This window comes from Enoplosus armatus, chromosome 19, assembly GCF_043641665.1.
Source record: "Enoplosus armatus isolate fEnoArm2 chromosome 19, fEnoArm2.hap1, whole genome shotgun sequence".
In the NCBI taxonomy this organism is placed as follows: Eukaryota; Metazoa; Chordata; class Actinopteri; order Centrarchiformes; family Enoplosidae; genus Enoplosus; species Enoplosus armatus.
The window spans coordinates 11020804-11081751 of NC_092198.1; the positions used below are offsets into that span (position 1 = coordinate 11020804).

Genomic DNA, 60948 nt, shown 5'->3' on the forward strand with positions numbered 1-60948 from the left:
TGTGCATTTCCATGTGTGAGTGTGTGTGTGTGTGTGTGAGTGAGTGAGTGTGTGTGTGTGTGTGTGTGTGTGTTTGGCACCTCACGCGTGCCCTACACCTAGTCAGTGTGTTGACACAGTGATTATAGGGCAGCTGGTACACATTGGCCCTCGCTCCGCCCTGCATTTACTGTTCTAATTAGTTCCTGTTCCAAATAAGAGAGAGGAATTTTAATAGAGAACCGCTGGTCTGCCGTCTAGCTCCGCATACCCTCACATACACATGAAACCAGCCTGTGTGTGCGAGTGTACGCCGCGGTGGAAAGGTGCTGAGGCTGAAGTGTGTTTTTTTAATTCTCTTTTTCTTTTTTTTCTCTCTTCAATGATGAAGGAAAAGTTCCAGCACGCAGTGATTGACGCAACCAAATGTCTCAGATGCCCCCCAAAGTCAGGGCTCGATTTAGTGTCCGCGGTGACCCATTTAAGGGTGAAGAGTGAGCCCTGTGACCTAACATGACCCCGCTGTCACCTTTCAACTCTTTAAGGGTTGAGGAAGGGGCCTGAGCTCCAGGATGGAGCAGGGTCATGGGTGAACAAGGGAAAGCTAATATCTGTCACTTAGACGCCAGTTAGCACTTCTGTCACGGTGGTGGCTACAACTACGGACACCGGCTCTTGGTTTGTTATGATTTCTGCATTTTAGTAACACTTAAGGAATCAGAAAATGATGAGTCAAATGCATTTTGTTGCAATTGACTGTTTACTTTGAGGTAATTTAACATCAGATTTGAGTTTTATCCCTTGGCAGAATTTTCACTTCCTTTCTTGGAAGGACAGGATTTTATTTTGTTGTTATTCACAACAGTTCATGATACTAATATAATTTGTCTGATTCATAAACACTGGTTAATGAGGCTGGTTTATGGCACACTAAACACTGGTTCTTATGAACTGTATGTGTGTAATATAATGTGTGTGTTTAGTTAACACTTCCTCTGCTCTGGTTTCTCTGCAGGTGAAGAAATCACACAGTGAATCTCATGTTCCAGACCCTTCGGACGCCAGGTACGTGTCTGTTTGTATGATATGACAAACAACATTAGCTTTTTCAGTTGGTGTACAGTTATCCCCTATAAATGTGTGTGTGTCCTAGTTCTCTGGTCATGGTGCAGAGAGGTGAGGTTTCACTGCAGTTGCGAGTTGTGATGAGGTCATCAACACTTTCCCAAGACCTCAGTGTCACACACACGCACACAAACACATATACTGATCCGAATGGAGGAATAAGCAAAGTCAGCATTCTGTGCACACAATTCATTTAGAGCTGAAACTGGTTGTCAGTTAGTCGATTGAAAATAATCTGCAGCTATTTTGACCATCGATAAATTGTTTCAGTCATTTTACTAGCAAAGAAAGTCTAAAAATGCCAAAATATTCTCTGGTTCCATCTTCTCAAATGAGAGGATTTGTTGCTTTTCTTTGTCATAGACCATTGTGAAGTGAATATCTTTGGGTTTTGGACTTTTGGTCGGAGAAAACAAGACTTAAGAGACGTCACCTTGGGCACTGGGAAGTTGTGATGGGTGTTTTTTTTTTGACATTTCATACACTAAAAGGTTCATCAATTACTTGAAAAAATAAAGCAGATAAATCAATAATGAAAATAATCGTTACTTGCTGGCCTTAAAGCTATTTATTTTACACAATACACCGTACACTTTACATCGCACTGAGATGCAGCGTATTGTTTTAATGACCAGACATAATGTGAAAACCAGAAAAGAGTTTATGAAACACCAACTCCTGCCATCGCCTCCCGAGAGGAGCGAAACAGAGAGGAAAGAAGAAGAAAAAAAACAGGACAAGGAGGGGAGACAGAATCATTTCCTGCTGTTGAGAGACAAAAGAAAAAGGATGGATGAAGAGTGTCGAAGCACACATAAGAGGGAGAGAAAAAGAGAGTGAAAAGTGATATAGCACTCGTGACCTGTGAGAGTTGTTAGCTGTTGTTGCCATGTATAGATATTTTAGGGTTTTGTTTGAAGTTAGGGGCTTGGCTCAATATCTCGTCCACCATTATGTGTTGTTGATGTTAAAACAGTGATCAGTGTTTTCAGTTCAAAGTGTACAGAAGAGCAGAATGAATGTTTAGCTGTAAATAGAGAAAAGGAGTTGACGGAGAGAGTTGATTTGGAGTGTCTATCCGTCATACGTTCTCTCTTTGCGCCCTTAAGCTGCGCCTTTCTCGTCTGCTAAAAGCTATGTGTTTATACCTGTCACTCTGCCTGTGGGTTGCAGTCATGTGTGGCGATGCTATCTGCCCATAGCATTGACATGGCCCGCTTCCAGACCGCGCACGCAGATCTATCGTACACACTCCACTTTTAGTGCACATGCACGCACGGCGTGGTAGAACGGCAGCCCGCATTTGTTTAACTCTCCCTCCATCTCCTGTCATTTCTCGCTTTGATGTCTTATACAAAAGCACAAGTGTGACCAACCTGCGGGCAGCGTGAGTCAGGGCACACACACGTTCATATGAGGTACTGTCCACACACACACACACACACTGACTCAACATTAAACTATGTCTTCCACCAAAGGACATGTCATAATGTGGGCTTGTGGTAACAGTGATGAAGAGTCATAAGCGAGTGTTTTATGTTGCTTTTCTTACAGTGTGCATGCATGAAAATATATGAAAAACACTTACACCTCTCACTGGGGGTTGGGGACCCCAGGCGGAGTAGTCGTTGCCACCGTAACAACTAACAGGGATCCATCTAGATAATAAACACTGATACTGTATGTGAAAGGCAGATATCTGCTCCACCATAAATGTGCATATTCATTCTGTTCATGTTTCTATTTACTTCCACTTCCAGCCCTCTACACACACACACACACACACACATACTCTCACTTTACCATTACCACCTTGTGTGCTGGTTCGTCCCAGTCATGCATGTGGAACACATTGTAAAACTAAAGCATGCTGGCAGGCTGTGGGTTTGTATTGGAGCCCAGAAGTGCACACACACACACACACACACACACACACACACTCTATAAAAGAGCCAGCAGGCCCGCAGACAATGTCTAACGCCTCTGAACACATGCTCATGTAAGCTAACTGGTACGAAGAAGCATGAAGTTTATGACTGTGTGTGTGTGTGTGTGGATATGCAGTATGTCATTGAATGTGTTCAGTGGGATCTTAATGTAATATATAGAGGCGGGAGATTCCCAGCTGTGAGAGCATATTGCTGTTGATCTGTTATTCATTCAAAAATCGCAGTTCATCTCATGTTCTCCCTCCTCCTCCTCCCTCCTCCCTCCTCCCTCCTGTAGGTCTATGGAAATGCAGGACCTAGCCAGTCCTCATAACCGTGTGGGAGGTGGAGATTCGACGGGCTCCAAGCTGGACAAGAACAACCTTGGCAGCCCCTCCATCACCACCAATGGAACAGGAGGTGAGAAGGCAGAGCGTGTTTGGTGCTGCAGTAATGAATGGGCAGTTGTGTCTAAGTTAGTTTTAGTGTACAAAATATAGCTTTTACCTTCATTTTTTTTAGCATTGTCTCTTAGCTTTCTTTTTTAAAGTTGTATTCAGTCATCAATGAGAATCCTAAACAATAGGAAGACAAAAATGTGCTGTTCAACTACTTGATACAACATTTTGGGAAATACACTTGCCAAGAGTTAGATGAGAAGATCGATACCATTTTTATGTCTGTATGATAAATATGAAGCTCTGGTCAGTAGCCGATTAGGTTAGCTTAGCACAAAGATGGGAAACAGCTAGCTTGGCTCTGCCCAAAGGTACACTTTGTTTTTTGTATGGATTAAAGAAACTCATCATGTTAATTAGTGAGCTTTAAAAGGTGCTGGTAGGTGGACTTTGTTACCTATGGAAAGACCCAGGCTTGCTGATTCTCCCTGTTTCCAGTCTTTATGCTAAGCTAAGCTAACTTGCTGCTGGCTGTAGCTTCATATTTACCCTACACACATGAGAGTGGTATCAATCTTCTCATCTAACCCTCAGCAAGAAAGCAAATAAGTGTATTTCCTAAAATGCTGAATCAGACCTTTAAGTGGTACTTAGATCAATCTGAGATGAAGACCAGTAAAAGAGTGAACGATCTCTTTGAAGTCGGGACGTCAGGGTCACTGTGAAAACCCACTGCCTCCGTGCGTATTGTAAATCGCTTTGTGCGGAAACAGCTGATGAGTGTAATGTAATGTAATGAAATGAAATCTGTTGCAAAGCCATCAGTCAGAAAGACTTTCAACATGCAGAGATAAGTACTTTTTGAGGAATTTATACGGAAGGAGACGCACACATGCAAACGCACAAATACACACACACCTCACGCTGGCATGAGGACTTGAGTAAACCACTGGAGAATGTGTGTAAACACACGGTGAAGCACTTCTGCTCTCCTCCGCTAACCGCTTGGCAAAGTATGTGTGTGTGTGTTTGAGTGTGTATATGTGATTGCAAGACCAAAATCCCACTGGAAACTATTTCCTCTACAAGAGCATTAAAGCATCACCACTCTCTTAGATGTCAACACCAGTGAGTCCTCTCCTCTCTTTCTTTTTCTTTTCCTCTGTCCGTCTGTGTTTCTCTTTCCTTCTTCTCATCCTTTTCTTCTTTCACCCTTGATCTCCCCCTCTCTCGTCGTCTGTCCTCCGCAATAATTTTTGACAGAGCGGTTTGATGTAATGGCACTGGATGTAAGTGCTTTTGTTGAGGGTGATCCTTTGATCTGTTGCTGATTTAACAGGCAATGGAAACCACTTTTAATAGTAATGCAATGGAAAAAGTGAGATACTGCATTTTAGTCAACTTGATGTGTCAACACACACACACAGTCACAGAAATAGCCACGCTCAGAGTGGACTTAACGGCAAATTCAGACCATATTAGAGCACATTAAATCATTTTTGATGAGCTCACAGTTAATGGTTTAAGCAGACAGAGCCGGGACTACACGCTCACAGCCAAAACAAACTACATACCCAACATTCCCCTCACCTGACATCAGCCAGAGCTCGGGCCCGCGGGCCATCTCCATAGCAACTCATTTGTCTTCATCAGGGCTTGTCCGATGGGTTGTATTGCTCCCCGAGGGGATTAATGAAGTTGTCCTGAATTAAATGGAGTTCTCAGATGGTCACTGATGATGAGTTTTAATCATGTTCAGAGAGAAACAAGAGTAGTAACTGAAAAGCATCATGTAGGATGTTAAGGTGGTTAACAGGCGTGCTTCTCTTTTAAAAAGTGTTTGGGAAATAAGCTTTTTTGCTGTGTTGAGAGTTAGATGAGAGGATTGGTACCACGCTCATGTCTCTGTTAAAGCACAACAAGTACTTGTCGATGTGAAAGGTGTCGCTCGTAGTGACTAACCCACAGATATTGTGGAGATATTGGAGCATTTGAGCGTTTTTCTGTTCATAGTTTTGCTTCACTCTCATCAGCATAGTTTCCAGCAGTAGCAGGCAGCTGTTTTTCAGTGAAAAAGCTCCAAATTTCCCACTGTAAGCTACCTGCCCAGCACCAAGAGCATTTAACAGCAAAAGAGACAGATATTTCCCTCAGGAGTCGGTGGAGAGCAAAACAGAGGTAAAAGGAGAGTGAATGTTGGACGAACATTCATCAGTTGGCCAGAAATATGACATCAAATGAATGCTAATGTTGCTCGTATATGTTGGATGTGTAATTAGGAATCTGTTTGCTAACAAAACCATTTCAGCGTCATAAGGTAACAATATTTTGTGTTTACAGCTTTTTTCTGCTGCCCCCAATTGGCCAAAAACTAATTCATTGCTTAAAGTTAGAGCCAAGAGACGATTTGCTTTAGCTTAGCATAAAGACTGGAAACAGAGGGAACAGCTAGCCTGAATCCGCCAACCAGCACACTAATTAACACGCTTTATCCCGTTGGGTTAATCTGAACAAAAACCAAAGTGAAAAAACAACAGACCGACCTTCTCATATAACTCTTGGCAAGAAAGTGAATAAGTGCATTTCCCAAAATGTTGAACTATTTCTTTAAGAATACCTTTTTAAAATACAAATGGCGTCTGGTTCTCAGTGCGTCGTATCCTCACCACCTTCCCACCTTGCACCCCTTTAGGTGAAAACATGACAGTTCTAAACACGGCTGATTGGCTGTTGGGCTGCAGCAGCCCGCCCCCTGCCCCGGGCTCCAAGGACTATGGTACAGAGGTGCATGTGTGTGAATCCAAGGCCAGAAGTCATACAGTATTACCTTAAATGCAAAAGGAATGGGTTTCTATAGTTTAGGCTGGTCCTAGATCTGATGTTTTTGTTTTTTTTGAGCCAGAATTGCAATGATTTTCATTTGCTGTGCAGTGTTCCCTGCTCTTTGGATCCTATTATGAATTTATCACAGCGTGTGTGGATATATATGCAGGGTTCCCACCACTCAACAAATTCATGAAAAACTGATTTGATTTGATCGGGAAGTAAGAAAATATCTGGATTTTGTCAAAGGGCCACTTTATATTTTCAAAACTTAATCATTACCAAAAAAACAACAACGAGACATTAAAAAACCAATGAGGAATGAAACCTTTTGGTCATGGTGGTGTTTTGACTTGGTTATAGAAAGTCATATAAAAGCTGTCGAATTGTATATATCGATTATAGTGGGAACCCTGCACACAGCATTCGCTCCCATACTGGAAATGCATGGTAGTTTCCTGCTCTTTACTCAGTAAGGTTTTCTTTGTGTGTGTGTGTGTGTGTGTGTATGTGTCAGAGAGAGATAGTACTTCCTTACTGGCCTCCCCTAACACCGATCTTTTCCGTCTTCCTTAAGTGAAAACAGAGCCTATGAACAACAGCGATACAGTCACTACGACAGGCGACACAGTATTGGACACATACGCAGGCTCAGGTAACACACACACATCTGCCCACAGAAATGCACTCATGTATAATGCCCTCTGTACTAGTCAGTCAGCATTGTGTCACTCTGTTTTCTCAGACGCACACAAACACCTTCATCCATTTCAGCTCAGTTGTAGGCCCGCTGAAAGCTTTAATCCCATGAAGTATTGCCTGTCCTTGGATTGCGTCATCAAAGGCTGGCAGGGGGATGAGAGAGAGGGAGAGACATTTTTACACTTGGCTTTTTTTTTTTTTTGACTCGCACACGACCCCGTGCTCCTTCACGCTGCAAAACACACACACACACACTGAGGCACAAAACCATTAAGCAACACACACAGTGAGGGTTTAGAAGCAGCGGGGTGTTTGTCAGTATTTGAGCTCTGACATCTCAATGACCACAAACAGACATTGTGTTTTACTATGAGGCCCGCTGTAAGGGTTTCATGCACTACGGTGCTCTCTGAAGGGGGAGACTTTGGCTTCTCTCCATTCAAAATGCTTCAAATTATGTTTACTGGAACAGCGTTTCTACTCAAACAAGCCAGAGGCCTTGAATTGTGCTGTTTGCGAGTGGTTTTGTTAAAAGATTTGAGTCGACACCAATTCATAACCCACTGTTGCCTTGTTGTTTTGGATTATTGTGCTGTTTTTAGTAATCACCAGCAGTGGGTACAGCCCTCGTTCAGCCCACCAGTACTCCCCTCCCCTCTACCCATCGAAGTAAGTCTGACTTTCACCTTCTCCTATACTTCTACAACACTAATTGTACAAAATATTATCAATCTACCTGCCACAATTCAGTCTGTCAGTCATTATAATCCTTATTGTCGTTCCTGTCCTATCCCAGGCCCTACCCTCACATCCTCTCCACGCCGGCAGCCCCTCCCATGCCGACGTACGCCGGTCAACCCCAGTTCAGCAGCATGCAGCAGTCGACCGTCTACACTGCTTACTCCCAGACGGGACAGGCATACGGACTGTCCACCTATGGTATCAATAAACACACACTTACAAAGACAGTCTAACTGTCACGTTTAAGTAGGGGCTTATTTTGTAGTCAACACTGAAAAAAGGTCTCCAACTGAAGAAGAAGAACTGTTACTTTACAAAGATTTACTGAAGTGGGTCTTGTGTCAAATGTACTCAGAGTGAACCTTGGTGGGATAGTTTTAGAGAAGAGGGCATTGTTGGATGTTTTCTGTGTGATTATAAATCGAAAAAAACACAGAATTCAAACTAAGTTATTATAGGAATATAGAATTGCACAAACAAATTAAGATTAGATTACTTTTCTCTTGTTTATTTTGATTGGCTATAAAATTAGCAAGCAAACAAAACTTAAAGGCCTAAAAGATGTCATTTATGATCAGGGTTAGAGTAAAACCTAAGTACTAAGAATTAAGAAATATTTCCGCCCTTTCAATTATGACTTTTGAAGCCAAGAGTGACATAAATGGAGCTCAATGCAAGTAAAGCCAGAACGACAGCACTATTTAAGGATTGATGAGGGCCTAAAATATGTCGTTTCAACAAAACTGATGCTGTAAAATACGCAAACATTGTATAATATTCTGTGTGTGTGTGTGTGTTTTTTTCCTTGTTAAAGACCTCGGTGTGATGCTGCCGGGCATTAAGACAGAGAGCGGTCTGACTCAGAGTCAGTCTCCTCTGCAGACCGGCCTCAGCTACAGCCCCGGCTTCACCACACCTCAGCCCGGACAGACTGCATACTCACCCTATCAGATGCCAGGTCAGTTTTGAAACATATACTTTCACCTAACACCTCAATATAAAAACATAATCATACTTTCAATCATTCTTTTCTTGTTAAAAAAATTAGGGGAAATATCCTCAGTATTTTAAATTGTTGCTGAAAATGGCGACAGAAAAATGATCTTTTGTAAAATGTTTGTGTCTCCATTTTTCTTCTCTGCTGTCTAATTCCTTTTATTTATTTTTTGTCCCAAGGTTCCAGTTTCACTCCTTCCTCAGGCCTCTACGCCACCAACAACTCAGTGTCCAACCCCGCCAACTACACTGCCACACAGCAGGTCCCTCATTGTCTATATACTGTGTGTGTGTGTGTGTGTGTGTGTGTGTGTGTGTGTGTGTGTGTGTGTGTGTGTGTGTGTGTGTATGTGTGTGTGTGCAGGCTTTGTGCTTTAGTTTAAACCTGGACCGCTGCTACAGTCCAGCTGAAAGTTAGCTTAAGTAACATTTTCCCAGGCCAATAACAAAGCCCATTTCCCAAGGGAGTTCTTGCCGGAGCAGATCAACCATGCTCCGTGTTTGCTCTGAGTGCTCAAGCTAATGTCATTTCCCTCATTATGCCGGCTCAAACTAAAGATGAGGATTTTGGATGGCACGGGCTGCGATAGTATTTGAGACCAGAAGTGGTTTTACAGTCACGCTCCCACACAACTTTCGTCATTCAGAGCCGCTTAAAGAAATAAAAATCTAATTTACACTGTGACCTTGCAACAGGGACAAACTTAGGAGAGACACAGACAATTCTTTGTGAAAGAGTGTTTTGGTCTGAATATTTCTCTATGTCCATATGATGAATTGTACTGTGGCAGTAAAATGCTTAAAGGGGGATTTTAATGTCCCACTATGATAGATGTGGCTGTTTACAGGAAGAAAGTCAAGGTTTGGCTTGTGTGGGTGGATTAAGGGGAATAATGTGTGTGTGTGTGTGTGTGTGTGTGTGTGTGTGTGTATGAGTTTAACAGAAAAAGAGAAAGCAAGCAAGAGCCTGAAAGCGAGAGAGAGACTAATAGAAAGCAAGTCCGTGTATGCATGCTTGCACACACCAACAGTGCATGTGTGCGTGTGTCATGTGGTGTGCTCCGGTTTATAAGGACTTGTAGAGATGGACGTAGTGACAGGTTTAGAGAGCTGACTCATAAAAGCGCCCATCTCCTCTGGGTCAGTAAAAAGCAGCAACACAAGGTTTTAATTGTTTTGGAGATATAAAACACAGAATCAAGGGAATAAAAGGTTAGAGAAATAAGAGGGGACACAAAGTCAGTCTGAACCTTTCCAGAGAGACGTCTCAATTTTCCTGTTTTTTTCTCCGTTCTTTGTCTTTGTGTGCTCATACTTCATGTTATTCTCTGCAGGATTATCCCTCATATACGACGTTTGGCCAAAACCAGTATGCCCAGTATTATTCCGCCTCCAATTACGGGACTTATATGACCTCCAACAGCGTGGATGGCACAGGCTCCACGGCAGCCTATCAGCTGCAAGATCCCGCCCCTGCCATGACCGGACAGGCTGCTGAACTTCACCCTGGTTTGTATTTAAAAAAGAAACACAACCCATCAAATCACCAACACTTCTAACTTCATAAATATGCAAACAAATGTCAGATTTCTTTTTTTTCACCGTTCCTTGATGCTGGCTCCATGATCTTGTTTCCAGTAGAAAAATACCACAGTTTTTAGTAACTGAGTTCAAAACTCCCTTTCAGCCAAGATGAAGCACAGGAAGTAACTTCGAACTGTAGCCATAGCTACCTGGCGTCGCACTCACTAATTGGAGAATCTGCATATGTTTACATTAGCCTCAGAGGCTTTGATGAGAGTGAAGTTATGCTGAATATGAATGAAGAGAAGGCACAATAAGAAAGAGCAGAAATACGGCTTGGTATTCAGTTTTCGGTTTCTTTTTTTTCACGTTTTTCTTTGGTTTATCTTGGCGGTAGTTCAGGAAGCCTGATTAAAGGAGCTTATCATTCTTCCTGTCACTGGCACTTTCCCTCTCACTGCTTTTCTCACTATTTCTCTTTTTTCTCTTCTCTGGGAGTTGCACTTGGTATCTGTTTTACTTTGTTTTGTGTTTTTTTGTCGCACACATGCTCTTTGTGTCTTTTTGTGTCTTTACCCCCCCCCCTCTCAGGCTCTCCCTGATTGAGACATAACAATATGAGAGCCGAAGCTTAGAGTCTGGTTCTAGTTACCACACAGCAGTGGGAGCATATGGCATTAGGAGGGTGTGTGTGCGCACAAGAATGTGTGTCTCCTGCCGAATTTTGTATGTACAGTATCTTTGCAAGAAGCATCAGATTACCTAACTTTTCTAATTTATTGCACAGTTCCATCCTTCCCCTCCTCTGTTAAATCTTTACATTGCATGTTATCATGAATCAGTCAGAAAACCAATGGTACTTTTGTTTAGGTTTCTTGGTAGTCGATCTGTTGTGCCAATTACCTTGAATTATTAAACTTGACAAGATGGCTTATTACTGCACATAGTCTGAGTTATTGCTTTTCCTGAAGTGGTTACAACTCCAGAACACCTGTGGGATCAGCTCAAACCACGTCATTACTGTTGCTTTAATGCAGCGAAATATATGTTTGTGATCGCTCGTGCAGTTTGAGACAGACATTTGATCATTTGTAAATTTTAAATGTTTAAAATGTCTGTGTTTGCACACACGCTCAGGGGACTTTGATACAGTGCAGAGCCCCTCCACGCCCATCAAAGAGCTGGATGACCGAGCCTGCCGGAGTGGGGGGTCCAAGTCCCGGGGCAGGGGCCGCAAGAACAACCCCTCCCCTCCCCCTGATAGTGACCTGGAGGTAAGGGACCAAAAAACACCCACTGACGGAGCACTAACAGTACTGACTGAATATTCCATTCAAATCTCAACGGATATGTGGTATTCCCTTTGAAGTCCAACAGAGGAAACGCTGATAGAGAGCCGGACCACCCGTGTAACTGTCCAGTACAGCATGAGTAGGATAAAAAGACGTTCCATTTCTAAAAGAAACTTTCTCACTTTTGTTGTTCTCCAGAGGGTGTTTGTGTGGGATCTGGACGAGACAATCATTGTCTTCCACTCTTTGCTCACGGGCTCCTATGCACAGAAATATGGCAAGGTAAGATCGTCACCATCCATCCATTTTTTGTTCTGTCTGCCAACGTGGAATCCCAGGTTACAGCTGGGACCACACAGGCCAAAGTTAACAAGATTAAATCACACTGCTTTTCAAAACTCACCACAATTTGCCAAATGGTGGATTTATAACTGAAGCATCAACCTCTCAATAAGCCTTACAAGTCCTCAGCAGCGAGTGCTCCGAGGACTTTTGTTTGCCCCATTCTTCGCCTCACAGGCTACACACAGAGCTGCAGGCACTATTCAGGACGGAAAAAAGTGTTTCCATCTCTTCTTTATGTTTTTTGGGGTAGAAAAAAATTCTTTCATTTATATTGATTAATTATTATATTTCGTAAAAGTTAATAATTTCCTGAAAAGATGCTATAATTGAACACCGGTCAAAGATAAAGCATTAAAGGAAAAAGTTATATTTAGTAAAGATGCAAATACAAGATTATCTACCAATGAAACTAAATGTGATTTTAACCCTAGGGATAGTTGTTTTTTTTCGCCACCATTATTATGAAAGCACAATAATCCACCACATCACCTCCCCCCTCTGAAACCAAAGGTGTAAACCAAGTCTTCTCAAAGTAGTTGAGAGGACTTTATCTCTTTCATCCAGTCGTTTATAAAATGCAACTCACACTGAGTACACCATTTTGAATAAGCTTCATTTCCCCCAGTATATTCCTAACATTGCATCAACTACTTCAGGAATGTTCTGGTCAATTTATGATGATGACCACATACAGTCTTTAAATGTACTACATATTAAGAATACATTTAAAAGCCATTAATAATTGCTCATGCTTAAATTAGTTTAATCATAATTCAACATGCTTATTTCTTACTTGGACTGATGTTTATTCCAACCTTCATTGTGAACTTATTTGGTGGTCTCGCCTTCTCACATAACAGCTACACTGTTTATAGTTCCCTTTATTTTTAATAGTGCTTGGCTCTGATCTGGGATCATCCTATGTGGCCAAGGTTACAGATTTTTATTGGGTGATGTCGTTTCCTGTGGGCACCGGAGTAGCCACCAGCCTGCCTGTACGGGCTTCGCATCCCACTCTGCAGCCTGCAGAGTCCGTTCTGATATTCTTATTTGGCAGTCGAACAAAAGCTGGCACAGCACTCACACACACACGCACACACACACACACACACACACACATCATTTGGAGCCAGCCATAGAAGCCCATGCGTTTTACAGATAGGGTTTATGGGCACTGATGTACTTCCTAGTTGCTCTGTAGTTGTGGAATTTAATGTTTGGCAATTGGGATTTAATGGGTATAAGAAAGGCCCTGGTGAGTTGTAAATTGCTGTGTGTGTGTGTGTGTGTGTGTGTGTGTGTGTGTGTATGAGTAAGCGGGAGAGAACACATGTGGCCTTGTGGTTAATTCAGCTTGGTTTGCATTGTTTTTATAGTAGAGAAATACTGAATACCAAAGGATAATATAACAATTTAAGTTTTGCCTTATGTAGAGAAAGTTCTGCATTTCTCCTGACTTGAAAATTAGGTGTCATGTAGCCTCTGATAATTTGTCATGTTTTGTGATAAAGCACAAACCAAGTTGTCGTCTTCACTCGCATAGGCCCATGTAAACTGACGTAGCATTCGCATGAAAAAAAGATACCCGTCAGAATATTTTCCTTAAAGTAATTGTTAGAACATTTTTTTCACTTCATTTGCTGCTGCTGCCCTCGAGAAATATAGTGGCAGCTGTGTCTGTTCACACCTCGCCCAAAATAGTGTTTACACTGTTGACATAGCAACCGCAAGACCTGAGTACCCTTCTCATACGGGCGCCGAGGGTACAACTGCTCTAAATGATGTTCCCCTTTTTCAATGAATATACATATACACGTCTTTTTTTACACAGATGCACACCCGTCACACTCCTCATTTCTCAACACAGGAGTTATTATAACCCGGGATAATGTTCCCATCATCATGAAGGGTTGAGTTTCCAGTGACAGCGGAGGTGGAGAGTGGAATTGTTTCAGGCTACCCTTGCCAGGCCAGAGTGATATTTGCAATTCTCTGTGATTGATTGAACTTCGTCTGGCAAAATAAAAAGCCACCTCAGCCTTTCTGGAGCCCAAAGCACGGCCCAAAAAATCAACTCCTCAAAGGGAATTTACACATTTGAGCAGTGAGTGTTTCGACAAACACTGATGTCCTCAACTCTCCTTTGGCTGGCAGCCAACGTAATCATTACCTGAGAGACAAACTCAAGTGCCTGTTGTCTCTGTGATTGACGGGAGCAGGAAAAGAAATACAGTGCTGCTATCACTATTAGCAGCTGTTAAGTTTTGGAGAGCTCTGCACACTTCACATCTTTCAATTTTATGGAGCATTCACTCTCTCTTTTTTGCACTTTCTCACTCTCTGGAATGCCACCTCTCGCTCTCGTTCTGTGTCTGTGTGCCTCGCTCGCTCACTTTCACTCCCCTTCCTGTTCGTTTCTTTCTATTCTGGTCGTCTGACGGCGTCAGCAAATCGCGCAGCAAGCAGTCGTCCCTTGCTGACCTATCACTGATGATGGTTTTTGCAGCTGAGCCCCTGGCTGGCAGGGCAGGCTGCGTTCTCCCAAACACTCACACACACAAACCATTCACATACCACACACACACACTCAGCACAGCGTCTCCCTTTGAGGGTACCTACTCTCTGCAACACACACATGAAGACACACACTCTTCCTCTCACCCCCCACAAACACATACCCCCCCACCAGGCATGAGGAATGTTGATGGGACAGAACAAGTGCAACCTGTCTGTCAGCATCTGCTGTGATGAGTGGGGCGTACCAACTCTACAAGTGGGGGTTGCAGGGCAGACGTTAATTCCTCCTGTCCCAAAAACTGAAATGGTTTTTGGGGACAGGAGGAAGTAATGTTTCCAGGAGAGAGTAAAGGCAATCATTTGTCATAATGGTGATGTCATGATGACGATAATAATGATGTTATCTTTTACTGTCCTCTGCCATTAGGACCCTCCTATGGCGGTAACGCTGGGTCTGAGGATGGAAGAGATGATCTTCAACTTGGCTGACACACACTTATTCTTTAATGACCTGGAGGTGAGACACAGTTGTATCAGACTGACACACACAAAAACACACATTTGAAATGTTCAAGGGCACGTTGAAAGGAGTTATTCAAATTTTCCGCAAAGCACAACATTAAGCACGTAAACATTTCTTGAAGCCGCAGGCTGTCATTCAATGAAATACTACTACTGCCCTCTAGTGGTGTAATATGATGTGACACACCACGAGCTGTAAATGCTGCACCAATTTTAACATGTGCTGTTTTGTTATAGTTGTTGATGGTAAATTGATTTAATACATTTATACATTTGCCAAGCAGAATATGTTGGGTTTGATTTTTAATGTTTAAACTTTATTTTGACAGTTTTTGTCACAATATACTTTCTAGTTATTTATGTTATTGTATAGTAACCTTTATTTATATATATTTGTATACTTGAGTTTTTTTCATCTTCATTTGTACATAATACATGTTCATAATGTATGTAGTATTCTAGCTTTTTGAAGTTACTTATCTACAGTATGCAGCTGTTCTTGCGCTTCTGAATTTCCCTGCATGGGATCATGAAATGTTATTTGTGTGTGTGTGTGTGTGTGTTTACAGGAGTGTGATCAGGTACATATTGATGATGTATCATCAGACGACAATGGCCAGGACTTAAGGTGAGAATTTTACATTTCACAATAATGTTTGTACAATGTAAACAGCTGATTATATCCATTTATTTATTTTCATAGGCTATGAATTCAGTAAATTATTCAGTTTTTGTTATTTTGTACTCAAAGTTGTATTTGCTCTTTGTTAATAATAGATTCATTTGATCAACAATTTCATTAAATTGTGTTTATTCTGTTTAATTGTCTGCATTTTAAAGATGGTAATAAATTGCATTCTTACGAATACATATTTTGTTTCTGTTATAGTACGAGATAATATAAATAACCATTTGATCTTTTTGTTCTACCAGAGCAGATTTTTCAAATAAAACATATCATTATTATTGACAGTACTTACAGTTTTGCAACTGATGGCTTCCATGCAGCTGCAACCAGCGCCAACCTGTGCCTGGCTACGGGTGTCCGCGGCGGGGTCGACTGGATGAGGAAACTGGCCTTCCGCTACCGACGAGTCAAAGAGTTGTATAGCTCGTACAAAAACAATGTGGGGGGTAAGCCAATCTGACGGGAGTTTGTTGGACACCAGGGACAGTTAAGAGGGGGGTTGGGGAGGGGGGTTGGGGGGGGGGGGGGGGGGGGGGGGGTTATTAAGTTCTCTACCAGAACTGCATGGGTCTGAAATGAGATTAAAGTTTGGTCTGAAAGGTTCATGCACCAAAAGAATTGGCTTGTTTCATGTTGTCCTTATATTCTAGAGAGGGGCTGCAGCTTCTGTTAATGATTTCCTTAAACCTCTCGATGTCACTACGGCAATTTTATAATAATAGTTATAATGAAATAATAGTGTTAAATGTATCTGATAGCTGACAAATGAGTTTTAGCAAACCTTTTCTAAAGACATGAATGAAACAATTATCAAAAGACAAAAAAAGAGAGAAAACCTAGAATTGGAAGTCACACTAAGACACATTAAATGAAGGTGTATCACAGGTTTTACAGTTTGTAATAGGAAACATTTCATTAAAGGCTCGCCTAAGACTACATATGGGTCTAATGGATGGACTTTGTTTTACCCGTGCACGTGTGATGCCTGATGCTGTGAGGGTTTACTAAAGTCCTGCTGTGCTTCAGGTCTGCTGGGTCCAGCTAAAAGAGACGCCTGGCTGCAGCTCAGAGCCGAGGTGGAGGCTCTGACCGACTCCTGGCTTACCCACGCACTCAAGTCCTTGTCCATCATCAGCTCCAGGTGCCACTTTAGGTTATTCTTTCTTTCACAGAGACTGTGATTAATAAAGTCGGGATTTAGAGCGTGGGAACTAATCCATATTCAGCATCAAAGGACATGAATTCATGATCCATTCGTCCCTCTATCGATCCTCTCATCTCTCCTTTCACCCGCCTCGACATAATAAGGTCTGCTCTCCGTCTTTGTGTCCCACAGGAGTAACTGTGTAAATGTGATGGTGACCACAACGCAGCTCATACCAGCGCTGGCTAAAGTTCTCTTATATAGTCTGGGATCTGTTTTCCCCATTGAGAACATTTACAGTGCAACAAAAATAGGTAAGAGGCAAACACTCATTTGTGCGCACAAATTCCATAAATTCTAATACGATGGAAATAATATATAAAATATTATATAAAATGTGGAATAGAAGTTATTAAATAGCAATTGATTATATAAATTTGACTTTGGTATTTTAATGGTTCAAAGGCCACATGTATTTTGTTGGTTATCTATTATTTTGATGTCTCTTCATCTACTCCATATGTTACTGATATCCTGTTGTGATATCAAACTTATTGCTTTAGTTGGGCTCAGGTCCACTGGACGGTTGGTGGGGAATGTTTGAGTTACAGTATGTTTTATTTTACACTGTGTGTGTGTGTGTGTGTGTGTATGTGTGTGTGTGTGTGTGTGTGTGTGTGTGTGTGTGTGTGTGTGTGTGTGTGTGTGTGTGTGTGTGAGAGAGAGAAAGAAAAAGTAAACACAAACCAAATTGACATTAAATCTTTATTAAAGGAAAACAATATCATGGTGGTTACGCTTTGGACAAACACACACACACGCACGCACCTTGACCTTTGAGCAAGAAGGCAGCAAGTACTAGTGACAGTGAGAGTATGAAGTGTTTTAAAGTAAACAAGTTAACATTAAATTGTGACATTTCAACCTATAAAGTGACATGACATTTGGGATGAAAAACACAAAATAATAGGTGCCTCTTTGAGCATGCTACAGTATCAGACCACATACATCCCCGATTGAAATGATTTTACTACACTGAGTGCATTCTATTACATTATTGAAGAAGAAGTGATCAACGATTTTTAGCACTTCACTTTTACTGATAGGGCTGCTGTACAACACTGAAGAAAAATAACAGCTGCGTTAAAAGACAGCATTTTTACATGTTAGCATTCTGACCGCCTTGTTGCAGACGTTCGGGTGGGAAAATCATTCCAATTGGTTCTGGAAGTGTGGTGACCTCATGGAATCCCATCATAGCTCCACCCAATTTCTACCTGAGCTGAAGTCTAATTAGCCAGAGTAACTGAAAGCACCTGTGTGGGTGTGCAGGGTCTTCAATATGCCTCGTTTGATCCCAGACTTCTCCAGCTCACACTGACCGAAACGACAACATCATATCCGTCCTCATCTCTCACGCTCCGGATCTTTCCTTGAACAACTCTGACACTCGTGGGATCTTCCCGGGCCGGACGCCCACATGCTGAACGGACTCCATTAGCCTGAACCTCAGCCGGTTACGCCAGTGTACCGCAGCTGTGGCCAACAATAAATTATATTCAACCGTATGTCAATCTGCACAAAGGAAACAAAACAACTCCGATTAGCGGGGTGGGGCAGAGAGCCAAAACATTTAGGAAAGAAAACTCAAAGCCAAGTGTGTGTGTTTGTGAGCTTATGTTACACCCAGTTCAACCTCACGGCGCCTTGATTCAAATTGATGTAGCAATGTGGTAACCATGACAACTGCCTGAGGTTTAAGACACAGGCAGACTGCATTAAGTGTTTCGGGTCAGATGCCACATCCTGTGGACTCCTGGATATGTTACTTTGCATATGGAGTTACTCTACATGCAATTTGCGCTGTGTGCACTGTGCAGGAAAAAAGGCTTAAGGTTAATATGGGGTGTGACACTGATCTTCGAGTTGCCCTGGCAACCAGATTGATTATATTTATCGGAATGGAAGTGACCTCTCAGGATGCAACATGTGGGTGTCAGGATCAATCAGAGTGAGCTGTGGGATAATGGAGAGTGAGTGTGTGTGTGTGTGTGTGTGTGTGTGTGTGTGTGTGTGTGTGTGTGTGTGTGTGTGTGTGTGTGTGTGTGTGTGTGTGTGTGTGTGTGTGTGTGTCACCCTTGATACACACAGCTCTGCCTCTTCATGTGTTTTATTTCCATCTAAATCAACAAAAGAAAAACCTGTGAAAGCCATTTGTTTGTCTCCAGGCAAAGAGAGCTGTTTTGAGCGTATAGTCTCCCGCTTTGGCACTAACATTACATATGTTGTGATTGGCGATGGGAAGGATGAAGAGCATGCAGCCAGCCAGGTAAACAAACGACTTCTGAACTTTGACCCCTCTGACCTTGTGACCCCCTCCTTCCTCCCCTTGTTTATTTGTTTTTTTCACAGGAAAAGAGAGTTGCTTTGAACGCATAATGCAAAGGTTTGGCAGGAAAGTAGTGTATGTTGTAATTGGGGACGGTGTGGAAGAGGAGCAGGCGGCCAAAAAGGTAATGGACCCGCAACCTCACCGCAACCCCGCCTACTCCTCACAGTGTGAACTCTGATTGGACGAAGCCTGCCTTTCTTTGCTGTAGAGGTTTTGTGTTGGTCGTTCACTTTTTTTCCGTTCTACTTGCTGTTGCCTTTTTTGTTTTCTTTTTCATGGAGTGACGGGAGATTTTTGATCGCAACTGTCAAAGTGAAAATGTGAGATTGAGGCTTGGCTCATGTACATTTTGCACCTACTTTTGAAAGTCAAATATACTTTATTTGTGAGAATGATGAAAATGAAATTAATTGATTTGGATGATATAGTTCTAAAATCAACTTTATTTGTGTCACATTTGATACTCAAAATAAATATTGCACAGTGATTAAGCTTTGAACAATCTCATTAGAGTTTGTTGTTGGAATAATGCTGGTTGTTATCCAGTAGTCTGTCGAGTCATATTTTCCATTGATACTGTAGTTTATGTGAGAGAAAAGTAGAGTTATATCACAACAAAAAGAAGAAAAGTAGTGATATACTCTAATGCGTAGCATATCTCCAGCTTTGGGTTTCATTCATGGTGGGTGCTGGGATTGTTAAAGGAATAGTTTGACATTAAGGGAAATATGCATATTGGCTTTCTTGCTGAGTTAGATGAGAAGATTGATACCATTCTCCCATGTTGAGTGATATCAATTGTCTCATCTAAATGAACCATCAGTACGGAAGCAGATGAGCATGTTTCCCACAATGCTGAACTCTTCCTTTAAGCCTTAGGATTGCATGGATTTTGTTTGCAGTGCTTTTGCAAAGCAAGCAGCTACAAGCTACTGTAGTGTAGCTTGCATGACTTAAGGTGGTGGTGTGAAGCTGCGGAAACAGTACTGCTGGTTCTAATGATGTATGTTCACTCCGCAGCACAACATGCCTTTCTGGAGGATATCCAGTCACTCTGACCTGCTGGCACTACACCAAGCACTGGAGTTTGAGTACCTGTAACTATTATAGCAATATGGACTCATGCAATGTTACCATGGACATGGTCAGCCCCCTTCTTTTGTATAACTATTTAAGAACAAACAATACACTGCAACTGTTTTTTGTGATTTTTCTTTTTGTCTTGTTTTTTGAACGTCTGGATTTACAAACTCTGAACGGTCTTAAGAAGCAAAAAAGAGGTAAAAGAACAGTGGGGTTAAGAGATCACTCAACCTCTTGTGGTCCTGAAGCTGGGAACGGACCGCTGTGAAAACCCAGTCTACTGTCCCTGTAGCTGTAGCAGACTGAAAGCTTGGAGAGGCTAAACACCTCCCTTGGCCGGGGAGGATGTTTCTTCATCAGGCCTGTTGTGGGTCACCCTGGACGAACTGTCTTCAAACAATTAGGGCTTCTCTGTACAGGCAGCATTATGTGTGCGGGGATAACGGCTGCTTTATTATTTTGTAAGTGTTTTCTTCCTGGTGGTCTAATAATCACAACAATGCAGTCTGTGGCGGAAACTTATGTAAATTATTTACAATAAACTTAAATGGGCAGTGGTGGATGTTTTTAATCAAAGAAAAACACTTTTTTGGGGAGGGGGGGCTTTTTTCCTTCTGGATTTTTGTATTTCTTTTGGGGGGAGGGGGGTTGCAGATGTGCGTCATGATGTGTTGTGCCTTAATGTGTTTGAATGTCTTTTCTTTATTCAGAAATGTCTATGTATGTAGATATAAAAGGAGAAAACTTATCCAAATGACCTATGCATCTTGTCTTCCCTAATGAAATTCATTACTGATCAAACTTATAACCAAATAAATTAATACAGTGCTGTATCTCATTTTCAGAATCATTTTATAGTTCAGAAATACCCAGACACAGATGTGAAATCAGACAAACTACAATTTTAACCTATATAATTTCTGCTCAAATCACTTTCAACACCATTAGCATTAACTGTATGGTCTAAAGATTTGAGTTTGCTGAAATACAATTTCATACCTAACCAGACTGACTTTATAGTCACAATTGACTTTGGTTAGTTAAATATCCAAAAAGGGTAAAGAGACTACTTCAGACAACCGCTTCATTTCCACTTTTTATTCACATCTCATTTCTTGGCTTTGAAGTATTCCTCAATCACATCCTTGGCTTGAGACTCCTTGCCATAGTCCTGTAGAGAGAAGTAGTAGTTTGATATTACAGGCCAATTAAGCTTCTCACATATCTGCATGTCAACCAGAACAAATCAAACAGAATTATCAACGATGTTTGAGGTTATTTAGAAACTGTAAATTTTTTTTAAAAGGGGGTCCTGAACAAGTTATTTTTACATTCAGTGTCAAAAAGAACACATTGTGTGCAACCTTGAGGTCTAACATGTTGTGCTGATAAGCATTTTAAATATAGCATTGTTTACATCCATGTTTGCTTGCAATCTTCTTCCATGCCTTTGCAGCATATCTTGGCATGTTACTGCTACCCGAGTGAAACCATATGAGTCACCCACTACTTTAAAAAAAACCAAAAAAAAAAAAACCTTTCAGGGAACCAGCAGTAGTTCAGAAACTGCCACAACAGAGCACTGATGTGTTATTTTCCAAAATAGTTCACACAATTCATATGACATCTTTGCTAACCAAATCATACAAAAAAAACTAATTTTAGGCATTATCAGATAGTTTCAACACTCAAAGATCTTGAACTCCAATATGAGCATCAAAAACACCATCTTTCAGTCGCTGCTCTAAATAACACCAAGCTGAGCAACACTTGACATGACTAGTTCACTGTATAAATACCAATTAACCTCTTAAACTCTGGATTTTACCATTAAATGGCCAGTTAGTTTCTTGTGCATCATCTCCCAAAATTCAGCCAGACCTATTAATATCTTTGGAAACTAGAAATTAAAATAGAGTTATGCTGAGTTGAACAATCAGCACATGGCCAGAGTTTCAGATTAACTACAGTGATTACCTGTCAATCATCTTTCTGTCATGAGTTACTACATGTAGCCATTTTTAGGGACCCCAGACACCACAGGTAGGCGACGGGGCTCGTACCCTGGCAGTTATCTAGCCAAGAGTTATCAACAACAGCTGCATAGCACGAGGCACAGCACCTGCACTTGACTGGCAGATCTAGACCTAAATCCTGATGTCTTACTAAACAGCAATCTGTACTTTCTTTTATGTAGGAAATATAGTAGATTTCTTTGGCTTGAATGTAGGCCAAATTTGAAAAAAGGGGAATGGAAAACCATGCAAGAGTGTCATTTACCTTGACAACGACACAGCTGCAGCCCACTACCTTGCGGGGTTTGCCCTCACGGTCGATCTTGCACAGACCAACCCACTCGCCGAGCTTCTTGTTGTCATCAACCTGAAATAAAGTTAAACAGTGTTTTAACTACCATCACTAGGCCTTTAAAGAACCCATTTGAACAACCTTGTCAATTACTGCTGATAAACGGTCACTAATGTGCACTGAGGTGTAGTCACAATTGCTTTCATATAGCTGTGCAGAGAAAATGGCAGCAACGTGGGTACTCTTGGCTGTATCTCAGACAGAAATTGGGTAACAGAGGCGATCTCCTCACAGTATTCAGTAGAGGGAGCCAAATTATCATCAACGATACAGCAGCACGCCACACAACATGCTACATATTACTCCACGACACCTGGCATTAAGGCACCCCACCACACACAACTGATGCTACATCAGTCTGGTCTTGAGGCTCATTACCTTTATTAGGTTGATCTGATGCTCAGCGCAGAGGGCCTCCACCAGCTTGACGTACATGGGCTCATCGCAGTTGGCTGCAAGAGCGCAGAGATGGGCCTGACGCCTGCAAAACAACACTGAATTAAGTCGCTGTAAGGGGTCATACACCATTACACATTTCAATATGCGACGGCACATCTCAGACAGAAATTGGGTAACAATGGCAATCTCCTCACAGTATTCAGTAGAGGGAGCCAAGACATCATCAGTGATATACCTAAAAAAAAAAAAGACAAAACTAAATATTGATATGGTAAAATAATTACTCACTTGTCCAGGGCCTTGGTGGCCTCACGGATACCACGGGCGAGGCCATCGTGGATAAGAGAGGTCTTGAGCACTTCAGGAAGAGCGGTGTTGACATCCATGACACCTCCAGCAGCCATGCTATCAAAAATAGGTGGACAAGAAAAATAGGTTACATTTTTACCACAACGGGGATGACAAATTTGTGGATTCTAGGAGAGCTTCCAGCAAGTCAGAATGAGGATCTCACTCATTGTAGAGTGAAGGGGTATCCGACAAAAGAATGTAAAGTCATCATTCAAGCAACAGAGAGCTCATTTAGAGAAGGTACATTTAAAATTTAGTTGAATGCCACAGGACAGCTGACCCTTCAATATCAGTGGGGTAACATATTTCACATCGCTCTAAACAATTAGACACTTGAGGAAAAAGTGTAGTTTGCTTTCAGACGAGGTTTAACCTCAGGCTTATATCTGTAAGTTAAACTACAGCAAAAACTGAGTTTACATGACAACTTGTAAGTCAGTACATTCAGCGCAATGTGTTTACATGTATAGCATTTGTTGAGTGGTGAGTAACCTCATCCCCTCCACAAAATGTTGACAGATTACATGAATCACCTTGTGGTGCTTCCAATCATAAAATAGTAAAATAGATTGCTTATAAAAAAGAAAAAAAACCTAATTAGTATAGACATCAGTTTTGATCCATCCAGAGTTGCTAGTTCAGTCCTGTTGTGTATTGTGATTATTGGTATCCTGGGACTCCTTCCAATTTAGATGTTTGATTGTCCAGATGACCAAGTAAATGAAACTTTCCTTCAGAAATTTGGCAGTTAAACATCTCATAATCCTGAGTGGAAATCTAGTTTTCATATTTACCTAAACATTTGTGCAGTCAATTTGCTTTACAAGTAGCATTTTTCTACATCTGATGCAGTAGTTGTCCAACTGATTGAGACATTTTACATAAGCTCTTAACTTTTACATGTGCTACCAAATTGCACTGCTTTGATCTTTCAAATTCAGCTTACTGCTCAAAGTGGGGAGGCAAAGATTGGTACATATCTTAATATTGTAACGTCATTGCAGCCACCGACTTTTCCCCGGTGAAATGACATTAAATGATTGGGATTACCAAGAGCAGAACAAGCTCATGTAGGCGCAACCATCTTATAAGTTTTAACCATACGTAACGTTACATTTGATGCCTTGCTAACGTTATATGCGCAGGTATCAAGTGGCCCTGCAACTCGGTTAAGCTAGCCAGTTAGCTCGCGTTAAACAGACTACACCTTATCGCCCCACAAATAATAGGTACGCAAAATAATTAAAGATTACACCACTTCAAAAAGTCGGTTCTTGTCAGCGCCGTTTTGCTATACATCCCGGTTTACACTGTGTATGCTAGCAGCAGATATAAACGTCATGCTCACCCTTCCTCGGCCATTGTTGATTTAAGATGGATGTTTGACGTAAAGTTCTGCAATAAAGAACAGATATGAAAGGAGAGTCATTATTTATCTCAAACAGCTAACCGTCATGAATTTATAAATTGAGATGTTTGAGTAATCCTGTAGATTGTGCCGGTAGTTGAGAAAACACACCAAAACCTCCTCTCGGCTAGCGGGTAAAGAGGACGTCATAAACCCGCGACATTCTTTTAATACCACCAGGCCCCATCTGCTCCATGCAGTGGCGACCAATGAGCTGCCTGTTGCAGTTTCAATTGTCCGAGGTTGTTGCGAAGAATCCCTGACTGACTTCAAATGCTGTTTTCTCTCTCTGTTACCAAATAAACTCAAACAAATACATCTTTGTATTCAAACATTCGTATCAGGTGGAAACCCTGAGTGTATAATATTACACAAATATATAAAACATTATGAAATAATCATATGAATCTTGAATAAATACATATGTAATACAACTATGAACGTGTAAAATAAGCCAATATTTTATTTCTTCTATTATAGCTTCTTTTCACAATAATAGAAGAAAATGTTAATATATATATATTCCCTGAATATTCCAAAAGTCCCTGAATACAAAGTCCCTGAAAAGACCTACTCAGTATCAACCTCTATCAATGTACATTTTAAACTATAACTGACAGGTTAAGTCAGTCTACACACTCTGTGTAGTTTATATAAAGTCCTCCCTACAACAGTGCATTTTAAAATATTAGTTTTTTCTTAATGTTGTAGCACTCCAGGGGTAGGTGTAGTGAAAGCCTCCAAGCAAGCACCAGACTAACAGGTTTATGGATGTTATCGTCTTTGTTTATGCATGGTTCAGCAATGTTACTGGTATTATTGTGTTTGGCATTTTCTGTCTACAGTGTTCCCACTTTTCCTAAACTATATTTTGGTTATTTCAGTCAGTATTAGGGGCAAATATAGTTAGACCGTTAGACTATAGGTGTGGTTTTGTGTAGGTTCAGTGACACACTGCAAATATGATCTGTTGCTGTGCTGATGCTCTGATCTGATTAGTTAATAAATCTCCCTGTTGAACTGGATACTTTGACTGGCTGAGGATTTTTAAGAGAAAAACTCTAGCTGGTCACAATATTCATTGTTTCTTAGACATCATGTTTACATTATTGTGTTTACATAAGGTGACATTATACAGTAACAGTTTAACGTCTTCCTTACCTCACTGGTAAATCTGCAGGTAGATACCACCTTGTACTAGTCTTTCACAAAAATAAGAAATGACAAAACTCATGTCAATGATTTATTTATTATTAACACTAACATTTTAAGAACTTTCATTATAATCATACATTCATCAACTGCTCAGATGTGCAACTCCAAAACCTCTCATATGCCTTTCCCTGAAAGGAAGGCTAGAAACGTATTTAACCCTCACCCTATATGAATAAAACATGTCATAACAATCAAAACAAAAGGAAACATATGTTAATATAGTCTTTTATAGATTTATTTTTTGTTTGTTTGTAGATATGACATGGCGATGTGGTTGACTTGTTCCATAGCTGGTCTCCATTCCTTTTAGAGTTTGAGAAACTCCTCTAATTGTTCCAACTCGATTGCATTATCAAATGCAGTAAAATCCTGAAAGAAAGAAAGGTGTTGGGGGTGAGGGTGGAGGAAATGCAGAAAGATAGAGAGAAAGAGAAACAGATATTATACAGATTTTTTTCAACACATCTTAATATATTTGTTAATTATCATATGTTGTAGAGATTGTGTGCTGTACATGTTCTATAATCCTCTAACAGCTTGGGCACAATATAAGGTTCATAATGGTAAGGCAGAGTTGATATTAAGGAAGGTGGTGCTCTTCCTGTATAAGAATCTACATTTAAGAAACATAACAATGCCTGAAAAGAAAACAAGACAGCCACATTCAGACACTATAGCCCTGCGTGAAAAACCTGCACAACCCTGCGCTAATCTGAGCAACACCTGGTATGGTGGGAATTCACCATGAATATTTATACAATAGTAGTCGAGATGTTTCAGCCTGGAATAAAGTGGCGGCCAGACAGGCCGACCCACTGTCATCACCACCCCTAAAGCCATGCTGCTAGCGTGGCTAAAAATGATCATCTTTGAGGACATAAAACAGAACTCTATGAAAATGTATACCTCTTCAAAGGTGCACTCCTTAAGCCAGAGCCAACTTTTCTGTCACAGCAAAGTCTGAATGGAATCCTGAAATGTGTGGGTGTAGGTGTGTTGGAGGAGTGATGAGGGTGTGTGCCAGCATACCTGTGTGTTGAATGTATTGCTGTGCACTTATGCATGCATTTCTGACATCTGTGTGTGTGTGTGTGTGTGTGTGTGTGTGTGTGTGTGCAAATCTGTGGGTGGTATAATATCCTGTAAATATTGATTTAATCCCTGTGACTACACCCTAGACTACCAAAGATCTTTTTTTCCTGTGACAGATGTAGCAAACGTGTAAACGATTTACACTCAGTCATCACTCCATTAATTTTGAGAAGGTGTTAAATTGTCAATGCAGCTTCTCATTACTTTTGGAGGTGAGTGTGTGAGACTTACCCCACAGTAGACGTCCCCATTGCATATTTGAGGGGGCAGTGCAGTCGGCCCTGCTATCTCCCTCATTAAATCCTTATCTTCAGAAGCCTGAGAAATGTCCACAGCTTCGTAGGGGATTTTCTTGGCGCCAAGGATGTCAAAGATTTTTTGCTGACTTTTCTTTATCTGGAGAGGACAATATCACATCAGTTACATTTGCAAGAATATTAAATTCACGTGTAGCCTTTTGACATCTACGGTTATACCAAGTTCTCTTTTGCAGTAAAATTCGCTTCACTGTCTACAATGAGCAGCTCCAGTTTGTCTACAAGTAAAATGTAAATACTGTACACACAAGAGCATGATATACTGAATTCAACATGCCGTACAAGAGTTTGTTTAACATTACTGTATCAACAATATGCCTACAAGTAAAAGAATGGAGTAAGACAGCATACTGTACCTCCTTGGAAGCGCTCACGCTGGAATAAAACACTTTGACTGGCATATCTGCTATTTTAACAAGAACACCTTGATCCAGAGACAAAATGTGACAAAGTCAAGAGACAATGTTCCAGTATCCTAAATGCAGGTATGTGGTGCTGGTTTGCTGCAACATCAGACAAGGTGAGCAGGTTTGGACACGGCTTCCCTGCCTGCGTGGCCACACCCACCTGTCTGACTGCCATTCCAGTTGTATCCTGCCTGCATCTATTGTGAAACAACTGACACACACTCACACACACTACCAGCAGTGGTGGAAAGTAACTAAGTACATTCACTCCAATACTGTACATAAACACAGCTTAGAGGTACTTGTACTTGACTTGAGTATTTATGGTTTATGCTACTTTATATTTCTACTCCACCACATTTCAGAGGAAAATAGTCCATACTTCACTCAACTATAAGGCCTTTTTTCATGGAAGACATTTTGACATATCACAGTCGGACAACCACAGATGTAAATGATAAAAGGAATGATGGCTGAATTCAATTTAGCTGCTTCTTTACTGCGCAGATTATGATGATGATTATTATTATTATTATATTGCAATTGATGATTATTTGAAAGATTTACACAAATTAAGAATTCATAGCGGTATTTGATGGTGTATATTCTATCTTGGTGGCGGTTTTGGTAAAGTTAAAGCATATTTGCTCCCTAATCAGAAGGGTGTCATTATTATGTGTAAACTGGATTAAAAAACAAAATAAACAGAAAAAGGTTTAAGTGTTGTAAGAAATACAAATTTATTGATGAGCACTCACATACATCAAAAATAGCAAATTCATGCAATACAAAGACAATGTAATCAATATTTTCCTACAGATCAGTGGACCATAGCTCTGTGATTGGCAGAATCTCCCAGAAAAGTAAAAATCACCAATGGAATAAGTATGGGACAAAAAACAACTTTTGTTTACACAAGTGTCATTCAAAATATAATTTTCAGTGTCTGCAAAGTTTATTTTCAAAATCTTTTAAAGCAAATACTACAGCATCTATTTGAGGAATCATGAAGTCATTATATTTCTGAATAATTTCTTAAAAAGAGGTGTAAAAACACTTAAAACAGGACTCAAATGTTCCCATGGTCTACCTTAAAGAGCAACTGAACACCAGCAAAAAAGCAAAAAAACCTCCCCTTCGCTACGATGTAGAAGTGTACTCCAGGGTGTGTTAGTACACCGTGACATCACCATCACAGGTGCAACAAACTTGAAACTTTCAACCAGAGAGAGCAGTGAAAGCCTGTTTTCCGCCCAGTGTTATGTCGCTCTTTAAATGTAGTGAAATCACATGACAGGTTATTCCTGGAGTTGTTTCGTTATCACGAGAGAACGAGTGGTTCAAGCTCATAACACACTCTCCCAGCCAGGTCTTCAGGGACCCTCTCGACAGAGTTATCAGAATCAACATCAGCATTCTTGTCTTTCTGGGCGCGACTGTGTCCACTGTCATTCACTTGGGTACCGCGGTCTCTGAGGGAGATAAGGAGGGTGACAACTGCAATCAGTAGGATGTCTTTCAAGTTCTTTGATCTAACATAAATAGATCCTCCATATATATCCTCGCAAATAACATCAACTATGTTCTCCATTTTTACTACCTTCCATCGAATGCTCCATTGCTTCTCTCTTCCACATCTTGTTTTATTGCTCCTCCAAACCTGTTACTAAACTGAACCATGGTACCTGAAAAGTGAGCATAACATAACCATGACAACAACAGTCTTTTAAAGAAGGTTTAGAGCTCCAGCGCGACAAGGTCTATGTCATTTTAACTGAATTCTTTTGGCCACTTGGGGGCAGCACAACAAGCTGTAAACACAGCACGGCCATGTTAACCCCTTCTAAAGTTGTCACAGCGAACGTGTTAGCAAACATTCACCTGTTTACACATCCGACAGACAAGGAGCAAAGGAGCAGCATTATCATTCATCTGGTGTTGCGATGTTTCCAGTGGACGTTTACTCCCCTTTAGATATGTTTATCATCTCTCTCTATCTCCTTTTTTATTGTTAATGCCAAAATATGAATTGATGCAGCTTTACACATTTACACTTATATGGCATTAAAAAGAAAGGGGGCATTGCTGTAATTTTGAAATATAAAAAGTGTATATGTCTGCCACTTACCAGCACCCCTCCCTCTCCTTCTCCAGACCAGGTAACCTACAACCAGCACGAGCAGTAACACCACCAGCCCTCCCACAACCCCTGAGACAACTGAAGAGGATGAGGCTGCTGTGGGGATTAAAAGGTCATGCAGTAGAGTTAGCGAAGGAGATAACTAGTTATGATCACTGTGGAAAGACAAATAAACACTCTTTGGGTCTTACCGACTACAGTGATTTGGAGTGACTTCGAGGGAACAGAACAGAAGGACATGGAGGAGATGTTAACACCGAAGACACAGCTATACTCTCCTTGGTGTTCATAATCTATGGCAGGGAATTCAAAGTATGCCAGGTAGAAGATAGAGTGGCCAAACGCTGACTTCGGTTTAGTGTTGCTCATGTTAGACTTTGTCAGATAGAAGAAACCTCCAGGATATTTGGAATGAGTCGAACAAGTGACGGAGAAGCTGTTGCCTTTGGTGACCGATATTTTGTCAGGGCTGTAGATCACCATTGCATGAGGAGATGTCAGGGAGATGCTAGGCGGCTCCAAGGTCACTGCAGAATAGTGACAAGCTTTTTACAAACTCATATAGATCATTTCAGCATAGGCACAGTCAAAATTTCAACAATTATGTCCAAGTGGACAAACAAAGCATATAATTACTGACCTATGACAGACAGATCAGCTGGATTTCCTTGAGGATAATAGATGACTTGACTGAGCAATTTCTTTTGATATTCACAGAAGTACGACCCCTTTTGGCTGAAGTCCACTGTAGGGAAGTTAAAGGTTACAGCTTCGTGTTCAGAATATCTTTCCATTTTAAATGATCCTTGGGTCTTTTTCAAGACAAAGGTCCCACCCAAGTGTTCTGTTACTACAGTGCAGGTGATTTCAACTCTGTCACCCCAGTTTACCTCTGGAGCAGGACTCAAAGTGATTTGAGGCTTCTGTAGAGCACCTGAAACAGATAACAAGTTGTAGTAGGTTTGTTTTGTCACAACAGCGGATGCAGCCTCATCTAATACCAGTTGGGAGATAATGACTTCATTCATAGATTCAAACTCAGCCAGGCCTCTTACCTAAACAGATAGCGCCAGCGTCTTCACCATGCCCGCAGTTATTTTCTCCATAAGTAGGGTGCGAACAGTGCGAGAGAGCAGACTCTTGGCCTGTACACTCCACATTATCCAGCCATATTGGACCAGTGCCTCTACCAAAGTGGGCACTTGTGGGAGAAGAAACTGCATGACCGCAGCCAATCTGTCTACATACCACATCAGCATTGCTTATTTCCCATTCATCGTCACACACGGTTCCCCACTGGCCTTTATATAAGATCTCCACTCTACCGGAGCATTCACCTGAGCCGCCAACCAACCGGAGCTGTGCTGCAAATGAAAACAAAAAGGAAGTGAGTCCAAATGCAAAGGACAGTCATTGAGACATGCATTTACATACAATTCTAAAAGTGCATTTGGATGTAAACCTGTTTTTAAATTGCATACATGTGTTTTAACACACGTACATTTCCATTTTTAAAACACAATGTAAATACATTTCCTATTGTGTTTTGAAAGTACTGCTTGTCCCATCATCATATCAGAAGCTAATTTCAACAGCAAAAAGGGGGAAATGGTCGAAAAAATAATTTTGGTAAATATTTAAATTCACTTTCTTGCTGAACATTACATTTGAAGATCAATACCACTTTCATATCTGTACTATAAATATAACTACAGCCAGCGCCAGGTTAGCTTAGCTTAGCATAAAGACTGAAAACGGGGAACCAGGCTCTGTCTTAAAGTAACAAAACCTGCCTACCAGCACCTCTAAAGCTCACTTCGTAGCACTTTATATCTGACTAATACTGATTTACTACTTACAGAAGTGAGAGAGGTATCAGTCTTCTCACCTAACTCTTGATGACAAAGAAAATTAGAGCACTTCCTAAAATGTCAAACTATTCCTTTAAGCATGATTTTGCACTTGATTGAATAAGTAAATATAATAATTTCCCACTCCACTGTTTTTACTTGATATGTGTAAACAGGATACAATTGTGACACAAATTCTGATGATGTTATATTATTTGTCCAACTGCATATGAGAATTGTGAACACATTTAAAGGGCTTTACCTGCACAGAGAACACCGGCATCACGTTCATGCCCACACGTCGCTCTTCTGAAACCTTTGAGTGAGCATTGCTGAAGAGATGTCACATTGTCAAAACACGAATGGCTAGCCTCCACTACTGATCCAATGCCTTGGCCAAAATGGGCACTGCCGGGAGCGTTCATTGCATGTCCGCACTCCAGCTGCTCACACACCACCTGAGCTTTACTCAGGGTCCAGTCTGCGTCACACACCGTTTGCCACAGATCGCCTTGACGGACCTCCACTCTGCCAGAGCACTCATCCTTACCATTAGCCAACCGGACCTCCAAACTTCCTGTGATGTCAAGTAAACTAAAGTGATTATATGTTATCAGACATTTCAAATTCATTTATATGAAGACAAAGATGTGATGCAGATAAATACTTATCAGAGAAAAAGTGAAATACTTTCTTGTTTCCTACATTGTACACAATTTCGATTTGGAACACAACACCTTTAACAACAAGGACATAAGAACATGTGACGTGCTGATAAAATTTCAGCTGATATGTAGAATTGTCTTAATTAAAATGAACATTAACCAGTTGCAAGTCAAGTTACCTGCTTCAGTTCTATCAATCTATTCAAGCATAGCTTTAAATAGTGTTAATAGGCAAAGTAATTATTTTTTACTTTCTTTTCTTTCATATGATGGATTGAGGAATTACGACTTTAATCATGAAGTGAATAGGGACACTTTGAATTGTTTCCATTCAACTGTCTAGAGAGTTATACGTGAAATTTGAAAAGTCGCAAAAAAATGCAAATTAGGCGCATTCCCATTAACTGGTTTGAAGCCAATAAACTAGGCTCATTGCAAAGCGTAGTTCCATACACATAACTGTAATCTGCCAGAGAACAGAGTAGAAGAAGTAGAGGTTGCGGTTAGGAAACAAAACAAGTCGCCATCTAACCCATCTACGGGAGGTCCTCAGGAATTTACTTCTATTGGGAAAGTTTCATCTTTCTTTTATGTCAGCTAGTATTGGTCATGTGTCATGCTGTCAGGTGATGTTGTATAAAGAGCGACAAAGACCACATAGGGAGCAGGTAGGGTTGGATGGGTGAGATGACTTTCTGTTCATGTCCTGTGTGAAACCAAAAGTCAATGTTGACTTTTTTTTAAAAACTCAAACCATGATCTTTTCCTAACCTAACCAAAGGCTTGCTAACTCCTGGTTATCATTGTGAAACTCAGTTTGGTTAGGTTCCACCCCGGGTGCAAATAGCATTGTTGGCTATGGACACCTGGGTGCTGATAGCATCTGCTTACAAAAAAAAGATAGGGGCAATACAACTAAACAACAACAAACAAGACTGTATTATGTTTTGACCTTTTTTGTATATTTTCTTACCTGTGCAGATAACACCAGCAACTGAGGTTGTGTTGCAAGTTTTGTCTCTAAATGGTCTTTGAGGGCACTGAGTCAGTGTTGACTCCAATCCATTGCATTCAATTTGATCAATCCAGGTCTGTCCTGTGCCATGGCCATACTCAACCATGGTGGTAATCTTATGAGCCCTCCCGCAGTCCATCTGTCTGCACACCACCGTTGCATCATTAATATCCCAGGATTCACCACACACAGTCCCCCACTGGCCTTTGTCATAGAACTCCACTCTCCCAACACAACGATTGTGCCCATCTGCCAACTTCACGTTACCTGGAAATGACAGCTGTTCTATGAATGTACGGTACATGCAGTCCAACTCTTGTGTTTATTTTTATTTCTGTATTTTTTCATACCTGAACATACGACACCTGCCTCTTCAATACGATCGTGGCTGGTCCTGACATATTCTCTCAGCGTGCACTGTGTGAGAGAGCTCTCTCTACCGCCACAACTGATCTTATAACCATTCAGTTCTCTGCCTCGACCAAATGATCCTGAGACCTTGACAGGATCTCCACAGTTCATCTCTCTGCACACCACCGTAGCTTCATTCATTCCCCAGTTAACATTATATGCTGGTGACCAGTGGCCACCATGGTGAAACTCCACCCTGCCTGAGCACTGGTCACTCCCATTGATCAGTCTAATGGTAGCTGGAAAGCAAAGGAGAGAGAACAGTAATTAGTTAGTTGGTGTTTAGACATGTTTGAAGGAAATATCTGGTTAATTCAAATTGTATGTGATATTGTGATTTATATACTGTAGTGGAAATAAATGTAATATTTATTTGTGATCTTAACAGTTTAATTCTTCACAATGATCAGCAAAATATTATGAGGCATTAGGGGCGACAGATAAATGCAAATGTAAAAAGCACTCTGTGAAATAATGTGTTAACAAAGAGGAATGAACAACACAACCGAGATGATACCTGAGCACACCACGCCGGCATCTTCGCCATGGCCACAGTTATTTTCTCCAAGGGAGGGATGTTTGCAGTGCAAAAGGGACGTCTCATTACCGACACAGTTGACGTCATCCAGCCAGATGTCTCCTTGGCCTTGACCAAAGAAGGCACTAGATTTTGCTGTCTGAGCTGTTCCACAGTCCATGGCTCTGCACACCACCTGAGCATCTCTGAGGTCCCACTCATCATCACACACTGTTCCCCACTGATCCTCATGCTGAACCTCCACTCTACCAGAGCATCGGTCAGTGCCATTGACAAGCCTTAGCGGTGGATTACCTGAGGACAGGACCACTCATGTTAAAAGTACTCACAAAAATTATTAAAAAGCACATAAATGAGCCACACCGCTGCTGGGTGACATGTTCCTTCATTATGATGAACATGGGCGTTGCAGTTTATTTTGAGTCAATCCCACATACATCATCCTGTAAATACTCACTAGCTTCCCTGAAAATAGTCTCAAACAAATGCACGATTTAAGTAACGTTTTATAAAATGTTTTAAAGATAAAAGTATACTGTATGGGAGCACCGGTACTGTACAATTTCCCCCCGGGGATCAATAAAGTATTTCTGATTCTGATTCTGATTATGTTTGTGACCTGCTGTTAAAGATGTAAGTCTTCAGTTGAAATCAGTGGGCTTGGGGCTGAGTGCCACAGACAGGGTACAGAAGTCACAAAGTATTGAGAGACAGACTAACACATTGTTGTTTTTTGCATTTTCATGGGATATGTAAATAATAACAAAGATATAGAGTATCAGCAGCTGTATCCTTTAAGCATGCCAATGACTGTATGGTTGATCCTTCCAACACTTCAGGTGCTAAACACAGACCCCCAAGAGGATAGTGTGTTAGTGCCACCATCAGGCCAAAATATTCACTAGTAATTTCACTAGGCTAATCTTGTTCGTAACGACCACATGACCGTTTTAATGACCGGTGAAACAGTATATACACTACTCACAATAAGTTAGGGATATTGTTATTTATATGAGTGCTTGTCCTATTTGGTCTGAATTTTAATGAAATAAGTAAAAGTTCACTTTGATATTACTAATAATGGATGAGAGGAAACACCATTTTCATTAGTTTGATATTTATTACCCCAAAAATTTAGACAATAACAAGGATAGCCCCAAATAACAAAAACTGACAATGTCAGTAGTGGGTGTTTCCACCATTTGCCGCAATGACAGCTTGACAGCGACGTCTCATGCTCCTCACTAGCCTCATGATGTTGTTCTGAGGCAATGCGTTCCACTCTTCCACAAGTGCTACACGCAGTTCTGCCAGGTCACGTGGGGGTGGGGTACGATCATCCAGTCTCTGCTTCAGCTGGTCCCAGACGTGCTCTATGGGGTTCAGGTCAGGGGACATTGCTGGCCATACCATATGAGGCACTCCGACTTCCTGAAGTCGAGCTGTGACAATTCTGGCACGATGTGATGGAGCATCATCATCCATGAACAGAAAGTTGGGGGTGTGCTGGCGAAATTGGGGGATGATGATGGGTTCTATGATGTCTCTGAGGTAAGAACCACCAGTGACTGAGCCATCTACAGTAACCAAATCTGTTTTGCGCTGACTGGTGATGCCTGCCCAGACTGTTGCACCTCCTCCACCAAAGGGAACCCTGGGGACCATGTTGAACTCGGTGTATCGCTCACCTCGCCTTCTCCAGCAACGCTGACGACCATCATTTCTGTGCAAGGTGACCCGACACTCATCAGTGAACAGGACGGTAGACCACTGCTGCATTGTCCAGGTCACATGGTCTTGTGCCCACTGCAAACGTTCACGGCGGTGTCTTGGTGTCAGTGGAGTCACCTGCAACGGTCGTCTGGCATTCAAGCCAAAGCGGTGGAGTCGGTTGCGAATAGTTTGTCTGGAAACCCTAGTACCCCTCACATCTCGTAAACGGGCCTGCAGCTGTGTGGCAGTTGCATAACGATGTCTGAGTGCATAGGTCCTTAGGTACTGGTCATCATTGCGGTCTGTCACTCGTGGGGCTCCACTCCTGGGTCTGTCACGAACTCTGCCAGTAGTTCTGTGTCTTGATGTAAGTCTGCTGATGACACTTTGAGACACACCAAGTTCACGAGCAACATCTGACTGCCTGCCACCGACCCGAAGGCGCGCTATGGCCAGGTGGCACTGCTCGTCCGTTAAGTGACGTCGTGTGTTCATGGCTGTTTGAATGATGAACTTGGAATGACTTACTGACAATACCAGCTTTTTATACCCACAGAATGTTGAAATTGATGCCACATTGAAAAGGGTTGTCTTTTGGTATTTTTTGGTATTGGCCCCAATATGTAAGGCACACTGTACACAGTGAGACCATTACGTGGAAAACACAAAATGAGGTGTGTCTATCACCCCAATACAATTGCCTCCCTATCCCAAAAATCTCTGAAGTGAAACAAACACCGTATGTATGACATCCACTGAGTCTCTCACAATATCCCTAACTTATTGTGAGTAGTGTATATATCTATCGTTTGTGTCTTACCTGCACATGAAAGAGAAACACCTTCACATCTCCCCGTGATTTCTTGAAGTGTGCACTGGTTGATAGAGCTCACATTGCCAGAGCATCTACTTGTATACCCTCTCAGTCCGCTTTCACCAAAATTGAAGCTTTCTTGGGATTTTCTGGGGGCTCCACAGTTGAGTTCCTTACACACCACTGTAGCCTCTTCATGGCCCCAGTTGCTATTACACATTTTCCCCCATCGGCCATTGTGGAAGACCTCCACTCTGCCAGAGCAGCGGTCAGTCCCATTGAACAATCTGACTACATCTGGAAAGCAAGCAGTTAAAGAGAGGTATTGTATTCAAAGTGTTAATATTTCAGCAATGACAGAGTATTTCCTAATGATATAGTTTGAGGTAAGGAGAACAGATTGTACTGCTTCTAAATAAAAAGAACAACCACAAAAAGAGGAACAGTAAATGATGATTGTGACATTTTGCAGGAGGATTTTCTAACATGGTAGAGATTTCAAATAGTATATTAATTTTAAAGTAATGTTTTAGAAAATTTCTCATGGGAAAACCAATCAATATTTTCCAGAAATGGCTATGCTTGCATCACCACTGCACACAAATGCACATATAGGAATGTCTCTTGAATTTCCAATTCAGTATTCATTGGAGATTTAAAAAAAATAAGTATTTCCAAGTCATAGTTTATCATGTTTATTGTTTATTGCTCTGGCACTGAAAATTTGGGTGTCTTGGGGTGATTTTGACCAAACTGATGATATATAAAGTACTTCAGCATATGTGACATATCTGAGCAACAAACAGTAGAGCACATGTTACCTGAGCATATAACACCAGCATCTTCATTGTGGTCACAGTCGTTCTCTCCAAAACCTCTGTGCGGGCAGTCAGCAAGGGATTTCTCATGACCAGTACATTCAACATCGTCCAACCAAACTCGATCCTGACCTCTGCCGAAGAACGCCTTGTACCTGACTGTGAGAGGATTCCCACAGTTCATCTCTCGGCATGCAACAGCCGCTTCCTGCATGCCCCATCTGTCATCACAAACTGTTCCCCACTGTCCATCATGGTAGATTTCCACTCGGCCAGAGCACTGATTAGTCCCATTCATCAGCCGAATTGGTTTACTGTCTGTCAGGTGGAAAAGAAAAAATAAAGTGCATGTTTATTCAGAAGCCACAAGACCACAAGATAACTGATGTAGTTTGAACACATTGATGACTTACTTGCACAGACAACAGTAGCATCAGCACAGATTTCCTTGAATTCTTGAACTCTGCACTGTGAGAGAGAGGTCTCATTTCCCAAACAGGAGGTTTTGACTCCATCCAGGTCATGTGCCTCTCCAAAATTTAGCTCCTCAGAAGGAGTGATTGGAGAGCCACAGTTAATCTCTCGACAGATCACTTCAGCTTCTTCCCTGGCCCAGTCACTGCTGCATATTCGTTTCCAGCTGTGTTCATGATAGATTTCCACTCTGCCATTACAACGGTTGCTCCCATTGAGCAGCCTTACATGTTCTGCAAATGATGTAGAAATTTAAACTTTGAAAATAATGAATGTCTATGTATTTAATACAGAAATGTCACATATATTACACATATTACCCATACTGTTAAAGTCATGCAACAGAGCTAGTTCAATTTCCATCCCAGGTTCAGAAATATATTTTTAAAGGGGCATTCCACCAATTGTACACATCAAGTTCACTTTACTCGTCATGAGGAGTACAGCTTTATAGTGTTTTCTGTGGTCCTGAAGGAAGCTTTCCAAAGTCTAAAAAACTAACCCTGATGATGTAATCAGGGCGGTTGAATGAAAGACACCACTGAGTTGCATTATGGGAAATGTGGGATCCGGTGTTTGTGGAGCTTGACCCATGCAAGGGACTAAAAGTCAGGATATCGCAGCCTCTGCTGCTTTGATCTTTCAATGCTAAGTCGCACTTCCCACCCCTTTAAATATTTGAATTTTTAAAATACCACTTCTTTCATAGCAACGCATGAACACTCATGTTGCCTTGTTTTGAACAAAGATGTAGAAGGAAGGTGACATGAGGTGAAAGCATGTGACTTTTTACCAAACATACAGACAAGACCAAAAATAGGTCAGCTGCTCACTGTTAGGTTTTGGTTTATCTCCCATTTCTACCTTCTACCCTTTGCACTTTACATTTGCAGCAGCCTGTCACGTGCTGGCCTTGCTGTTGTGCTTCTGCTGCAACCGCATTACCACCATAGGTAGCAGACAACAGGTAAACAAGTAAATTGTGAACTGACAATACAATCTCTCAGTGAGAAAATAATACGATCAGTTGCTGAGATAAATGCTACATTAGCTGCTTTTCTCCACAGCTGTATTTCCCAATTTCTCTTGACAGTTCCACATTTCTGGTCTTAAAAATAAATAACGGAAGGCACGCTTTCTGTGATGCTTGATTTTAGGAGCTAACTCTGTGATTTCATGTTTTAGCCTGATTAATATGTAAAGCAAAAGTTCCACATTTTGGGAAATAGTCTTACTCAGAGGTGAGAACATCAAACCACTTTCAAATCTACCTGACACACATAAGGCTACAGCCAGCATCGGATTATCTTAGCTGAGCAGAAAGAGTGGAAACAGGGGAAACAGGGAGCCTGGTTCTGTTCGAAGGTGACAAAATCTGCCACCAGTTCACCACATAACATGTTAAATCTTGTTTTTTAAAACAACAATTCACCTTTTTATGTTTTCCCCTGTTTCCAGTCTAATTGAGTGGTATCTTACTGGTAATTCAACATTGAATAAAACACAAGTGGGTCAAGTAAAGCAAACATAACTGAGATACGTGAATTAAGTCTTACCTGAACAGATAACCCCAACATCTTCAACGTGGCCACAGTTATTTTCCCCGAGTGGTTTGTGTGGGCACTTGAGGATGGAGGACTCAAAACCGGTACACTGCACATCATCCAGCCAGATGTGGTCCTTTCCCTCTCCAAAGAAGGCACTTTTTTTGGACTCAAGAACTGTCCCACAGTTTAACTCTCGGCACACTACGTCAGCATTGGCAATGCTCCACTGATCATCACACACTGTTCCCCAACTGTCTCTGTGGTATATCTCCAATCTACCCGAGCAACGCGAAGGCCCGACCAGCTTAACTTTCTCACATTCTGGAAATGAAAAATGAAAGCACAATAGCTGTAGGTTGTGTCACCATGAACTCAATAACAAAAAGTCGGGATGTAGAAATCTAAATATCTTATTGATATGCACGGGTTTCCAGGCATGAAACACAAATAGAACTTACTGACCTGTGAGCAGTGATAGACTCAGTAGGCCTACAGCAGAAACAGCCCAGAGATTTGTCATTAATGTTTCAAACAATATTGTCCATTAAATGCATAGCAGTCAGTGTTGTAATTTATTAAATGTATTACGAATCAATATAAGGCCCCTTGAGATGTAGCATTATATTTTCCTGCAGGTCCCAAAATATATAACACATATATAACACAATTATCCAACATAAACTTTGTCAAATTGATCAAAGAAAGAATATTTCTTTGATCAATTTGACAACACTTTCAATAATAAAATACTATTCTTTTGACACAAACGCTTACAACTTCTGTTTACTGTAAATCTCTCATGGTTTTGAGAGTATGCAACCAAACTATTTGACTCTTCTGCACTCATACAGTTTGATTTAAGATGTAAAGAAAACAAAAGTCAAAAGGAAGAAGTCAAACTGAAAAAACAGAAACTTACCTATTGACATATAAAAAATGAAACGTCGTTTTTCTGCAGAAATGGAGATCATATTGTGTATTCGAAGTGGGTCAAATGCTGTCAAGGTACAGTAGAAACGAAAGAAGTATTGTTACTCTTCATTCAAAAAGGGTGTTGTCTTTGTGGTGCTGTTTGTCTGTAGCAGAAAAATACTTTTTATCAAAATCTGGTGATAGAGTATCCCTCTTACCTTCAAAATCCAACAAGTCTGGGCAGCTATTAAAATCAACTAACAATTCAAAATAAAAGGTTGATCATGTTGGAAACACCAAAAGGAAAGAAGCCCGTGTACAGATCCAGTAATTGTTACAAATAAAACGGGGCTGCCTGGACTTGGACTGCAACCTGGATGCATGTTGACATTTTGATCAATCATTAAAGACAGAGGATGATGGGAGATCATTTTGTTTTACACAACATCTACATTACTATTTGAAAAAGACATTATACTCAACAAGAAAACACACCCACATGTAACATAATGCTGCAAGCAGTTGTACATGATAATAACACTTATTTACGGACACGACAAATGATCAGCTGCAGAAAAACAAAAGGGAAATGCAGATCAAAGGAGAGTTGTTATGTACAAATGTCAAGAGGTTCACTTGACCACTGACTCCCAATGCTAAACAGAACCACCTTTCCCCTCCCACCTCATTCACTGCCGTCCTTTTTATGTTGAATTTGTACACAACACAGCCATCTCCCCCCTTTCAGTGAAGTAGTATGAACTAGCATAAAGACATTTGCTATATGTTGTACCTCCAATTTGAAAATATTAATGCAAATCCATTCCACATTCAATTCCATTATAAATGTAAGCTTTGCTACACCGAAAATTATTTGGCAGGTGCGTTCTTATTTAAATTTTAATCCTACCAATAATGATACATTTTTAAACATGAAAAGAAAATATTCAAATTATTCTTTTTGTTTTGTTGTATATTGTGTATTTAACCTTAATATGGTCAATCCTGGTTAATATCTTAACATTTTTTTTACCTGGATTTTGCTGTAAAAAGAATCCAGGTCTGTTTTGTCTGTATTTTGTAAATCCATGGCCATTATGGACAAGAGTCCTCCTCTGATGCACCTTTAAACGGATTGTTTACCCAAAAGCACTCAAATGTCATTTTCTTACCTTACGAAATGGGTTGATGCAGTTTTTTGCTCATCAGAACAATTAATAATCTGAGGCAACAGACCTCAATCCACTGAGATTTGTTCTTTCACAAATGCTTGACCTGACAGAACCAGTTCTTGTCCCACATCTTACCATTAACATGACTCACCAACACTTCCCCTTGTGAAGGTTTGAACCTCAGTAACTTTTGCATTTTTTTAGTTCCTGTTATGCATCTCAAAATATTTTGCATCGACAGTGTCTTCTGTGAAATGTCATGGGAGCAACCAGAATTGCTACTGCACAATTGGAGCCACAGTCGATGCTGCAAGTAGATTTCCAACCGTTCTCAAAGCGCCCCCAAAAAACGTGGAACAGCCGGATGCAAAATCAGCAATATCCAGGAATGCATTCATATTTTGATAGAATTTATTGGCATTATTTCACCTGTCTGAATGTGGTTTTTGCCAAGGTCATGTTCTTTTGTCTATAATATATTGTACATTACATGGACGCTGTGCGTGACATTGCCTAACTGACTTGTCTATTCAGCAATTTGAGTTGCCTGGTTTGTTCCATCTGTTTGCACACATGATGAATTTCCTTAATTTGCCTCCAGTTACAGTAGCACGTGTCGCCATTTCACAAAATGACCACATATTACACTTCCTGAGGCCACATTATATCATGAAAAATCATTTCATAAATTTTTTTCCTACGTGTTCACTGATTAACTCTTGCCTATACATATTTAACTAGTATATAACTGATAAATAATTATTGGTTTTGAGTTGAGTTATTGTAAGCTAAATAGGCCTTTTCCCTGCAGACGTCATAGTAAGAAAAGCACAGGTGTTACTAATAACATTAAGGACGGCCTAATGTTTTTCACAACCTGGGGGTCGGGACACCCCCTTAAGGGGTTATAAAATAAATCTGAGGGGCTGAAAGAGGATTAACAAGAAAGGAAAGAAAAAAAATCTGGCACATAATAGTCTCAAATATTTGCCTTTGTCTCGCGAAGCACCTCTAAGAACTAATAAATGAAACAGTCTTAGAAGGGAACATCAGTGTTTGGTTAGACTGCAGTCTTCTCAGTCTTCTATCAGTGTTTTCTCTTATGACAGAACTGAGGATACTGAGGTTTGGACAGCAGGTTAAGCACATATTGATGTCTGGGTAAATCATTACAGACACAGAGATATGCATCATTCTCTGATGGGAAATGACATTACAACTCATCTGGGACAAGAGGGCACTATGAGGGCACTATGAGCTGCCTGAAAACAAGAAAGCAGTCTAGCAACCCTTGAAGAATCGTCAGGACACTTACCTGCTAGAAGTGAGTAAAAAAAAGCTTTAAATGGAGAGATGCAGGCATTCAGTGTTTTTAAATCATCAATAATTTGTAAATAGCAAGTACAGTATGTATCTTTTCATTTACTGGTGTCAGATTAGAGGAAATTGTTGCCAACAAACATCCATTCATCTGTAGTACAAAGCATTTCAAAGGTTTTCATGAAATGGATGAATATTAAAGATATACTTTGAACATCACAATTAAAATGAATGAAAGATTTTAATTCACAGCCACAACAAAGGCAATACTGTGTCAGATTAATCTGCTCCATCCGCCGTTTCTCCCTCTTCTGCCTCCACTTGTCCTGTTTTCTCTATTTACATTTGCAACATCCTAAAATCTCCTTCCAGACTCCTTCCTCAACTGTCCACTAGCTGCCACTGCAGAGCTTCCCGCTCCAAATGACTCCACCTCCAGGCTGATCAGCTACTCACCATTAGTTTGTTCCATTGCCTGTTGTTTGACTATCTTCATGTTGCTTACTGTAAGGCTGCTTTTTGACCAAGTAACGACAGATTTTTCTCCCACGCCACCTGTCTCTGGAGTCTGTAATTGAGTCCATTCTTCTTGTCCAGGTTTTGCAACCACTGCACAGGTGTGTCCAAGAGGTGGTGATGTTTACTGAGTTTATTCTGACTCTGCAGGTATGATATGCCTACATGACACCAAAGAACATTTGTTTACCAAATTTTGCTTTCACTTGTCAATATGGGTTTCTGCATCACAAAAAACAAAATGACCTCCCAACCTCTGCAACAAAGGGGTTTCGAATATGCAAAGTGTAGCACTTTAATCACTTTCTGAAGCTAATTTTGTAGTAGTATTACTTGGACAAAAACATGCACATGAAAAATACTGAGGTCCATCAACTGAAAATATTGTAATTTGCTTTGTTGTGTGAAATACGCATACAGTTAATTGTTTGTGTGTGTCCTTCATGTGTAAACATAAAGGAATTAGTCAACCACTCACCCATGATAATTTAATAAGGACAAGAGACATGAAGAGAAAGGGCTTAGCGCTGGAGTTTGGGAGAGAGAACATAGGATACTGATTGGATGACGGGACTAATAGTTGGCCGTGATGTGTTAATTTATGTTCATGACATATGTAAAACACACAGAGGGCAGTCCGCTCACATTTCAGCATTTGTTTACTCAGACATTTGGAAATAGAAAGAGAGAAGGGGAGGCAGAGTCTTTCAGCGCAGAGCTTTTCCACTCGATTATCTCTGAGCAATAAACTACAATTTCTTATCTCCTGTCCTCTGTCAGATAAGACTTTGATAATCTGTGAAGCGTACTCCTGTAGCTCATGTGACCATGATTGTAACCATGCCTTGTCTATGGCAGTCTTGATTAGAGGATAAAGCTGGTGATTATCTATATTTTTATGTTGTCAACAAATCCCATGAAAAAGGGAAAAATGAAACTGGAAAATTGCATTTCCTACTGAAAATGCATATGAATGCTGACAGCTGAAATAAATCACAAAGCATTGCTGAAAATGCAGAAATCTGAAATTAATTTGCTTTAAAAATCTGAAAGCTCAAATATATTGCACCACACTGCTCAAAAACCTGGAAGCTTAACTGTAATGTCAATGGTTGTCACTTCTATTGTAATAAATTGTTAAGTACCAAGTATAAATGGTTAAAAAAAAAAAAAAAGTTGAATAGAAGCATAAATTAAAAGAGCAAGTTTTAAGATTTGAATGGTTTCTGTAGCTTAAAATAAAGCTTAAAATATGCAAGTAGTAGTTGTCTGAAAACATAGAATAAATTACAGAGCATTTCTGAGAATTCAGAAACCTGAAATGAATTACTTATCTTAAAATTCCAGCCTTGTCTTTAGTCCCCCAGTAAGCTCCTGTTACAAGCTGGGGGTTTTATTTTGAAAGTCCAGCATTGTTTGTGGTTTGTTCCACTCAAAGAAGAGACCATCATTCGAAAAATGGAGGTCGTATCGGTGAAATGACCTCACCGTCAGCACCGGAAGGTATTGCTGAACATGTAGATAGTAGTAGTAGCAGTAAAGGATGTAGTAGACACATGAATGAGCCACACCGATGCACTGGGTGACATGTTCCTTCATTACAATGAACCTGGGCACAGTAGTTTATTTTGGGAAAATCCTACATGCACTGTCCTGCTGCCGTGAATAATCACTAGAGCACCAAATGAGTATTAATCCATGGCTTAAAATAGCCCGCAACAAATACACTATATACTCCTGTTTGAGTTATGTTTGCTTCAGTAGGACTGAATGGGATGTACACAGAGAGGGTATGGAAGACAGATCGTGCCAAGAGACAGACCAACACATTGTTGGTTTTGGTCTTTTTATTGGATTTATCAAACAAAAATACATAGAATAACAGCAACCTTGTCCTTTAATAAAAGTAGTTTGGCAGTGGAATGATACGAGAACAAGGTTTGTTTTATATGATGGCAGGGTCTATAAACTTAACATGAATGCTGGCAAATGATATTAGGTATATTTTTTTTTATCATTTAGTCTCATCTGCTTTGTGTTAAGCTGCATTTGTCCCGGTCACCTCTCTCTCACACACACACAGACACACAGACACACAGACACACACACACACACACGATGGCTCAGGTTGTTTCAGGTTGCATTAAGTGCTGCATCTCAGGACACCTCACACTTAACACGGCCTTCATTAACAGCTGCTGATTGAGAAAGACACACACACACACACACACGATACAGGTGACTTGTGCTGCACTGCTGTACCTGATCAGTTCACTGCATTGTAGATGGACCTAAAGCAACTGGTCTACTGATGCAAAAGCTGCTACATAGTCTTCTAGTTTGCACAGAATTTATGCTACCAACAGTGTTTGTCACAGTGTGTTAAACATGAAAAGGAAACACAAATGCATCATCGTAAAGTTAATCCCCTTGTTTTGTGTTTAAGTCTTGGTGGCCTCTTAAGAATCGGACACTTCGTGGAGATGGTGGAATTTTGTTTAAAGAGTTTTTGAAGTCAGGGGAAGTCGTACAGGGTGAAATCCACGGGGTCTGATGTTTGGCGACCTGCTGGCATCGTAGCAGAAGGAACACAGGAAGTGATGCCATTTTTGTCCTCATATTTTAAGGTTCCCTGGACGTCACATACCAGCAGTTTGACTTAGGTTACGACTCGGAATCCTAGAGATTGGGGGGCAAAAAACAATTATCATCTACATTCTCCGTAGATTTACTAGACCACACATTATATGCTATATATATAACTGAATGCATCTGCAGCATCCTGCTGGTTTATATGTAATCAGATCTTTTTTAACTTAGTTATCCAATCAACCTCTAGAGGAGATGGAAAAGGGATGTGACCGGGGGAAATCAAATACATACTCTTTAGTGATGAATAGAAATAAGCTCCTTTGATGTTAGACAATAGGATCATCGAATGGTCCCAGTAATTTTGTGTTCTTTCAAAATCACTGACATAGTCCAGTTCCAATATGAAGATGAGACTCCATATTTATATTTGGGAGACACAGCAGATAAATCTCAATATTTGTATAACGGATTGAGGGGGAGGAGACAAGGCCTCTGAATCTAGATGTATGGGATTAGTTGGGTTTTTTTCTCCCAAAAGAAGCTGATGCGCTTTAAATACCAATAAGCTATAAATCAAATGTTTCAGAGGCAGTTTACAGAAATTAGTGAAACTTGTTGGCTGCATGATTTATACCACAGAGACAGCATGTATTTCTGTGTCCAAATTGTGAATGCACTTGCTGGTGTTAATGTGCCATACAGCCACAAATGCCTACACACTCTCCCTTACTTTCACTGAGGGCTGGGAACTGAGCCCAAGGAATGCAAACACAGTGTTGTCCTCCTTTGATTGGAAGAAGTCTTCATAGTCCTGAGGGGAAAGACAAAAAAAAGAGGATGTTGAGTGTTACATAATCTCCACAATTTGAAAGATGGTTGTAAACAACGCTGCCAAGTAGTCCCTCCACTGCTGTTTTTAATGTAACTCAATGGCCATGACATTGCAGAGTAATGTTGGATTACCTTGGCCAGTGAAAGTGACAGCAGACAGAGCAGATAATCTGCCCCATCCATGAAACTGGATTACGACAGGATTACAGAGTAGCGTGCAAAGTGGAGGACATAAAATGGCAAGCTCTGACTGATCAAACTCATTCACCAGCATAGTTAGCTCAACCTTGTACTGACTTGCATTTATGTGAATTATTGACATAACCATCTTGAGCTTTAACAATAATCCATACTCCATATGTAAAAACTCAATTTCATGGTCTCCGCCTTTAAAATAAATTATAATCCTGTGTCCCTCTTTACTCCTCCTGTAAAATGTTACTTTATTTAGGATGACTCATTTGAACTCGGCATAAATCTATCCAATCAAATGTGATTTAGGGCGATTGGCTAACTCCGCCCATCATATAAAACAACACTTGACGTTAGCTTGTGGGTCATAGTAACTAACAGAGCGATGTAATGGATCAGAGGAGTATGTTGTTGTTGTTTATCCATAAGGATATGTGTATAGATGACAATCAATGAAAACTTCACATGGTACCTACTGTAAATACTATAAAACAGAACGCCGTCCAAAAAATGGACGGTTGCTTATTATAAACATTAGAAACACAAATCCATCGCACCCCACAGTAGCGATCCTCGTTGAAGATCTGTGGAGGCAGTGGGTTGCCTTTCTCCGGCTGCTTGTCTCTGGGGATGTTACGGTACATCCAGAGCCTCTGCTCCTCCAGCATGGTAATGTCTACTTCCTGGAAGCTGATTCGATTGGCCTCCAGGAAACCCACCACTGCCTGCTGATGCTTCTTTACCTGGAGAGGGTGAAAATGAATAAAAGAAAGAACAGTGGAGGAGGGTTGGTTTGGGAGAGATGGTCGCCTGTAAGAAGATACAGATGTCCATAAAAAAAAACCTTATAAAAAGAAAAATGACAACGGCTTTGCTACATCAACAATAAGCCAAAGTGAACAAATGTACATTATCTGCAAAGGTATAATCTCATATTGCCTTCATGTGTACATAAAGTGCAGCTGGACACTGTGCAGTATGTGCGTATGGCGTTCCCCATCTCTGTATACTGCTCTTGGCCAAGCAATTGGATCTTTAATACACTCCTGCAATGACAAACCATAAGCAGACCCCCATCGAATCAGAGCAGGGTTTCTCTCTCTCTCACACACACACACACACACACACACACACACACACACACACACACACACACACACACACACACACACGTGGAGTGTACTGTATGTATTCACTGCATAGTGACTCCATTGGTGATGGGGACATTAAGAAGGATTATTGATTAGTGGAAGAGCTTAGGTTTTAAATTGCAAAGCTGACATCCTTTTTCAATACAGTATTATGACCTTATATCACACCAAGACAGTTTACTAGATTTCAGGAGAGGCTCTCTAAGCGGAACTATTATCTAATGAATTAGGGTGTTACGTGTTTTCTCTCCCATTTGTGGTCTATGGGATGGATGTAACAGCTCCCTATGGTATTATCCTATGTGCCCTGGGATATGTGTGAGTGAAACTGCGTGACATTGTTTGTGAATGCTGAGAGAAAAAAAAAACATTCCTCGGATAATTTTAGAAGACACAAAACTCCCACGGAAAGGGAAGCTCGTAAACACGTTAGACACAGAGACACAGAGACACAGTCTACGTCTCAGACCTCTACCAGCTGAGTGTCAGTCTCCTCTCCGTCCTGATGTTCTCCAGTTTTCAAGGAATAGAAGCAATTATGATTAGAAAGATGAAGGGAGGGAAATCACTTATTTTATTGAACTGCAGTTTTGTTTTGTGCCCTTTTTCCCTTCATCTTTTTCATTGATTTGCATTATTTCTAACATCCAGTTATTCAGAGTTTGTTTGGAGCATGAAATCATGTCACATTCAGTATCAACATCAGACGTCCTGTAAACATTCATTAATGGTTTCTACTTTTAACAATATCCACTTTGTTTATTCATTCATTCTGTTTTGTCTCCATTTTCATCATCTAATGCAGTCTCTCGTGGTGACTCAAATTTGGTCAATACAGTATGTATGCTTGAGCATTCATTAACATCACAAAAGGGCTGATTATTCCAAACAATTTGTGACAGTGTAAACAAATATAAAACAGCGTAAAACATTTTTCTAGGAATTCTGCCTTTGATTGATGAAAAGGATGAAATAAAAACAAAAACAATAATTGAATGAAATGATGAAAATTGAATGACATCAGCCCTGTGTGCTTGTGTGTGTATACATGTCATGTGTGTCCATTAGTTTAATGATGCTAAAGGAAACAATGGAGCTATTGTTTTACCTTAAAGACAGTAAGGGATTGTTCTGGACAGTCTGTTACAGACACACACCCAAACAAGACGAGGCAAATAATCTGCTGTGTCTTTCAAACAGTGATTCTCTGTGTGTGGCCATTAAACAGCTTCATCTGGACTCTGAAAAGTAAATGAACTGCAAGGACAGTGACTGTCTTTAAAGAGAAAGCTGTCTGTTTGTTCGTGTCAAAAGGTTAAAACTCCATGAGTCCATACTATGTCACATAGCTGGTCTCCAATATAGTATAAATGAGACGACCTTCCTCTGAGCTGAAAGGCAGGCAGCATGAGTCTAAATAATGAAAGAGGTGGCCCCAGTGAGGGTGAGTGAGAGTGTGTGTTAGGGGGAAGGATGAGTTCAGATTTTTTTTTTTGAATGTCTGTGCACGTAGGATTAAAAGACATACAAACACTCACATTACAGTATGTGAGTATGCATGCATTGTTCGTGAGCACTTTCTGAAATGTAGGGATTAACTGGAGGTTAAGACTAATCCTGCAGTCGTGGACAGAGAGAGACACAGGGAAAGAGAGGACTTGTGATAGAAAAAATACACAAATTACACCAATGTGAGCAAAATAGAAATGTGTTATTTGTTGGAGCTACAACAGGCTGAAATGATATCGTTTTGTTATGGTGATAAGAAAGAAATCTGAATATCAAGCCTTCCTCAACTCCTCCTCAAAAAGAGGTAAAGTGTAGATGGACTGGATTTTTCCAAACATTGCTACTACAAACTTGCATTGCACAGTCTTGGTCAAGAGGAGGGATTATTGTGCTTTCTAAGCGTGAAATCCTTTCTTACTTACAGATAATGTGTAGTGGTGACTATTTTTTAATTATTAACAACTACATTCCTGATAATTGCCAGGGAATTAGGAAATGACAGAAAAACATCTGATAGAGACTGAACTTCCATATGCACTGAGGAGTGGGGTATAACCTAATTTGCACTTCATTCATTCTGTGGTGATGATTTCCACCCCATTAATCTGCTGTTGTTAAGCTGTGAACTGCTCATTTTTATGGGGACACTGTGGTGTTTTGATTATTACTTTCCCCTTGAGTCTTTTTCCTGCCTGTGTTGCACCTGTCTGTTTTTCCAGCTTTCCTCTCCTGGACTCCCTCTCTTACACAGTATTATTGTCTTCCTCCATCTCCATCTCACTCTACTATAGTCTCCGTCTTTCATTTTTACTCGCACACATCCATGTCACTTTAAATCGGCTGCGGGATCCAGCCTCACCTTTCCTCTTTACTCAGTCACTTGTAACTCAATTACACTCAATTCAAAAGCATTCAGAGTGAATCACATTCACATGAGCTCCACACTCACATAACTGACCCAAATGGTGGACCTATTCTAGCATGCGTGACTGGAAGCACAGTGTGTGTGTGTGTGTGTGTGTGTGTGTGTGGAAGAGAGAGGGAGTCTGTGTGTTTTGAATGTATGTGTCATAGAGTTAAAAATAACTCCTTTGTAAACACTCAAAGATTGTGCTGTCCTTTACTGACGTGATAAAATAAATATATTACTCATTTGTCCCATTACCTAAGACTTGAAGCATTCACGCGGGAGTATTGTTTGATGATTTTCTGCTCACACTCTGTATCAGCTGGGCCTTCCCAGTGGCATGTGCCTGTTGTTCCCCAAGAGGCACTACATGACTAGGTCTGCAACTAATGATTGCTTTCACTGTGGATTCATCTGTCAAGTAGTTTTTCAGATGAATCCATTTAATGTTGAGTCTATAAAACAATTTTTGAGAGCTCAAAGTGACATCTCCAAAACAAATTCACTATTCAACGATAAAAAAAAACCCCCACACAAACTCACATCCGAGAAGCTGAAATCAATCATCATAATAGCTATCAACTAATTTTTTCTGTTGAACCACTAGTCAATTAATCATTTCAGCAGTACACAAGACCCACAGTAAATGGCCTTCTAATTACACCTACTGACATAAATCAGTCTTATAGATTTGGAGTAAGCCTTCTGCATAATACTGTAGGAACCGCTCCCCAGATTTACTCAGGGGTTGAACAAGTAGAAAGGAACATCTCACAACACAAATAAGAGTAAGGTCACTCCAAAAAAAGGACTGAAGCATTGTTCCAGAGGAGCACCTCTAACTGCTCCTGATGATAGTAAAAGGATATTCATCATGAATATGTATAAAATATCAGTGGAGGTCCTGTAGCACAACACAAATCTGCTGTAAATACTGAGACACTGATTCTGTTCTTTTTGAGGTCAGAGTTAATAAAGTGTTACTGTTATTTTGTCCTGCATGCAAATGGACATCTCCTGGCTTGTTTACACGCACTTTGTTCTACCTATAGGAGGAAGAAGTTTTACAAGACGGTGTTATTTATTAAGCTTTTGCACAATGGAGGCCTGCAGGTCAGGTGGTGTGCAATATGACAAAACATGACAAACATTCAACAGGCTGAAATGACACATGCATCGCTCAGATAAGAAACCAACCCTGACAATTAAAAATGTGCATCTTAAGTCAGTGAGAGACCTGCCCGCCTGTCTGAATGATGCTGATTACTTTCACTGCTTGTGAACAGTCTGAAGTCGATGAGCGCAAACAGTCGCACTCACAGTGCAGTTACATAATGGCAAATAAACACTATTCGGCTTAAACATTTCCACATGCATTTGTAATATGCCTGCATTCCTCATATGCGACTGTCAACAAGCTTGTAAACACATTAGCAAACACTCACCGCGACAGAGCCACTTGATGAGGCGATGTAAACCTTGATGACCATCTTAATCTCAAATTAATGTCAGACAGTCGACAAACAAACTGTTTGTGGGCAGCGAGTCTCGTTTATTCCCGAAATAACAAGTACAGGCTTTAAACTGCAGGCCGTCTTTTAGATGAGAGAAGAACCGCGTCTCCGATGTTTGAACTGAGCCATGGTAATAAAACAGCGTGCGTCTCTGCTGACTGTGGCGCTCAACGATTCTCACTCAGTGCACAGATGCAACAGACATCATGCAAAACACTGGGCTTCCGGTAGTGATTTTCAAAATAAATAAACTGTCAAACAACGTGATTGCTCTATGTGGCAATTGTTTTTTGTAGAACAAAAAATACAGTGCGTAACATTGTGAAATGAAGAGAGTATGGACCAAATCTGAGGTCCAAATAAATATAGTTGGAAGCTTTCTGCATGTGCCTTTACGTGAACAACTCTTAACCAAACACAATTAGATGTTATTTAATCAAATTAGGAGATGCTAATGGTCCGATTCAAGGGGATTTCTATAATCATATTATATCATTTGCGTTTGCGTAGATCACAAATATATCATTTTAATGTCAAACCATACCTGTTTATTTTGAAAGAAAAAAAAACATTTTTACGTCTGCTTGACTCTGGTCATTTCTGGCAACTTGACGTAGGTGACCTCCCCAGCTAGTTTCGGGTAGGGGGGTTGATAACAGGGAAATGTAGTTCTCAGGATTCTGGCCTGACTTGTGTCCAGTTAGTTTATCACTTAGTATTTCAGATTTCATTCAGATTTGGTGAATTTAGGCATGTCTCAATCAGTTTGTGGTATGAATCCAGATTCAGCGGCACTTAAACATTAATTAAAAAAAATCTGGCTATGCATCCATCACTGTGTGTATTCTAATGCAGTTGTAGATCCAGATGTCCAGATAGATCTGTGTGTCTAGCATACATTCACATGCTGCTGCTGAAGTGACAGACATTGCATATGCTCACATCCTCAAAACTTTAGCACAATTGAAATATTGCACAGCATGAGCAAGAGACCATATCAGCAGCTGAGAATGACTATGATATCTTACATATATGATGACCAGATAGCAGTGCATTATGATATAAACACAAAGCAAATATGTGGTGCCAGTTGACACCACTACAAACCTACAGCTATTTTTTTTATCACAACACGTAATACAGCGCCACTCTGGTGTTTAAGTGGTACTGCAGGGACTGCTGCGGTTGCCATGGTAGGGCGTCAGCGGCAGGACAGGAGCAAACCTCAAGGCGTGGACGAAAAACTAGCCAAGGATAGCTGTTATCTGAACTCCGTCTTGCTGTTTCACTGTGGACGATGCATTTTAAAACGATAGCCATGGCTCTTTGTTTCAACAAAAGGCGGACGACCATGCCTTCTTACATCTAACGGTAGCTAAGTTAGCTAAAGTTAATTCTAGCTTGCCAGTAACCGATGTAGTTTTGTAGCTAACATTAGCCGTCCAGTCTAAACAAGAAGCTGTCCATTACTACAAAGTTAAACGTAAGTTAAATAAGACAAAGCCAGTAAGATTTAAAAGATGCGGAAAACGGACAGGTTGGTGCCAGTAGACATCGAGCGCTAACGTTAAAACACATCCCACCTGTTGATGGTCGTTTTGTGTTGCTATGCTAGCATAATAAGCTATCATCAATAAGTCAATCCTCCATCACTGTTAGCTTTCTGCAACCCCTTATAGGCTAAGGCCATAGTCAGTAACGTTATGCTTTGAATACCTACTTTTCTCTCTTATTCACGTCTATTTGATCATGTTGTATACGAGTAAAGGGCCCAGTGAGAAGTGTGGTTGGCTTCAGGTACTAGCTACATTTTAATGCTTTTACGTGGTAGGCAGCCTCACAACAGTGCGCCTGTCAACAACAGACGGCCTATTTTAATCCAATCTGTTGGTGTCACAGACAGCCGGCCTGTGAAGCTAGTACTATCGCTATAGTAAGCCATTGATAGTACGTATTTGTTTGTATATTTGCTTTCACTAGAGAGCTTGTGACCCGACGACATGGATCTTCTCATGTAATAGCGTTATCAGGAGCCTCCGGAGACAGTCAGCCATGAGCACGATGAAGCAGAAGATGTGAATGATGACAACAGAGACGATGGGGATATAATGTCACCTATGTGGTGAGTGTGAAGATACTATTGACTATAGATAATATTGTACATCCAGGCATATCTTAGTGTGTATTTCTTGCTAATGATTTTAGAGGAGGACATACATTACATGAGAGCCATTTTCAATGTTAAAGTGTGTAGTCTGTATGTAATGAACACTAATGTAATGACACAGTTTCCAAAAACAGGTTTGTATTAAGGTGCCGGACTTTCTGTACTGCTTGGCAGACAGTTAAGCAATTTTTTGCTTATGGTGATGCTGTTGTCTGTACTGGTGTTGCCATAGATACATTAAGCAATTCTATTATTGTCACGGCTGATTAAAGGGCCAGATGACTGCATGACCTTTATATGCTATTAACACAAATATTAAAAAGCGTACTGGTCCCTCAGTATTAGTCGTGAATTCTATATTTATTCTTTTGTATAGACAGAAAACTTTGTGGGCAAATGTGTGAAAATGCTATTAGACAAATACAGTTACAGACAAAATAATGTAAAATAATAAAACTGTGCAGGAAGGTATATACGTGGTACAATATACATTTAATATGCAACACTATATCTACAATCAACAGAATAAAAATATCAAGTCAGAACACCTAAACACATTATAGCTTAATTTCTTTCTCCTCTTTTTCTGTATTCTTTGAACATGTGTGTTCATGTGCATTTTACTGCAGTCAAAAGTAATAATCTGGCTGTTTAATAAGTCACCAGGGCCGATGGAGGCAGGCTAGTATCTCATGTAGCAGCAGTGGTGTGGAATAGTGATATCATACATCATTCAGCCCCACGGAAAATTCCACCTCATGTGTGTTGTCGCTTAGTGACCAAGACACACAATACAGAAAACCTGAGAGAAACCAGTCGGCCTAGCTTCTTATTACTCTTTTGGATGAATATTGAGAATTTTCATCTGAGTAGCACAGTACAAATGTTGAGTTCTGTTTATCACTTTTAATGTAAGTCTGTTAAATTAAGTAAGGTGCTTCTTGTACAAGTAAGCCTTTGCTACTGTTAAATTGTAACAAATTGTAATGTAATTCAAAGTCTGATGTGTTTTTTTTTCCCACTTTTTGTGTTTAAGTTCAACACAGCATTTCTTCTCAAAGCGACAACATGGAATCTGAAAGCATAACTGATCCATATGAAGACAACCGGGATGTTGATCAAAGATCGTCAAGCACAAAGAAAGACTCCAGAGAATCATCCTTCCATAAACACAAAAAGAACTTCCGGGACAAGATCCAGGATAAGGATGAAAAAGACTGCGTTGAGAGTAGATCGAAAACCCGAACCTGGCACTCAGATCCAGATCGGGACCGGATATCAGATGGAGAGGGACGGAGAAGTAGTGAGTCGTTTTACTCAGAGGAGTATGAGAATGAGTCTCCTTCAGAGGGCACGCTCTCACCATACTCCCAGTCCCGGACTCCATCCCCTAGCCCTCAAAGAGGAGTGCGGGCAAAGAGGATTTCAAGCAGCCCTCTCCACAAGACAGGTATGTAAAGCAAGGAAATGATTTAGTATGAATGAAACTTATCCCTTACTGATTAAATTTGCTTTGCTGGCCAGGTGATGGCAGTGTAAGGCAGATTTTAACATGGCAGCTTCTGCTGACGGACGAAACATGGATTAAGATTGTTTTGAGCAGTTTTTACCCTGAACTTTGACTCACAAATTAATTGTTATACACAGCAAATTTTGCCTGCTTAAGTTCCATTTGAATATTATTAAAGTCATTAACAACACGCTCATTATGTTGTCATGAGTACGGTTTTCATCAGGCTTTAACTTCAACCCTAGTTTATATTCACCACTACAAGTGCACTTGTCCATCTGTGTCAGTAAAGGCCTGTGAAAGTGTTTATTGTCGTTACCTTTTAAATTATTTCTACATCATGTGTGTTTCTCTACTGGCAGGTGGTGTGGGGCGCCGGGGTGTATCTCGCCCCCAGCGTCCAGGTGGCCAACCCCTGACTCAGCAGCATCGCAGGGGAGTGCGTTCACAAAGCAAGGACTCCACACCCCCTAAAGACCTGGACCTGGTGACCAAGAGGATGCTTTCAGCCCGCCTGCTAAAGATCAATGAATTGCGTAATGCACTTGCTGAGCTGCAACAGCGCACTGACGAGCTGCAGAAGGAGAATCGAATTCTCAGACAGGTAGACCTAACCCTCTAGTTAAGTTTGGGTCAAATATATGAGGCCAGGAAACGTAGAGAGTCTTGACGAAACAATGTCAGATTTTAGTGGCCAATGATCATGTATAATTGTTAAAAATAATTCTTACGACAACATAAACACACATCTTGGCAGGAAAATCAATCACATAATCTTTTACCTTTTAAAATCTCTTTTCTTCCTCTCAATGTCTCACATCCTCTCCATGACATACTGGTCAGTACAACGGAGCGCCACAGGAAATCATTCCTGCCCATGGCCATCAAACTGTTCAACTCCTCCCTCTGAGTGTCACAGACACTCAGAAGAAACAGACTGAAAATCTGGACCTGCTCCTACACATACTACCTCATTATTATTTATTCCTTAAATTTTCAGTGCAATACATATATAGTCATACACAACAGTGCAATACACACACACACACACACATATATATAGTGCTTAACAAATTTATTAGACCACCTGTCATAAAAATGAGAAAACACAGATATTTTAGAAATCTGTCAAAAACATGTTCCAAACTAAACATTGTATTGTTATTTATTAGGCAAATAACAAACTGGAACAACTAAATAGTCCTTATTCACATATATTACCAAAAATCTTAATATTTTGTATGACCTCCTCTGGCCCTGATAACAGCTTGCATTCTTACAACCACAAAACAGATTTTTCTGTTCAGGAATGCAAGTAAATAACTGTAATTTGGCATTTCAATCAAAAAATAATAATGTGCTTTACTATTACTTTACCGTGCTTTTAATTTAAGAGCTTGGCTTGCACATACTGGTGGATTAACCATTACAGAAACATAAAATATTTTGGTAATCAGCAATACTGTTAATTTAGGGCAGCGGTGGCAAACCCCTTACACTGGGTGGTGGTCTAATAAATTTGTTAAGCACTGTATATATATATATATATATATATATACACACATTGTTATTGTATATATTTTTACTTTTATTTTCACTTAAATATTGTAAATGTGTATATTTTTTATTTTCTATTTCTTATTTTTATATTTTGTATATACTTTTAGTTCTAAATTTTTGCTACTTTCTACTCTTGAATGGGAGCACCAGTACTGTACAATTTCCCCCCCGGGGATCAATAAAGTATTTCTGATTGTGATTGTGATTGTGATTCTGATCATCTTGAACACCTGTGTCACCCTAAAATTGAATTTCTTCTTCCAATGCTGCAGCTTCAGGTACGTCAAGAGAAAGCCCTGCAGCGCTACGATGACACAGAAAGCGAGATTTCCCAGCTACTGTCGCGCCACTCCAACGAGACCCACGTGCTGCGTGAACGGCTCAGGCGTACTCAAGAGCGGGAACGGACTGCTGAGCGGCGGATGAAGGACAGCGAGGAGCAGCTGCAAAGGAGTCAGACGACTATCGCGCGGCTGAAGAAGCTGGTCGACCAGCGGGAGTTGGGAGCCAGAGATGAGCTAAGCCGCAGGCTAGAAGAAGAGAAGGCACGAGCCCAAGAGGCAGAGCGAAAGATTAAGGTAAGTTTAGATTTCATTTATTTACCTATTTATTGATAAAGCTGAGCTTTGCAAACATTTAATTTTTCTAGAATCTAGTGCTATTACTTGTTAGTCTATAGTTCCTTTCTGTCATGCAGCTTCTGGAAAGTGTATTTGTTTACCTGTGTGTGTTTGAAGGAGATGGAGCGTAGCATGGAGCTGAGCAACAGCAGTTACCAGAGGCAGCTGGCTGCAGAGAGGAAGAAGACGATCAGTGCCCAGGAGGAGATAAGGACTCTGCAGGAGGAGCTGGAGCGACTGACCAACAAACTCAAGGTCTATACGCACAATAATATTCTTAAAGATACCAACTGAAACCAATTGTTTCTTTATGATTGGGCATAAAAAGCAGATTGCTCAGTGTATGACATGTTCCCTTTGTTGATTTATTTTCTCATCAGGAGAAGGAGAGAGAACTAGATGCCAAGAACATCTATGCCAACCGCATGATGAAACCCTCACTTAGAAAAGATAGTGACAGTGGCACAAAGCGGAAAGGTAGGGCCTAACCATTGGTTGCTGCTGTTCCATGAACTTGTGTGTTTGTTTTAGGGAAACAGAAGCTCATTTGTGCAGTTAGCTAAACCGTGTTTATCACAAACCCTTAAGCTCTAATGATGTGTCATTGTTCCTATGGTCATGGAAAACCTGGAAGAGTCATTAAAATTGCGTGTGCACCACGTTTTGCATGTTTATGCATATCAAAATGGTTTTGAAAAGTTGTTGAACATTGACGCTAATATATATTGGTCATAAAACTAGTGCTCTGTATCAAAGGATGGTTTGGATTAGCAAAATGAACTCTAATATATTATCTGCTTTTGTTTCACACATAGTCCCCAGCAGGAGCAGCACCAAGGCAGCGCAGACTAAAGACAGGCTGTCTAGTGTGGATTTCCCCACACCTCCCCCTGCCATCACTGATGCCAATGAGTACAGTGAACAGGCACCTGATGAATACCTATCACTCAAGGTAAAGTGACTCCACTTCACTATACCCCAATGTCCACACTTCATCTTCTGTCACTGTTATTTGTCCATCATTCACCTCTCATGCTTCTTTCTCTCAATCAATTGACGTCAACAGGAGCTTGACAGAGTGGACAGACAGGCAGAGACAGAAGACAGACATCAAAAGTGGGAGCAGCAGAAGATGAGAGACGAAGAAAAAGAAAGGGACAAGGAGAAGGAGTTGGTGAAGGAGAAAGAGCAGGAGAAAGAGGAGAAACAGCAACTCAACCAGGAGCTAAATGTGCTAAAGGAGAAGGCTAAGAGACTAAGAGATGGTAAGATAAACCAAGAGTATACATACGTGTCCCTGTTGAGAAAATAAGTAAAAGGCACAAGAAAGCAACAGTAATGGCTGTATCTTATGTCCACAGGGTGGGAGAAAGAAGAAGAAGACAGAAAGAGGACAAGCTCCCTGTTAGACCAGGAGGAAGAGAACAACAGGAAGCGTGGCCATGTCCAGGAAGAGGTGGAGAGGTGGAACCAGGAGACTCTGGCCAATCGGCAAGCAGCAGAGGAAGCTCGCCGCAAAAAAGAACAGCTGCTGGCTAAGATGCGTGAAATAGACCGTCACAACCACGGAGCCCCGGACACCATGTTTGCAGAGTCTAGTCCTTCTGAGTCCAATAAGGGCGCCAGTGACAATTCTTCTCCTTGTCCTCCTGAGCAGAGGAACCATGACTCTTCAATTTTTAACCTCACAGAATCGGAGGAGTTGGCCAGTTTACGCGCTGGTGCTGGAAGCAGGGAAGGTGGAAGGAGAAGATCAGGCAAAGAGGGTGGGGCTGGTATGACAGGAATGGGGAGGAGAGCCCTACGGTCCCAAATCTCCAGCGACGACTTGGCATTCGGAAGCTACGCGCCTTCTTTTGGAAATTCAGCTTTGCGAGGTTCTTCAGGCTTCCCTCCACCTCCGCCCATGGAGGACAGGGACTCTGCATTAGAAGCAATAGGTGTGTTTAGTCTGAGAGGGGTGGAGCTAGAGAAAGAAAAGGGGACAGAAAGAGGAGTGGGGAATGACAGGAAGTCTAGCCTCATGCAGCAGCTATTTGGTGCTCTGGCAACACCTGCTGGTGACAGTGTGAGCGCCTCCAATAAAATGGAGGTCCTCAACAGTCCTCCAACTACCAATGGAGTACGTTCAAGAAGGGAAGGACTGCTCAGCTTCAGCTCAGGGTCTTCCACCCCTCCAGCGTCCTCCATGAACACCCTACACGTTGCAGATAGTAGACCTGCTATCCGTGCCATCGCTTCATTTGACGATGACATAGAGGAACTTACTTTATGAAATGAATTTAGATTTGAGTCAGTCTCATAGCGGGCAGTCACATCTGCCAGTCACAAAATATAAGAGACTGAGTGATGAACATGTTCTATAAATTCAAGTCACACTTGATTTCCCAATACAAATGTCAACATTATCAAGAGAAGCAAACATAGAGGTGAAAGTTTCTGCAAATAATCTATGAATAATATATGACTATATAAATGCTAAGTCTTTATCTTGTGTTACTGTCTTTAATGTTTCATCATGTAGAATATTTGTAATTGATGTGATCTTTAAGCATTCAGATGCACGTGTAGACACATGGATGACAAAGATAGTTTTCACAGTGTTGCTGAAACTGGTAATATGGGACCCTTTTGATCTGGTTTAATGCTAGTTGAACTTACTGTATAAGTATAGTGTAGACTGTGGCTCTATGAAATAGAGTTTGGCTACAAATCACATTTCTTTGCATTTCACA

The 60948-nt window shown here is 40.8% G+C and overlaps 5 protein-coding genes and 3 non-coding genes across 9 annotated transcripts; 2 read left to right on the plus strand and 6 right to left on the minus strand.

Annotated features, from left to right (window-relative positions):
- The first annotated feature begins 1006 nt into the window (after positions 1-1006).
- eya4 (EYA transcriptional coactivator and phosphatase 4) lies at positions 1007-20269 on the plus strand. 2 transcript variants are annotated; one of them, XM_070925345.1, is made up of 18 exons: positions 1007-1044; positions 3331-3452; positions 6123-6206; positions 6831-6908; positions 7558-7624; positions 7752-7894; positions 8511-8654; positions 8873-8955; positions 10027-10201; positions 11354-11490; positions 11707-11790; positions 14798-14887; positions 15462-15520; positions 15866-16026; positions 16607-16721; positions 16917-17038; positions 18953-19053; positions 20137-20269. In XM_070925345.1, exons 2-18 carry the CDS (start codon positions 3335-3337, stop codon positions 20215-20217), a joined length of 1842 nt encoding a protein of 613 aa, XP_070781446.1. In that variant the 5' UTR covers positions 1007-1044; positions 3331-3334; the 3' UTR covers positions 20218-20269. The 2 variants fall into 2 exon arrangements, with proteins under 2 accessions (XP_070781446.1, XP_070781447.1); XM_070925346.1 differs by lacking the exons at positions 1007-1044; positions 3331-3452; positions 6123-6206; positions 18953-19053 and adding exons at positions 2641-2665; positions 19137-19237 and having other exon boundaries at positions 7749-7894; positions 20137-20217.
- A 1013-nt stretch (positions 20270-21282) lies between these two features.
- rps12 (ribosomal protein S12) lies at positions 21283-24908 on the minus strand. The gene is made up of 6 exons (XM_070925606.1): positions 24836-24908; positions 24665-24711; positions 23254-23370; positions 22945-23047; positions 22480-22581; positions 21283-21370 (listed from the first exon to the last, which is right to left on the minus strand). The coding sequence occupies exons 1-6, from the start codon at positions 24872-24874 to the stop codon at positions 21308-21310; spliced, it is 471 nt and encodes a 156-aa protein (XP_070781707.1). The 5' UTR covers positions 24875-24908; the 3' UTR covers positions 21283-21307.
- Positions 22756-22838, minus strand: LOC139302747 (small nucleolar RNA SNORD100). The gene has a single exon (XR_011598921.1). It is a non-coding gene; the product is annotated as a small nucleolar RNA SNORD100 (small nucleolar RNA).
- On the minus strand, positions 23117-23199 carry LOC139302748 (small nucleolar RNA SNORD100). The gene has a single exon (XR_011598922.1). It is a non-coding gene; the product is annotated as a small nucleolar RNA SNORD100 (small nucleolar RNA).
- Positions 23457-23533, minus strand: LOC139302743 (small nucleolar RNA SNORD101). The gene has a single exon (XR_011598918.1). It is a non-coding gene; the product is annotated as a small nucleolar RNA SNORD101 (small nucleolar RNA).
- A 1046-nt stretch (positions 24909-25954) lies between the features above and the next one.
- LOC139302364 (SH3 domain-binding glutamic acid-rich-like protein 3) lies at positions 25955-27861 on the minus strand. Its single transcript, XM_070926045.1, has 3 exons — positions 27705-27861; positions 27263-27427; positions 25955-26308 (listed from the first exon to the last, which is right to left on the minus strand). The coding sequence occupies exons 1-3, from the start codon at positions 27747-27749 to the stop codon at positions 26246-26248; spliced, it is 273 nt and encodes a 90-aa protein (XP_070782146.1). The 5' UTR covers positions 27750-27861; the 3' UTR covers positions 25955-26245.
- Positions 27862-46964: 19103 nt separating this feature from the next.
- sh3bgrl2 (SH3 domain binding glutamate-rich protein like 2) lies at positions 46965-52332 on the minus strand. The gene is made up of 3 exons (XM_070926039.1): positions 52288-52332; positions 47833-48018; positions 46965-47063 (listed from the first exon to the last, which is right to left on the minus strand). Exons 1-3 carry the CDS (start codon positions 52330-52332, stop codon positions 46965-46967), a joined length of 330 nt encoding a protein of 109 aa, XP_070782140.1.
- A 3259-nt stretch (positions 52333-55591) lies between these two features.
- On the plus strand, positions 55592-60488 carry lca5 (lebercilin LCA5). The gene is made up of 8 exons (XM_070926384.1): positions 55592-55973; positions 56396-56637; positions 57866-58171; positions 58331-58468; positions 58594-58690; positions 59029-59165; positions 59280-59478; positions 59575-60488. The coding sequence occupies exons 1-8, from the start codon at positions 55592-55594 to the stop codon at positions 60486-60488; spliced, it is 2415 nt and encodes an 804-aa protein (XP_070782485.1).
- Positions 60489-60948: the final 460 nt, after the last annotated feature.

What these genes read in the sequence shown, in the direction of transcription:
- eya4 (XM_070925345.1), top strand. Translation starts at nt 3,335, where the DNA reads ATGGAAATGCAGGACCTAGCCAGTCCTCATAACCGTGTGGGAGGTGGA. An exon ending in CACCACCAATGGAACAGGAG is followed by an intron (nt 3,453 to 6,122) that starts GTGAGAAGGCAG and finishes GCACCCCTTTAG; the next exon opens with GTGAAAACATGACAGTTCTA. An exon ending in CCCGGGCTCCAAGGACTATG is followed by an intron (nt 6,207 to 6,830) that starts GTACAGAGGTGC and finishes GTCTTCCTTAAG; the next exon opens with TGAAAACAGAGCCTATGAAC.
- rps12 (XM_070925606.1), bottom strand. Translation starts at nt 24,874, where the DNA reads ATGACGTCCTCTTTACCCGCTAGCCGAGAGGAGGTTTTG. An exon ending in CTAGCCGAGAGGAGGTTTTG is followed by an intron (nt 24,712 to 24,835) that starts GTGTGTTTTCTC and finishes TCTTTATTGCAG; the next exon opens with AACTTTACGTCAAACATCCA. An exon ending in GCAGCTGTGTCGTTGTCAAG is followed by an intron (nt 21,371 to 22,479) that starts GTAAATGACACT and finishes TTCTCTCTACAG; the next exon opens with GACTATGGCAAGGAGTCTCA.
- LOC139302364 (XM_070926045.1), bottom strand. Translation starts at nt 27,749, where the DNA reads ATGCCAGTCAAAGTGTTTTATTCCAGCGTGAGCGCTTCCAAGGAG. An exon ending in GCGTGAGCGCTTCCAAGGAG is followed by an intron (nt 27,428 to 27,704) that starts GTACAGTATGCT and finishes TGTCCTCTCCAG; the next exon opens with ATAAAGAAAAGTCAGCAAAA. An exon ending in ATGGGGACGTCTACTGTGGG is followed by an intron (nt 26,309 to 27,262) that starts GTAAGTCTCACA and finishes TCTTTCTTTCAG; the next exon opens with GATTTTACTGCATTTGATAA.
- sh3bgrl2 (XM_070926039.1), bottom strand. Translation starts at nt 52,332, where the DNA reads ATGGTCATCAAGGTTTACATCGCCTCATCAAGTGGCTCTGTCGCG. An exon ending in CATCAAGTGGCTCTGTCGCG is followed by an intron (nt 48,019 to 52,287) that starts GTGAGTGTTTGC and finishes CACCCTCTCCAG; the next exon opens with GTAAAGAAGCATCAGCAGGC. An exon ending in ACGAGGATCGCTACTGTGGG is followed by an intron (nt 47,064 to 47,832) that starts GTGCGATGGATT and finishes CTTTCCCCTCAG; the next exon opens with GACTATGAAGACTTCTTCCA.
- lca5 (XM_070926384.1), top strand. Translation starts at nt 55,592, where the DNA reads ATGGAATCTGAAAGCATAACTGATCCATATGAAGACAACCGGGATGTT. An exon ending in GACTGACCAACAAACTCAAG is followed by an intron (nt 58,469 to 58,593) that starts GTCTATACGCAC and finishes TTTTCTCATCAG; the next exon opens with GAGAAGGAGAGAGAACTAGA. An exon ending in CAGTGGCACAAAGCGGAAAG is followed by an intron (nt 58,691 to 59,028) that starts GTAGGGCCTAAC and finishes TTTCACACATAG; the next exon opens with TCCCCAGCAGGAGCAGCACC.